This window comes from Ochotona princeps, chromosome X (genome assembly GCF_030435755.1).
Source record: "Ochotona princeps isolate mOchPri1 chromosome X, mOchPri1.hap1, whole genome shotgun sequence".
NCBI classification, from domain to species: Eukaryota; Metazoa; Chordata; class Mammalia; order Lagomorpha; family Ochotonidae; genus Ochotona; species Ochotona princeps.
Window position 1 is genome coordinate 47,600,830 of NC_080865.1, and position 72,089 is coordinate 47,672,918.

Below are 72,089 nucleotides of genomic sequence, written 5' to 3' on the forward strand. Positions count from 1 at the left end.
ATTTGTTATCTACAAATAATAAGTTACACTTAAAGTCTTTCTCAAACATTCTAAGAAGGTGGAGAATTTATCTGCACTCTGACCTGTAGTGGAACAAGGGGAATATTAAGCAAATTTAGTTACTAGGTAGGATGTAGAGTTAAATTCTTCCTCACTCACTGGGTTGTTGGGGATTTCCCTGCTCACCTGCCTAAAACTTTTCTATTCTTCAGTTGTTAAGATGCAAAGTTCTGTAAAACCATACTTAATCACTATATACTGCAAAGTTTAAATTGTGGCTTAATTTTCTCCCACCCCAAAAAATTTTATCAATTTATGACTGTTAATACTAAATAAGATGTCACTGCTTAGAAACTTTGATGTTAAGTTTGTACTCAGCTGTTATATATATGATGGATGTTAATGTTGATGCTTCCACTGTTCCTGTGCCACTCTGATTTAGGTTAAATTCAAAAATATGTTAGCTTGGGAGAAAAAAAAAAGGTTTATAGCAGCTGGTTGTGTATATATTAAAACTGAGATGCCAAGGAAGTAGTTACAGGATGTGGTTAAGAACTTGCGTTTTCTAACATTGGTCACTCAATACCATGTTAATTAACTTCATGATGTTGTTAATTTCGATGTTTTTTCCTGTTGCTGAAGTTGTGTAGTGACATCTCATTGGAGATGATATTCTACCAGCTCTACTTTCAGAGCAAGGATGGCCTCCCAGTGAAACTGTTGAATTTATCTGGACAATAAGATGCTGGACTCTCTGTATGGTCCATGCCTGCAATGAAGGAATCATGGCTGGATATGATCTGTACTACTGTAACAATGTGGAGGAATTCAATATGGGGGGATGGCTTGGGAAGGGGCTGGGAGAATCCCAGAGCCTATGAAACTGTGTCATAAAATGATACAAAATTTAAAAAAATAAATCTAAAAAAATGAGGACAATGAATATAACAACAAAGAAAAAAATAAAACCTATACATAAATAATAATTGTAGATTTCAAAACATTACATCTTATATATTCCATTTATGGAAGCATGCCAAAAGGAAGTTGAATTTAGTTGTAAAAATGGATCATGAGGGGGCAAACATGATGGTGTGTAAGACCTGTGGCACTGCATCCCATATGGGCACCAGTTCATGTCCCTGCTGCTCCATTTCTGACCCCGCTCTTTGCTAATGACCTGGGAAAGCACTGAGGGATGACTCAAGTCCTCAAGGCTCTACTGCATGTGAGCAACCCAGAAGAAACTCTTACTCTTGGCTTTGGACTGCCTCAGTTCAGGCAGTGGCCATCATTTTGGGTGAGCAAACCTAAAGATGGAACATCTTTCTCTCTCTCTCCCTCTCTCTCTCTGTATCTCTGACTTTTAAGTAAATAAATAAATATTTTAAAATGTGGACCATGAAGACTCTTTTGGTGATTGAACTGTTTTCTAAAAAAAAAAAAAAAAAAAAAAAAAAAAACCTACATGTTTGTTTTATTGAGTACTTCCATGCTCTGGCTCACTCCCCAACTCCTAAATGCCCATAACAACCAAGGCACATCCAGGCCAAATCTAGGGACTAGGAATTCCATTCAGGTCTTCCCACTTAGGTTGCAGGGATTCAATTATCTGAGCAAATACCTCCTGCCTTAATAATAGCTATGGCAGTCACATGTGGAAGCTTAACCACTAAGCCAAATTACAGTCCTTGAACGATTCTATATGTTGTTTATGGCAATGAACACACAAAATTACATGTGTGATAAAATTGCTTAAAACTAAATACACACCCAAGCATACACACAAAAGTTAATGTTTATACAACTGGTGAAAGCTCAATTAAATCAGTAGATCAAATCTATGTAAATATCTTGATGGTGCCATTGCATGTGCTCTATAAGATACTAGCATTGGGGAAAACTGAATGAGGAGCACACAGGACCTGCATATTAGTTCTTCCAATTGCATGTGCATCTTATAATTATTTCAGGTTTTTTTTAAAGAATGTTTTTAAAAATGTGTGTGAAAAGAAGGCAGAGTACCTGATTCAGAGTTTCAAAATTCTATTATTCTGTATTAGATCTCATTTTTAACCACAGTGTAGGTGTATCAAAAATAAGTATTTCACTTTCATTTTAAGCCAAAATAGAATCATACTATAAATGATTCCTATAAAATAACACAAACATAACATAAATAACAAACATAAAAAAAACTTACATTTGAAAAAATTAATTATTTGACATGGTCTGATTTCAGGAATTTTCATTTTGTTGGTTTGATTTGAGGTTTGTTTGTTTTACAATTTCTTTGTTTAAAAGTCAGAGTTCAAAGATAGAGCAAGATCTTGAGAGATCTTACAAGCACTGGTTCGCTCCTTACATGGCTGACAGAAACCAGGAACTCCATCTAGGGCTTCCACACAAGTACAGGGGCCCAAGAACTTGAGTCGACTTCCACTGCTTTCTGGGGTGAATTAGCAGGGAGCTAGATTGAAAGTGGAACAGATGGGACTCAACTGAAACTGGTGCCTGTATAAGATGCCAGTGTTTTCAGGCAAAGCTTAACCAGCTGCACCACAGTAGCAGTCCCATGAATTTTCTCCAAACAATTGAATGTAAATCAAATGAGCACAGTGATTTTGCTGCTGCTGCTGCTGCTGCTGCTGCTGCTGCTGCTGCTGTTGATGTGTGTTGAATAAAAGTTAGCTATACGCCAGGCATGCACTATATCATTCTTATAGGAAACCTGGGATAGGAACTAAGTTTATCGCCATTTTATAGACAAGGAAACAGACTCTGAAAAGCAGATATTTTTGATATTATCTGGTAATAAGTGGCAGATTCAAAACTCCTTCATAGGTCTGACTGACTCAATCCAGTTCTCTAATAACTACTATGCTTCATTGTCAGCACTATACCTTATCTATTGAAATACTGTCTAAGGAAACCATTGCTCTAGTCTATTGTAAAGTTTAAAACTTTAATGACATCAGAAGGAAGTAAATCATTTTTTCAGGTGTTTACAACCTTTGTAGTCTATCTTATAAATAATTATTCAAATCTGAAGTATATCAATAACAGTGACAGTATATTTCATAGTTGGAAATGTACTAGTATCAAGTATGTAACTAAAAGAATGAAACCCTACTTTTTCAGAAAGCCAAATAAAAACATAAAAGACAATATCAGTTACTAAATTATATACAGAGAATTTGTCTAACTAAACTATTCCTGGAAGCTAGATACCAGTTTTTGTCATTGCAAGAATGACTATCACAATGACAGAAAAATTTAATGGACTGCCAACTGAGCTAGCTATGCTGTAGTACCTGCTTTGGAGTTAACTATTGGGCTTTTGAAAAATTATTACATAACTAACATGTTGCTTCTATTCACAAGTACAAAAGTGGGACATTTCCTTTAAAGACATGTATATAACTATCAGTTAAGCTTAATTAACTTTTGGACTTTATTTTTTCTGTTCATGGACCAGCATTACTACATTACACTAAATTCAATCCCTTGGGTTGTAATAATGATCTGAGCCAATCTATAATGAATAAATGTTCCTCAATACAACAGAAAATAGTTGTCCAACATACCGTATAAAGCTACATCTACTCCAAAAATGTTCCTAATTATGTGATCTCCATTGTCTTTTTTGGTCTTTTTTTTCATTTTTCACCATAGAAAATTAAAAATGATTCGGTTGATCTTTGTCCAGGTTTTTGAAATGTGTTGTAATAACAAATAAAACATTATTTGACATGCTTTAAAATAATATGTCATCCGATTAGAGATAAAGATTTCTCAGCTGGGTTCTATCAGAATCAATAAAAGAGAAGAAAAACCAATTCATGAATGAAATACAGAAAAACTCAGTCCTTCTTAATATTAAATTCATAATTAAATGATACTATAATGACACATTTATTATGCATGTTTCAAATATACCTTTGGAAGGAGACACCTCCTTAATTTAGAAACTATAACGAAAAAATGACATTGGCATTATATAATGGAAAGCTTCCACATGCATTTTCTTTTCTTGCTGAATATAAACATAATAATATGGCTAAATAATAACAATGAGTCTAAATCAAACTCACCAAATAGCAGGATATTAAGGATTGTGAGAAGATGAAACTCTACTCACTAATGTTATTTCATAACATTATCTTTGACGTTGTCACCAAAAACTATTTTGATAATTAAGTCTGTGCATTTAAAACAGAATTCACTACATGCACTATAATAAACCCTTTGAAGCAGTTTCAGCTTTTGTATAGTTAAGTCTATTTTAAAGTGTTATAAATTATGGAACTCTCAGAATCCCACCATTGGTTGCAATAAGCATTTCTTCATTAAACAATATCTACTTGACTTTTTTTTCTTTTGGTAAGATTTCTTTGTGGCAACTATTCTTGGGAAGAAATTCTTTAATCAATTAAATGGTATAGGTCAGTCTGCCTCATTTATTGGGATGAGTCAAAGTAGGAGAGATATCATTTATCAATATGAATTTTTCTTTATGTAACTATGGATTTAAATATTAAAAATAAGTACATCAATGAAATGTAGTATTTCTTAAAGTTTTCAGTGAAAAATTGTTTCCAGTATATGTGTATCAAATTGTCCAGAGGATATAGTTAACATCTTACTAAGGAATAAATGTCTTAACCTACTGATTAGATTATAAAGGTGTTGAAATGGATGGAATATTTAATTTAAAAAAATCTCATTTTGAAACCCAAAGCACCATAAAATCTCACATAGTAGAATGTTATCTTTTCAAAATCATATCATTGCTGTTCCACAGCTTGCATTGTCATTCCTGGTCCATAGAGGAAAATTTTATTGTGTTACCTCAGCGCAGTGATTCCTCAAAGTTTACTAGAATGGAAGATGTCCCACAAGATCTTCCGAAGAAGTTCTAACAAATTTTTTAAATCAGTGTCACTTTAAAACAAATATATTTGCAGTAATATAATTTTGAAATCTAATTCTCAATAATTTCATTAGATTTCCCAGGTACTGATCAACGAAACTACACCTGGCTTCTTATATAGTGAAAATAGAGGCATTTCACCAATCAAGACCCCATTAAGCAATTGTGTTAGATAAAAGAAAATACTGAAACTTTAGCCCTTATCAATTGTATTTAATATCATCGTTTCATAGGTATGGCAAGAATAAACTGCCGTAAATCTCCCAACTTAAAAATAGCAAGATCATTTCTTACTGGATAGTGGAAACTAACAGCAGCACACAAGAAAACGATTCTGGTGTTTTAACTTTCTCCGGTTGTTTTCTGGGGGGCGGGGCGGAGAGGGGGGGCTGTGCCCTGCAGACAGAGCTTTACTATAACCGGAGATTGGAGGCACTGAAGAGTGGCAGCAGCTTCTCCCCAGACCTCAGAGTTCACCTTCTGGCTCAATCTAAGATCCAAGTTCTCAAGCGCCAGAAATCCTGCCAGGAAGTTTTCCCCAGCGGAGAGCCAGGCTCCTGGCCTAGCACGGAAGGCTCCAGTTGCGTTGATGGCAAAGCTGTGCAGGTTTCTCAGCAGGCAGCACCTAAAACGTCAAAGTCCAAGGATCACGCGGAGACAGGAAAGTTTCTTGCTATCTTTGACAAGCGGTTACCCCACCCCACCCCCGCCCTACACAGACCCTTTTTCTGAGAATCACCGCAGGGATCTGGGGCGACAGGGGGCTGTATCATTAATCATGACAGACAGTGTAGAAATTCCTTACTTTCTGATCTCTGGACAGTGATCCAGGCAGGCCATTGTATCATTGGTGATTGACAGCTGGCTTCACCTTAAAAAATAATTTCTCTAAACCTCAATTCTTTTTTTCTGGATAGTGGAACAATGAAATTATCTGCTTCATTGTTGTTGGTGGGGGGTTAAGATAGTGCATATGAAAGTTAAGGTGGAACAACCCTTCAAAAACAATTATAATGATAACAATAAATGGCAGTGATTGTTGGCCCAAATCGGTGACCTTTGTCTCTTAAGATCTGCCTGAATCACCTGAAATGTGAGAAGCCTAGTAGTCCTTGCTGCCTTCCATCTGGTTACTTTCCCAAGTCCGATTTGCTAGCAGCCACAGCTAGTTGAGTGCACCTGCTGAGGCCATAAGGAAAAATAGGCTCCTCTTTGGAATGTCGCGATTGTCACATAACGCTAGCCCTTCATCTCTTTGCCCCTACCCCAATGTCTGAAGTATCAGCTAACGCAGGAAGTTCACCTGTGCAGTGGAAAGAGAGAGTAAGTAGGTACCCAAATCTCTAGAGTGTCTGGGTGGGGTTGTTAATCCTGAAGCTTCCGCAGGACAGTGACTTTGCAACTTTGGCAGTCTGCCTCAATTTGCATTCAGACTCCTCCTCTACACACACACACACACACACACACACACATTCACACACAGAAACCTCGAAGGGAGCGCCCGGCAGCAGTTGGAAGATGTTTTGTGATGGAAGTCCCGGCCCTCCTGGCATGCTCCCGGCCTCCTGCCGCTCACCAGCACGGAAAAACTCTCTTTCCGAAATAATTGCCTTGTGCCTTACTGCCGAAGAAAAATAGTTACAAATTCCTTTCTTTTGCTTGGGAAGTGAACAGATTTGGTTGGTAATTGCCTGCCTGATCAAGAGTCACTTCCTTCATGGTTAACCAAACACCAACTCGACTCAGTCGGGCCCGTTTTAAATATCACCAAAAGTGAATAGCCCCAATTACGACAGGAAACACATTTCCCGCCATGAAACGAGGGACAGAAACAGATTTATCCGCGTTTCAAAATGCGTGTCGCCCCGTGGACGGGCTTCGCATGCTGTTCTTATTTGGAACCCCTCCCCCAACACACACACACACACACACACACACACACACACACACACTTTTCAAGGCCCTGTGGGAAGGAGGCTTGAAAAATCCTGTTTGTAAGCTCTTTTCAAAGAAAAAGAAAACTGCCTACAACCTGTTTATTGCACTGATGTTATCGAGCTCCAAAAAATGGAATGAAACGAAAGGGAAAATGACGAAGGAAAGATAAAACCCCTCTTTTACTCTCCTTGATAAAAGGGGAAGTTCTCGCTTAAAAAGAAAAGAAAAAGGTGTAGCTCCTTATATACTTAAAACTTTCACCAGAAAGTCAATAAAAATCTGAGATGTATGCATGGCTGACTCCGAGTTGGAAATTTCAGGAACTAGGGAGGGTATTTATAAACACTGCATGCATCTCACTCTGACCATTCAGCGCCCAGTTTTGATAAGCAACCAGTGACCAGTGGCGCTCCTCGCGGCTGCTTTTCCCTTCTAAAGTAGCACTTGCGTTTACCTGGTTAAGACGTTAAGCTTTCAGCGGGCGCTTGGACCTTCCTATCATCCACGAGGCAGCGGTAGCCAAATGCAGAGCGGAGGACAGGGTGAGTCTCGGGTTTTCTCAAACCAGGCTCTCCCCGCGATGGGGGTCGGGAGAGGGGAGGAAAGGGGCCCCATATTCGCCTAATAAAACCTCACTGATCTGCAACCTGTCTTCTGGGAGAGCTTCTGACTCAAAGAGGAAAAAAAAAAAAGAGCCCTGTTTTTTTTTTTTTTCAAGTTCCTATTGGGCATTAGGTGCTAGCAAAGTCTTCAGCGCAAAGCCATAGACTTCATTAGAAAGTCTCTGAATTGACCTAGAGACATAAATCAATAAAGAAAAAACATCAAGTCTTGCTCTCTTCATCAGGAAAATCTGTCAGCTAACACATTCCTGGGATTCTCCCCGAGTTGTTGGTTTTGTTGGTGGTGGTGTTACTGTTGTTTAAGTGTTTACATAGGGTCTTTCGTTAAAAGAGTGTAACATTTGGATTTAAGATACGTGGGGACGACAAGAAGGACAATGACCAACGAGTATCTGTGCACAGCCTCAGAGCACGGTAGAGCCCAGCCGCCTGTCCCTGACACAAAGTGGTTCGCTTAAGGGATGATTTGCAAAGCACAGCAGTCCTGGAGCTGGGCCCCACGGGCAGAGCTGCTGGGCTGCTGTGGACTGAGAATTGAAAGGATTTTCCAACTGCAATTGCTCCTGCTGGGGGGGGGGGGCGTTAGAGATGGGCCTCTTAGACTTTTAAAATCCATCCTCTACTGGTTCCTAGGCATTTTTTACTCCCCCAAGAAGCGCAATAACCTGCTGCATACAGCACGGTGCACCAGGAAGTAGGGGCAGGGTATGATCCCTTCACAGTCTGAAGGCTGAAGGTCCTTGTGCCTTCCTGGGCCAGCACTGCATCCAAAGATGTTTTCTTTTAGGAGAACCTGTAGGGGTAAGAGGATCCAATCCTCCTGAGTGTGCCACTCAGGCTCCCGCCCCTGTTGCCTCAAATGCTGCTGTGCTCCCTTGAGCGCTGACTCCTGGCCGCTCTCCTTCAGGCTCTCCAGAAGGGCTGGTGAGGACTAAGTTGTGAACCTGAGACTCAGCTTCCAGACCCCTGGGCCGACCAGGCCTCCTGATGCAGCACCGCACTGCTTCTCACCACCTAGGCAAAAGCCCCCCCCGCCTTACCTTTCAGACCTTGGGTTTGCTTCGAAGGCTTCAGGCGCAAGGATTCTCAGGCACTGCTTTTGCTGTTAGCTGTCAAAGTAAGTAACAGTAGCGAGGTTCAGCGGAAGTTCTAATTGTTGGTGTCACCCTCCTTCAGCTGGGAGCTGCCTGACAGAGCTTTTACAATCACCGCTTTTCAGGGAACCCAAAGCGGAATATTAGTGTTCCACAAAGTGAGGGCAGGCTAGGCTTGGCCTGTCGGTTGAGGGGATGGCAAAAAATTCAACAACAGTCCCTCCCTAGATGGGAATGTTGCTGGAAGGCCCCCAGGTTCAGGAAAATATGTCTGTGTGGAGGTTGAGTGGGGTAAAGAGAGATAACAGAAGGAATGTAGAGAGCCCCGGATTGAGGGGAAGAGGTCAATGTGCCTCCCTGGAAGGCAAGGCTAGCACAGAAGTGACTGAGGTGAGTGGCAGGTGTCTGGCTCTGACCAGGGTTGGGAGAAGTGATGCTTTCTCCCTGGTGTGTTCCCCCAAGGAGCTCCACATCATGGAACCAGAGGAATTTTTGAACCTTCTATACACACATGATTTCAGGAGAATGTCTAAAGACACAAAACATGGGCACTGGCCCAAGGGTTAGTTGAGCAGTGGGTGGAGCCATGGTATGTGTAAAAGGATACCTTCTTCTACTTACGTTCCTACTTTTGCTCAATAGAGCTTGAGGTATAGGCACTGCAGTTGTAACACAGAAGCACACACACACACACACACACACACATAACTGCCTTCAAAGCTATAGAAGCCTATATATGGAAAGTACCTGGCAGTGAAAGGGCTGTCAGAGAGCTAGCTATAGGTTTGTGTATTAGGCTCTATATTTCCTTCCTCCCTACAGAGGTCTCACAGTGTTATTTAGAAGAAGAAAGGAGGAAATAAAACATAGACCAGGAAAAGGAAAAAGTAGTGGGTGAGAAAAAGAATGCAAGTAGAGTCATTTGGTGAGAAAGTGTATGGGTATACGATGGAAAGCAGACCTTTCACAGACACAATGGTTCTTCATAAATAGCACTTTCTCTTACAACTCATTAATGAAATAAACTTAGCAATTCCAGTTCAAGTCATCTGTACTGATGATGTTTTTCTACATGTCTGAATGATTTATTTAAACATTACCAAACTACTACCTGTAGCCATTTCTCAAAGTTTACCCGCACTTTCTTTGGGGATGATGCATAAAGCATGTTTGAAGGTAACTCTGATCTTAAAAGAAAAGATCAGCATGAAAGACACAGAAGGGGAGTATTGGAAGTAGAGGAGGCAAAGGAAATTATAAGACATAAAAGAAAAACCCCACATTAAAATTCATACACCACCAACACAAGACATAAACACATTTTTTTCAACAATTCTGACTGGGCATTGAGTTAATACATAACTGTCTCAGTGCTAATGAAACACCATATATATGACATAAGAAAGATCCACCCACTCAACCTTTTTTTTAATGTGGGCGTCTGAGGATTGAAAGATGCAGGATACATATGCAAGTGTTCATTATTTACAATCTGCCAGACAATCAGAGGCAACTGAAAGGTAGCCTTGAAATTCTTATTCTGCAAGTGACTTTGGTTACTCAAGGTAAGGGCACATAGGGTCCTATTCCCCTCATTATGTATTTCTCTTTTATTCAGCTACTTTGCCCAATATAAACCATTGGAAAATTTGTTCTCAAAATTCTGGGGACAAAGTGTTTAAAGTGTCTACTAACTTTAAATTATAAATTGGGTGATAAAATGAAAATGTTTTATGTCTAAGTCCATTGATGATGAGAAATATATGAAACCAAGCTCAATGCTATAGTTATTATCATACGAAGGCTTTCACCATTTTCTAGCAGTATGGATACACCATTAAATTCAACAGAATAAATTGTTCAGCTAATGTTTTCCCAAGCATAGATGCTTAACTTCCTGTCCTCCCCATGGGAAGAACACTGAGCAGAGATAAAAATGTGTCTTTCTACCATTCTTTCCCTCCTCCACATGAGAGCAAGAGTAACAATGTTTGATGTGTATAGCTGAATCGTTACATGCACAGTACAGAGACTCCTTGAGACACTATAGAACTAAGCTTACTCAGGATTGAAAGATTCAGTGTGGGAATTAATATTAGTTAAACAAGTTAACTCCCTTACCTGGAGCAAGAACACAGCTATGTGTTAGAGGCCTGTAATGAACAAGTTTTAATCTAGTTACACAAGCAGATGATACACTGATATTGGATTAGTAAAATACTTGGAGAATATCTTTCCAAGAATCAAGTTAATGAATTCAGGACGTGTATTCTATCAGATGAGTTTTCCATGGATTTTGAAATTCAAATGCAATTCTGTGACTTAGTTTACTCATTTTATCTGTTGACATAGCTCTCCACTTTATTTAAGGTAACTTCCCTAAAGACTTCTAAACTTTACAACCAGCTTTATGATAACCAAAAGTTGGAGTTTCTTTAGAAATGCATCTGTGCACCATATTGAATCTTTTTTAAATTATGAATTTTTTTAAAAAAAAATTTTAAAACAAGTTGGAGTTTCCGATATTGGACCAAATTTCTCCACTTTCTAATGCCAGGCCTCAAAGTATTTATATTTGTATAGTTGATAAAAATATTAGAACATTATAGAAATTAACTCCCTTCATCTTTCTAATGTTAAAAACTGATGTAAGTGATTACTATATTATAGGTAATGTGCCCAATGTACCAAGTAGCTGGTATAAATTATCTCACTAAATCATCAGATACACTCTTGTAGAAATATACACTGTGATGAAGGTATTAAAAAGAAAAGTTTATAAAGAAAGAGGCTAAATAAAAGTCTTGTTCAAGATCATTTTGAGGAAAACGTAGCAGACATAAATGTAATTAGGCCAATCTGAAACCATCCTGCACGTTGTGCCACTTGAGCCTTATTCCTATTTATTATCATAGTCCTAGAAGTTCATTTATGAATTAAGATTCTTCGTCAAGGAAATCAAAATCAATTCTCTGGATTTAGAATTATGAAAGAGTCTATAGTACATAATTTCTCTATTGACCAAGTCAGTAGTATTGAAAAGGAGGGAAAAGAAGGGAAGAAAAATTACAGAAGGGGTATTCCAATTATTATAAGGTGAATATATGTGGCAGGATTTTTTTGTCTGCAAGTACTGTAATTCATGAGTACTAAGATCTGTTCTTCCTTCAAGTAATTTGCCTATTTCAGGCAAAGTTGAATTCATGGGCTCAAATGATGTTGGGAGGAAGCTGACTCTGCATTTCTTGTGGTCTTTCACAAGTAATGATAAAAAAAAATCATGAATAACTTACCTAAAATTCATATTCTAGAAGTTTAGAACTATGTCAAAATAGAGAGAGAGAGAGAGTGAAGGTCAAGGGAAAGGAAAACTGGAAGGAAAAATCTCCATTATGAAGTTTCTTGCACTTCTGTCAAAGAATGGCAAGAGGTGCCTGAATATTTTATTTATATGATATTTATTTATAATATATTTATACCTATATGTATACATAACACACACATATATACACATAGAACTTAAAGGGAATTCAAATAGCTCAAGGAAAACTTGAATTAAAGGTTAATGCAAACTTTCCATCAAGTTTTTGAGCCCCTCCGCCATATTCTGTATATACAGGAAAATACTGTATATATAAGCATGCATATATAGTCCCATGTATATATTTGATATATATATATTGATTTATTTTATTTGTTTTATTTCTTCACTACATGAGTAGAAGCAGGATTTGGAATCCCTCTGTGTAGGTTTGGCAACTAGTGCACAGTTAGTAGGTACTGCAACACAATACTTTTTCCTCCAGAAAGACACAGCTCCTTTAAACATAAATTGATTTTTTTAAAAAATCGATATTATCTATATAGAAATACAGAAAACACTGAATTTTTGCCTTTCACGTGTCATAAATTTCTCAGAAAATGACATTTCCCCACACATTAACTTGATTGTAAGCATTTACTTCCATGCCTGCGTTTCACACAAATGCAATATTTTTCGGAGCCCACTTTATATTGTGCATGAGTTAACGCATATATCTGTTTATGATCATTAATAAAACATTTGTATTTTTATTGCAAACTACTTTCTGTATCTTTAAAACAGATTCAAGTTTCACATTCAGTAATTGTTCTGAAAAGTCACATTTCCTTTGAGGTATGTCAATCTCCTATGTATCTTCATAGATAATAACCAGAATTGATTTGTGTCAATAACAAATGTATTTTTCCTTCAAGTTCTACTTTCTTATTATGTCCCAGTTGTTAGTTTTGAGCAATTCTAAACCAACATTTTACTGTGAGAATTTTGCTACTGTGATGCTAATATGGCATCTGTGGTTCCCAGAGACTTTCTTCACATGTTCCACTACCTTTCCAGGTGTGGAAGAGTCTTACAAAGGCTTACTGGTGTTCCTGGATAAAGTAGAAAGACTACTCAAAAGAGATTCCCAGGTGTGGGGAATGAACTACTGGCATAGTTGTGAGGACTCAGTACCTGACTCCAGTGTTTCAGCAATTGAACAGATTGCAAAGCTGGTTCTGGGGTTTATGTTTTGTTCTCTCTCTCTCTCTCACATACAATTATACAATTTAACAAGAAACTGTATCTCAGTCCCAACATACATGAGGAAAAAATGTGCTACATTCCTTTCAGTGATGCCATGAGATATAATTGAAATAGGATTGGGAAAAAATAAATTACAAAGAGAAATTCTGGATGGCTACGTTTTATTTACATAGTAGATATTACAGAATAATTTTTCTCAAAACAAGAACTTATATCCCAAAATATGCTATTTTTTATCTTTTTTGGGAAAAAAAATCACATCCTGTAGTCAGTAGTTGGAAACACTGGAACAGGCATTGCAATAAACATATTTGGCCTTCATTTTAAAGAAAGTCTGTTTAAAACCGATTAAGCAAAACCACCTCTTGTTATACAAGGTGATGTTTTGCCTTATAGCATCAAAATAAGTCAGAGTTCAAAGGCAAGAAAATAGCCATATTAGGAAATAGTAGTGAAAATACAACATGGTGACTAACACTCTAAAATTATCAAACCCCCGCCTTTTCTTTTTCTAAACTGTGTCTTTACAAATACATGTCCAATGGATTTTTAAAGAATAATCTTCTCAGTAACAAGGAGTGGCAGATACCTTACCCCACCCTTTCATGGCTGCAGAAAGATACATGTAGCATGTATGACATGAACATGTATTCATGAACATGTGGCAAAGATGACAGCCAGACCTGTTGTTTGCCAGCCTAAATGCCTTCTACACTGAACTTGGCCATGGCAGTAGGGCTATCTCTGTCACTGTAGGATAGTGATGGTGTGATTTCCTAGCTCTGCGTGGTAAACAGAGTATCATTAATTATTGGTTCAAAGCCTTCAGCAGGATTCAAACTGTAAGTAACCTTTGATCGTGCTGTCTGAGATCATTATAATGTTTAAAACCATATCCAGTTGCCAAGAGATGTCCTGTCCTATGCCTCACCACCATCACCACTCCCACTACCATCACTTGAAAAATCTTAGCAGTGCACACATATACCTAAGTAGCTGAAATTAAGAGTCCATGCAAGTCTCTTACTCTAAAACTCCAGTATTGGAACCTTTTAAGTTAATTCAATTTCCATCCCATTTTAAATGGAGTTAGCCTGAATTTCAATGACTTTTGAACAGTTACATCTGAGGAAAACAGTAGAATCTTTAGGGGAATGTTTAAAGTCTGTTTTTTTTTTTTCCTAAGTTGTAATCTGCATAAAGTCCTGAAGCACCTGACATCCTATTTCTAATGAGAAGTGGATGAGTAAATCATAGGCATACAGACAGTGAGTAATGCATACAGGCATCTCCCATGTCTATACAGAAATCATGCTTCTTGGATGCGGTAGCCATATCTCTTCGTGACACAGAGACCAATTTTATCTGTTTTAGAAGAAAATAGGTAAATAAATAAATAAAAGTTAGCCCAGGAAGATCTTGAACAAGACACTGGAATCAATCATTCAAGGCCAACGTTTTGAGGTGCATGGATCCATGGGAGCCAGAGCCCTGTTGTTGCCCTGGTCTCTGATGGTGGCCCTAAAGCCCTGGGGTCCTGTATGTCCTGATTAAGCTGTGTGAGAAAAAGCTGTGTGGCGGAATCCTGGGCTCAGGCAGAGGCTGAGCTTGAAGGGTCAACCTTGCCCTGAATCATTGACAGTGGCATCTGGAAGCCTCCTGCCTGCCTTCGCCTGAGCCCCCTACCAAGAGAGGACAGATTGGCACAGTGCTGCACCCAGTTTCAGACTGCTGACTGCAGAGCCAAGTAGCTCACAAAGCTTGCACTTCACTTCCTTTCTGCGATGCCTTCACTGGAGAGCGAAAGTCCCCAATATACTTCTCTGGATTTGATTCAATAATATTTGCACTTTTGTTGGAAAAGTGGCCCCTCGTGTGCGATTATTTCTCCCGTCTTTGAGTTCTATAATTTAATGCAAAACAGTAACCTTGTGTCTCCCTCTCCTCTGCTCCCCTCCAGCCTATCTGAAGGCGCTTTCCAACTAAACCCAACCCCCCTTCCCTGTCAGATTCTGAAGTGTCACTCACAGTGCTTTTTTTTATGCTTCCAAGAGTTTCCAAAACAAACAGCGGAGGCTGCGACCGGCCGGGTATTCACTCAGTCGGATGCAACAGTATCTCCCAATCCGAGCAGCCTGCGCGGCCATTGGCGGCAGGTCTGCTCCCTAAAAGGCACGAGTTTGCCAATCTCTGCTCTCTGTCAGGTCCTGGAAAGCCTGAATCCCGGACTGATGGTCCGCACATGTCCACTGGGAGGGAGGAGACAGCCAAAGGCAGGGACACTACACTCGGGAGGATTTAGTTTCCAGTTGAATCTCCCTCTCCTTTCATTTTATCTATTCAAAGAAAAACTGCATGTACAGATAAAATATTACACATATTCATACACGCACGGACGAGCAGAAGGAAATTATTTTTTTCTTTTTATATAGATTCAGAAATTGTTCTTACGGATTTGGGGATTTTTTTTTTCTGCTTTGCTTTACTGGCCTATCCTCTGCGTCTTTGCTCTCTCCTCCTCCCTCCTTAACTCAGCTCAGGTTGAAAGTTTGTGGGGCACGTTTCCTTCGCCCCCTTCAGGGATGGCTCTGAGCTCTCGCGCGCACGCCTTCTCTGTGGAAGCTCTGATGGGGAGAACCAGCAAAAGAAAACTGCAAGATCCAAGAGTGAAGGCGCAGGATGAATTACAGGAGAAAGAGGACAGACAGAAACTGGAAAAGAGAAAGAGCAGCCCTGCGGGGAAGAGCGAGCAACCCGGTGAGTACCCCCCCACACACCCTCTTCAACCCCAAAGCACTAAATCTGCCGCCCTCTCTTGTTCCGTCCGCACCTCTCCTGGCTCCGGGCGCTGCGCAAGGCGGCTAGCCCTGTGCAAGCCGGACAGCTGCGTCGGGGGTCGTGAGAAGTCTCTGGTACTAGGCAGCAGAAAGTTTCAGTCTCCGAAGGCCATCCCGAGTGGCAGGGTGCTTTTGCGGTGATTGGGAGGGCCCTTACATTCTTGTGGAGATGCGTGGTTTATTTAGCAACCCTGTCAAAGTTAGAGGGGTGGTTGTTCCTCTGGTTAGGAAGCCGGGTGTGCCCCCAGATTCTGAGGAGACCTAGTCTTGGATGTGAACGTCTCTGGAAAAGTGAGGATAGGCAAATCTAGAGGGTCGCGCCACTTTCAGAGATCACTGAGGGTGTTGTGGGGAGCTGGGGGAGCCGCCTTCCGGGTTCCTGGGGAAGGGACAAAGTCGGCCTACGCCAAGAGAGGCACCAGCGAGCAGGGAGCGCGCGACTTGCGAAGCTCTCTCAAACCCTGGGCATCTCTGTGTCCAGCAGAAAAGCGACCCAAGACAGAGCTTTCAACTGCTCTTTCTGGCTGTGGAGGCGGCGCTGGCGGCGGCGGCGACGACAACAGCCGCGAAAGTCTGGAAGAGAAAGATGTTATCCACGTGGAACTCCAAGGATCCGAGCTGTGGAAGCGATTCCATGACATTGGGACTGAGATGATCATTACCAAGGCGGGCAGGTTCGGTTCTGCCCAAGTTGTTCATAAGGGTTACACACCATTCTCGCTTACATGTGAGGCTTTTGTAAGATGCGGAATTACTTTCGGGCTCAGACACCCCTCCCCCCTCCAGCTCCCTTACAGACTCTAGAAAGCCGCGGCTCCCTTAATTGATCAGCCTGTATGTAAATGGGTCCGTTAAATGGATCATTTTCTTCTATATCTTGACTCTAAGAACTGACTCCTAAAGCTGCTGCTTGTGCTGGCAAAACTCAGGCCTTCCCAGGCAGGTGCCAGATGCCATCCCCGCATCTTACACTCTATCCAGATCTTTCACTTTCAGCCTTACAGATAGCAGTGGACAATATTTCCTCTCCTAGACTCCCAGGCCACTCTCTCTTGCCCAGACACTTTGAGATGGGTCTTTCCTAAGATCAGCTTTTAGCCTCTTCAGAGATGCAAAGTGACTTTGAGTCTTCCTGATTTCAGTCTTTCCTCAAATCTACATTACCTCAAATATACCCCCTGAAAATTCAGGGGAAAGCCAGCGATTCCCCTCCCCCCTCCTATTGCCTCTTCTACACCTTTACACTATGATGGGACAGGGTGGACGACGTCTGTAGTATATTCTGCTTCTCTCAGAAATCCTGTTTTTTTTTTTTTTTTTCAATCAAGCCTACAAAAATCTGTTCTCAAGTAGCAAATGCCATTACCTGAACCTGTCATGAACTAAAAATGGGATGTGAAACCCTTATCTTTCCTCTGGGGTCAGGGTGTCCCTTCCAAACATCTCTAAAAGCTCTGGGGTTGGGTCTTCTCTTTCCCACAGGAGAATGTTCCCCTCTGTCCGGGTCAAGGTGAAAGGACTGGATCCAGGGAAGCAGTATTACATCGCGATTGATGTGGTTCCGGTTGATTCTAAGCGCTACAGGTAATAGGGTTCGCAAGAGGACTCGGCCGGGGTGGGGATCCTGAATCCTGAGATGGCGGGTTGACTGTCTTTGAAAACTCTAGCGCAGCAGTTGGGAATTTGTTGGCCCTGAAATTTGGGTGTCAAGTGGTGTCCACTAAATTCGGAGTTTGGGTGAGAGAAGCTCGGATTTGTTGTTACTTCCTCCCTAACTCGAACCCGACTGTTCTTCGCTGGGCTGGGGATGGCAATTAGGGTTTTAAATTACCCCAGGTCCTTCTCTCCCCCTCCCTACTACCACCCACTGCTCTGCCCATGGTTATGTAAAGTACTGATAGCCTATGCTCCAGCTGTGTGAATGCAAGCTGTTGAAAGAATGGTGGGGTGTAGGTGGGGAGAAAAGTCAGAATCTCTAGGGTGGCCCGACCTTAGGGATGTGCTGGGTCCTAAACTGCCTGGTCTGGGCAGCAAACAACTGGAACAATGTCCTAATAATTTGTCACCCAAGTGTAGTGGATCTATTATTACTGGGCATAACGTTCCTCCCTTTCGGCATTAGCGGGGTGCAGTGGCTTGTCCTGAGGGTGCTAGAATCGTTTTCTCTTAGAGTGAGCCTTGGATTTAGAGCAGAGGGAGAGTGGGCGAATCATTCTAAAACCAAGAGGCCCGCACTTGCAAAGTGGCAACCTAAGAAGCCCCTGGGGCTGCGCTTTGCCTTAGACAACAACTTTGAGCGAAGGGATTGTGTGGGAGCCATCCACACCAAGATGGGGTATTGGACTCGGTGGGTGCCTGACCCTTCACAGACAAAACTTACCTCGCTGTCACGGCTGGTATTCAGAGCAAAGGACAAAGCGCAGCCCATTAGCTGCCCGCACCATGCTTCAGAAACAGGCAAGGGTCTGGTTTCGCGCTGCAGCCGGTTTGGACACACTGTGCTGCGAGAGGTTCCGATTAGAAGCGGTGTGAAACCAGCTCTGGCAACCTGTGACGGGATTTCCGGGGGTTTTCTGGCGTGAAAACTTTTGCCGATGCTCTCCTCACCCGGTTTCTTCCTCGACTCTTCCCACCCCCCACCCCCTCCCAGTAACGCTTAGGGTGTTTTCCCGCGTGTCTGCGTGCTAAAACAGTCTAATCCATTCCTTTGCCTATTCGGTGAGGAAACACAAACCAGACTCGCAAGCCCCACGACGTTTCACTCGCCCTGGCATTTCATTGTATTATGATGACGCGTGCTTATAGTTTGTTTTGTTCCCTTGAGTGGTGCGTGAAAATCAAGTTGGTTGCCTTTGAGATTTGCGGGTTCATGTTGGACCAGGCTTTTAGGACGAAAACCCAAATACCTGTTTCCCTTTCTCCTTGCTTTTGGCCCATCATGCCTAACAAGCCACTCCCTGACTTTCAGGTACGTGTATCACAGCTCACAGTGGATGGTGGCAGGGAATACAGACCACTCCTGCATCACTCCCAGATTCTATATCCATCCGGACTCTCCCTGCTCCGGAGAGACCTGGATGCGACAGATCATCAGTTTTGATCGGGTGAAACTCACCAACAACGAAATGGACGACAAAGGCCACGTAAGCGAGCTCAGTCCTTTGCCCTGAGGAGGGAGGTGCCAAGCCCCTTCCTGCCAGCATCGTGGAGAGGCAAAGCAGGCTTCTTCCAGATGCACATCTTGTGCTGTTTAGCACCTGTCCAAGCAGTGGAACTGTGAGTAAAATAGCCACCATAGCGTACCTGGAACGTTTGAAGGCTAAGAGTTGTAGAGATAGGGATGTTCAGCCTCAGGTGTTTGGGTATCAAAAGAAATCAGTTTAAAGCCAAAATGTCTGGTCAGACAAGACTGAAGGTAGACCATGCTTCCTTGGGGTTTTTAGACACCTGAGCTTCCTGGGAAATCCGCACAGTTGCCTTCCAGCAGTCCACGTTGCTATAACGTGTGCGTTTTCTGTGTGGTGTGATGTGGTAGGAGGATGCAAGCATGGAATCCAGGAAGACAGTCTGGAAATCTCACCCACAACCCGCCCCCTTGAAAGACCATTTCAGATCAAATAACATGATCTTGTACCTGTCTTCCTGGTGTGCTTCTGCCTCTTCCCTGCCTGATCTGTCCCTCTACCAGTCCCAAAAGGAGAGAAAGAGCTCTAAGAATTAGGGAGATGGAGTTAACCACCATACCCGGGCCTGTCATTTACTATCCAGGAAGTCTATGGTGAAAGATCACATTATGGTGACAATTCTATACCATATGACCATCCACACTGGAAAGCACAAAGGAACCAAACTGGGAGTACACCCATTCCTGATTGGTGTAGCAGAGGTACCTGGCAGGGGAAACCTCCTAAGCATGGTGGCCTCTGTTGAAGCCCAAATAGCACAGCAAAAATCCTCTTCGATGTCTATCTGAGCTTTCAAAGTTTGGTCTCACATTTGTCTGGCACTTGAGGGGTTTCCTGAGGAGGAGGGGAGGGAAGTTGGAGAAAGGGAGTTAGTTTTTCTGGCAGCACTTGATTCTTTCTTCTCCAGATCATTCTGCAGTCCATGCATAAGTACAAGCCTCGTGTGCATGTGATGGAGCAAGACAGCAAGACTGACCTGTCCCGGATTCAGTCCTTGCCCGTGGAAGGGATTAAAACTTTCTCCTTTAAAGAAACAGAATTCACCACAGTGACAGCTTACCAAAACCAACAGGTAATCCTGACCAGGACCCAGGCCAGTGGGAGTGGCTCCAGAAGAACATTGTGGCAGAGGCAAGCTTTACTCTGTGGACTTCACTTTCGACAACTGAAAACATTCACAGCTCTACTGTATTGCCGTTAGTTATTTTTAACAACAACAAAAATCATGTGGATCTGATGTTAGTAAGGAGAATAGAGCAAACTAAACCAGGAGATAAGCAATCTAATTGCTCCAAATAAGACCTGGCAATATGCTTAGGTTTATTTAAGGTGTGACATTATAGGTTGTAAAGTCTGAGGTGGTTAATGTAACTGTTATTAACAATAGCAAAGGTCTTGTTTCTCTAAGATCACTCACTTTATCTTTCTCTCCATTTTGAATCCATAGATCACCAAGCTGAAAATCGACAGGAATCCTTTTGCTAAAGGATTTAGAGATCCTGGAAGAAACAGGTAAGCAGCAAAGCAACCACACTGAATATTTAAGTACACTTTTTCACTTGTATTAAACCTAAGAAAACTGTTGCTCAGAGATTCATAGCCACTAAGTTTTGCAATTAGTGGGTATCAGGAAAGGAATCAGGTGTTTTTTCTTCCAACCTCGCCTTCTATTACTCTGTCTTCTACCGACTTTTCAGATAGTGATTTTCCAGAACTCTGGATTTCACTAAATTTTATTCAAAACTCTAGATAAAAAAAGAAATATTTTGGATCATCACTCATAAAAGAGGCTAGAAAATTGTTCAGCAGTTCATACGGATCGTTTTTTTTTTTTTAGGAATTGCATGCTGAAGTTGCTGAAAGTTGAATTTCTTTTTTAGGGGTGTGTTGGATGGGCTTTTAGAAAACTACCCATGGAGGCCTTCTCTCATTCTGGATTTGAAAACCTATGGTGCAGATACACAAAGTAAGAAGATTTGCAACATTTCTACATATTAAAGAGATAAAAATGCCAAAAACCTGAACTAAACACTTCACAAGGGGATAAAGTAGAGGCCAGAAAATGTGTGTTTACAAACAGGCCTGTGTGTATTTGTCTGATTATTAGACCACATAAAAAGGAAGGGGCTAGATCTGTGGTAAAAAGGGACTTACTGACAGCTGTCTTCCTCAGTGTCACATACCCTGAGAACACTAGGGCGCAACTGGCACTCATATGGATTGCCCAGGTCGCAGGTGCCAGCTTTAACCCAGTAAGCCCCTGGATTAATTTTTTTAAATGACTTTTCAACCTTTTTAAACAAGTAAGCTATCTTTGCATATAAATAATTTTAAAAAAAAACAAGACAAAACAACAGCAACACCAAAAAAAGCTTCATTAAATCTAGTCAATAAGCAATTGTTACATTGAATTCAAGTAGTCACATAAAGGAAGTTTAGGGTCTAGATTTCCCTGGAATGTCTAATTACTCCTGATTTAGTAGATTCTAAAAAGCCATAAAAGATCACCATTAATCATTGATACATATATTTCCATTCACATCTTTATGTTTCTTAACTTTAAAAATGTCCCAAACTCTTGATACAGAGTGACATAGAAGTCTCTCCATCCATAATTCTCATATAAGAGAAATAAAAAAGCAATGCTTTTAAATGTATTGTTTTCATTTATACAAGTTAATTTTCATGTACACTGAATTTATCACACTGAAGCCTTTATAGACTCCAAAACAGCTTTTCAATTTGCTCAATCTGTTAAACCTCTTGTTTTTGTTAAGTTTTTAAATTAAAAAATATGAAGCTAGTTCAGATTTATAATGTGTAATTGGCTCCTAATCACATTACAATTGGTCCTTTTCTATAATTATTTGGTTAAGTATATTTCAGGTACCTACTACAATGTTTGAGCAGTTAATGCTCAATACCTAACACACAATAGCCATGCTAAAAGTAATCATGGTAGTAAAAGAAATGAAATATTCACCTTTGATTAAAGGAATGAGCGTGCCCTTCATCAGGCTAGGTAAAAGAGCTCTGAACTTACAAGGAAAATTAATCTAAAAATGAAACTATCACGGTGATTGATACGAATGTTCATTCAACAGGAATGCTAAGTTCATTGTTCATTGCACTGTCATTCACAGGTGGAAGCAGCGGCTCCTCTCCAGTGACATCAAGTGGAGGGGCTCCTTCTCCTTTGAATTCCTTACTTTCTCCACCTTGCTCTCCACCTACCTTTCACTTACCTACGAGCTCCTTTGGAATGCCCTGTCCGGAGACATACCTGCACAATATCAACTTGCCCCTTTGCTACAAGATTTGTCCAGCTAATTTTTGGCGACAGCAACCTCTTTTCTTACCTGCTACTGAAAGGCTAGCAAGCAGCAACAGTTCTCAGTCTTTAGCTCCATTCATGATGGAAGTGCCCATGTTGTCTTCTCTGGGGGTTGCCAATTCAAAAAGCAGTTCAACTGAAGACTTCAATGGGCAATGTCTTCAAACATCTAATTCTGCCAATCAAGCGGTGTATGGATTACAGTCAACTGGAAACATTTTCCCACCCAACTCCATTGCCAGAGAAGCACTCAGTTGTTCTTTCCATCCTCCCTATGGCTTGTATAGGTATAACTACTCTATGCCATCTAGACTGGTAAATGCTGCAAACCATCTCAAAGTGAATGACAACGGTCAAGTCTCTTTTAGAGAAAGCAGATGTAATCATGTTCACTGGCATCCAACAATTAACCATTGCCTTTAATGAAACAATTCATAATAGAGTTACACATAGCGCATATTTGTAAACAAATAAAGATCACCTGCTGTTGAGCTTAAAAATTTTCACAGCTAGACACGATTGCTCTGCTATGTATTTAAAGTACCTTATCTGTTCTCACGAAGTTGTTTATACACTCAAATGTGATCTATAAGAACCTCTGATGACAGTGTCCTTGGGCCTCAAAATAAGAAACTCAATAAATATTGTTTTGAGAGATAGCCTACCAGTGAGAATTGATGTCAGGTGATGGGGTCTCCAAATATAATGAGGCCAGTTTACCACGCCAACTATCTTTTATGCATTGATTATGACCAAAATAAATATGTCATTTTTGCAGAAGCAGTGAAACAATTTCAATCTTATTAATGAAAATTAACTCCATTGTAATTGTCTTTCTAATAATTGTAAAAGAAAATTTAATCATCTGCTGTATGCATTTATACTCTGCTGTTGAAGGAAATATTAGTTTCAAAGTGCAAATAAGGAAGCAAACTTTAAGTATTATTTTTATTAATCTTTGTAGCCTAACAGCTATTTAATCCTGAAGGAATACAAAGAACAAAAGAAAATTAAACTGTTTTAAATAAATTTGATCTTTGATTTTCTTTTTGAAGAATCATTGTTGGATGAAGCCTGCTTACTTACTACATTAACACACTGATGTTTTAAAAGAACTTTCAGAAAACAAATTAAAATTGTCCAAGACTAAGACATTATAGCTTGAAGGAGGAGACTACAAGTTAGGCTTTAATAATGAAGATGGAGTTACATTGGTGTAAGTTAATTCCACTCATGTATCAATAGCAGTAAAACAAACTAGACAAACAGAATAAGACTTTATTATAGTTAACAAAGTTGAAAGGCTCTTTACTGAGACACCAAAAATTTTGAGCAGAATTTTGAAGTATAGCTTACATATAAAGATGGTATATCACTAACACTGATCAGATTTTAATTTTTATGCCAGTTAACTCCAGACATTTTGTTAATTCAAGGCCTTTTATATCACAATGACATGACTTGACTTCCGACAAGTTGCCCAAACTGCTAAACTGAGTTTTCAAGATTTTCCTAAATAAACTAAGAAAATATATAAGCATTATTTATTTTGCTCAAATGGTTATTTAATCTAAATATGCTTTATGAGGATGCCTTGCCATGTATTCTTTAAAATTTGTGTCCTTCACTCTTGAGAGTGTGAATGTAACAGCACATACTTGATTCAAAAGAAGTATTCTAGCCATGAAGAACTATTTGTGACCTCTACATAGTAAGCAGCTGTTACAAAGATCTTTGAGTCGTAAAACCTGTCTTATCTAAATTTGTTAAAAGAGGTATTAAAAGCAACGAGCACATTTTACTTTTGTCTACTCCAAAACAGGAAATCTGTAGGCTAACTTCAAACAATATAACAAATTAGTTTTTAAGCAGAAATCCCACTGTCAGATTATACTGAAACTTACTCTGAGGGCTTACAAGAAAGAAACTCAGTAATTGATGAGAAAGTATTTAATTGAAGAATTAAGAAAAATCTGGTTTTTTTAAAGTATTATTTAAAAGAGACATTCACTTTATGGCTAGTACAGAGGACATAATAATGTTATGCTTCAGATACATCTGCTGTGTATTGCCCAATATGAACCTGAGAATATGGAATTGCATTGATAACAATGATTAATATAAAGGAACAGGACTCTGAGTGCCCAAAGCTAGACATATAAATATGTTAAACTATCTTACATAATTTTTATAACTGTCATTTCATTGTTTTAACTGAAAAGGTATGCAATGAAATGTCTTCATCTAAAATTAGATTTGGAAGATATATCAAGAAGTTTAACATACAATCCCCTGCTTATAAACAAGTTGTTCATGTGAAGAAAAAGGCAAATAGCTCTAATTAATGCAATAATTATCTAGTACTTTCACTACTTCTATTTAAAGAAATTCCTACTCCTTAACAGTAACTTGGTAAATTAATTATGGTGACAAAGTAAAACACAAAATATGATAAAGTTATATTGTCTTCAAGTAAATCAATTAAATGCTAGGTTTCCTTTCAAAATGTACAAAAATCTAAAGCTACTATATTTAGGCAAAATGTAAAACAGTTAGCAAATGACAATGGCCAAATGCTACTTTACAGATCCCTAAAACTGTTAACTAAAACCTCTATTTCCTCATAGCTTGACCAAATGTGTATGTACCCCTTTCCTTTTTTTTTTTTTTTTTGAAAGAAAACATCTTTTTTCAGCTGGCTTAACTGATAACGTCTGATTCTGAAACTGACCTGATTATATGACTTAATTGAAAAAAATCTAGGAGTGAAATGAATTTTACATCAAATTTGTAAAGTTTCTGCAATGAGCCAGGAACCACACGATGCTACTTTAGGCCCCCACAGCACTAGTCAAGCTCAGAACTCTTTAGGTTCTCTGGTCTTAGGAACGTGACATTTTTGTGAAGCAGTCATTCAAACTGATCTCGAGACCTTGCAGTTTGAATCTGATGCAAAAGTCATGTCTGAATAGATGCATGCATCTATTCATTAAATCTTGAGAGGGATTATATAATTCCAGCTAACCTAATTTAGAGCATCAAACTCTGAGACTGTTATTTCTATTCACTTATGACATGTAATTTCAGCTTACATAATTTTAGGATCTTCAGGCTCATGAAAATTATTTTTCCTATTCATTACACTATTAAAAGGAAAAAGTTTATTTTCCCTAAACCATGAAAATAGAAGTTAATTCTTTTTCACTGCTATGAGACATGAGTTCTATATATGGTCTGGAACGGACATGACTTCATTCTTTTGTGAGAATGAAGCAAATCTATGGCATAAAAATAAGTGAAAATTTAGATTCTGTAAGTGATGAGTCAGTCAGTGTATCAGTCTGTGCACCCTCAGAGGCCTATGTGCTGACAATCTGACAAAGTGCCAACCACAAATAAAGACAAGCATCTGTATCTCACATTTCGGAACATTTTCCTTTCATTCTCCTATTCATTTATGTTATATTGCATGGATAAAATCACATACATATAAAGCAAGTAATATGTATCTTAAACGTATTACTTATACAATACTGAGTCAAAACATGACAAAATATGTGTTTTGTATAAATATTGAAGTAATATTCATAAAAATCTACACACATTTTGATGGCAAATGTACATATTTTAAGACAATGGGGCTATATATCCATGTGTACAGGAGGATTAATATTCAGTTATTTCCTCACTGCATCTCAGTAACAACTCTTATCTGAATAAACTACAATTCAAGAAGTTCTATATGTTACACTATGATATATACAAGAATGTGTACAAAGTTTCATGGGAAAAATAAATTATAAGGTAAATCTATTTTGGTGCAAAAAATGGATTTCATGAATGTTTTCATCATAATACCCATTTCCACCAACCCTCTGAAGAACTCTCATATATGAGTTTACATAAAACCAGCTGAGTATTAATTTTGCTTTTAAATAATTTACAATGTGTTACTTTTAGTTCCTCTGCTTCCTATAATTGGATGCTACAAAAATTCTATGTACTTATGTAGAAAGGCAGATTTAAACTTACACAGAAATGTCTAGTTGCATGCATTGTACTGTGTGAATTGAATTAACAGGTTAGAAGCACAATGTTTTTACACCAATTTAAAGCGATGTTGCCATTGTGCTGAAAATTTTTCAATTAGCCAAAATAACAATAGCATCCTGATATACAGCAACAGTTTACCAGTTGACTTCATTGGAATTTAGTATGTTTATTGGAGCAGTTTCAAACAAACCAAATGCATAGCTTAGGCATTGGTGGCAATTGCTTTGATATAAGTGCCTTCGTATACATTTAATCTTCCTAGGTTTGGACTGCAATTAAATGATAATTTGTATTAAAGCTGTACAAATAAACATGATTTGGATGGCAACATAAAACAGAACAAATAGATGCATATACCATTTGAAACATATCCAATATTAAAACTATTTACATGTGTGGTGCCGGCCAACTTTAGACATGCTGTTTCAATAAAATATTGAGAGGAACAAGACTAGTATCATTTCCTTTCAAAGTTTCAAATGTTCATGTTTACAAATTTGTACTGCACATTAATATGTAAACATATCTTATGGTAAGCAGATGTACACAGGATAGTTACAGAACATTTCTACTTAGTTGAAATGTCTATTGGTTTTATTTTTGGAGTGTCTAAAAGAGAAATGCCATTTAATACTAAACACGATAGGAAGACTTGAAACAAAAGACTTTGTATAATAAGTTGTAGCATTAAAATGTTAGGATGAATTATAGTATTTTTGCTATTCTTATATATGGCAGAGTCTTCAGATTTTCATAAAGTACAAATGACATTTTAGTTGTAGACATGCTATAAATAACTCAATCTTACTAGAACAAAAAAAGAAATAAAATCATTAACTTATATTGCATAAGAATGACTATCTTTAAACACTTTTTGCTGAATATATATTAATGCATTTTTATTTTTATTTTCATTGTTTGGAAAATGTTAATTTTTTACTAAATTACCTTTCTTAAAATTTCACCTTAAATTGTTTTTTCTTATTTTTGTGAAACAAAAATTTTATGATCTTCTTACTAATTATGTGATTATCTAATCATGTTGATCGGCTTTACTGAATCTTGAAGATTTTAGAAAAAAAAAAAACTTTCATGGAAACACAAAAAACAGATTACTCCTTGGTAGTGGCATGGTTTCTGCCTAAGAAAGTAGAAAAGTTACACAATGTTGCATCTACATAGGCTTTACACTGAATTTCTTTTTTTTAAGAGAGGCCCAGGCATAGGTCAAACAATATTTAGTAGATTAATAGCTATGGTTTGCAAAACCCAAGTTGGATCCTCTTCAAATCATGATGCTAGGCAGGAGAAAGAACTGTTTGACAAAAATGTCATCACTTTATAACCTGTCATCATGACTTTTCTGTAGTTGTAAGGTTAGTGAGGCAGAGGTGGAGATGAGGTGTCACATTACAGAAGGATCTGTGGGCTGTAGCACCACACATATGGGATTAGGATAAACTAATCCAGTGTTTTCACTCAAGTATTTGAGCCAAGTTCAGCACTTGTGATGAATCAGAGCATTTGCCCTGAGCCTTTGGCTAGTCGAGATACATGATCTTCCAGTGGATAGTCATATGGAAACTGCTTGATCTAATTGTTAACAAAGGCCTGAAACATTTACAAATTATTTTATGTTTTTATTTTGTTGTTCATTGGAAATGTATCTCCAACCAGACGGTGAGAATGGAGGAAAGCATAATTTCAAAACCTTTCCCAGCTTCTAAAAATGTATGTGCATGTTAGCAAAAACTGAAATACACAAGAAACAAACATAGACAGCCTACAGTTTGACATCTAGTCATTGAGTATGTCTATACACAATTGAGCATACATTTTTGTGTGATTAGGGCCATACTGTAAAAGAATACTTCATTATGTATCTTGAGTATTATGAATTCAAGGTCCAGGCTGAGCTGTGATATAAAACTCAATTCAGGCTTCCCACATGGGTGACAGAAACCTAGGTACTTAAGCCATCACTTCCTGCCTTAGCAGGAAGCTGGAGTAGAGTGGAGTAGAGTATGCCAATAATATGGGTACTCTGATATGGTATGTAGGCATCTTCACTGCTAGGCTGAAGACCAGCCCCTCAAATACTAAACGAAACTAACAGGACACAAATGTAACATTTCACAGGGACACTTTATTGTTTTAAGCTGAACTCTGCAACAAACCTCTGGATAAAGATATTGATAAGGTCACAATTAAAATGCTGTATCCCGTTAATGTTCAATTAAAGTAAGACATAAAGCAATGAAGTTCAAATAAACAAAATGTTCCTTCTAAAGTAATTTGTTATGGGATCTTCACTATTAAAATATCACATGAAAGGCATGTTTTAATTGAATTGCCTTCCACGATATGGGGTCCCAGAATCTATTATTCTATTCATGAACATATACATAATTTTCAGTTTAAGTCCACAACTCATTTTCTGTTAAGTTTCATGTGCTAACTTTTCCATAGGATGTGGAGATTAGGTTGGCACTTTTCCTTATTTTTCGATTTTTGACCTGTGTGTACTCAATTATTTTAGCACAATTCATTGAATTACCTTACTCCAGTCATCATTTAGAAAGTTGAATATTACATTACTTTTTTTTTCTTTAGTACCTTTGTAAAAAAAAAATAAGTGGAGTAAATTTCCATGGGTTTATTTCTCAATTTTCTATATTTTTCTTCTAATACATGTTTCTAGTTTTCTGCCAAATACCACAATGACTTAATTATGGTATTTATAAAATAATTAATAAGATAGTATAATTCCTTCCACTTAATTACTTTTTGAAAATTGTTTTGACTATTGTGACTTCTGTTTTCTCTAATTTTTTATAAAAATTTGACTAAGTCTATGAGAGAATTTGTTGAGAATATGATAGGAATTCCACTGAATCTATGAACAATTTTCAAGAAAATTGACATCTTCAACATCTTGAATTTTCCAACCCTCACATATGATATGTCAACCCATTAGTTCATTCTCCCTTTAGTATCTTCATCAGCATTTGGATATTTTAAATGTACACCTTGTATATGTCGAGTTGGATTTATACTTGGGATATTTTGTTTATTTTGAGCTAGTGCAAGTGATTTTTTATTTTGACTTTTGTGTTTTCGTTTTTGCTGCACAGAAGTATAATTGCTTTTCTGTGTTGATTTTCTATCCTGCAGCCTTCATGACCTCAATTATTAGTATTATGAGATTTAAGGATATTTTTAAATGCTTTTCCAGATTTTCCAGGTAGACCATGTCACTTGTAGATAGGAAAAAATTCACTTATTTTTCCTTTTGAAATGTGTTCCTTTACTTCCTTAATTTGTCTTATAGATCAACTAGGACTTCTAGGAATAACTGAATGAGAGTGGTGAGGTTGGATATCCTAATCCTGCTCCTGATTTTTTCAGTCACTACAATGCTATCTGTAGCATTTTTGTAGATGCTCTTTACCAAGTTGAATAAGTTCTTCTCTATCCTTTTTTCAAAGTTGTTTCTAAGCTTTGTGACACTTTCTGATTACATATACAAAGAGACTAATGTGATCCTTGGATTATATGTGCATTGGGAAATGGCCAACCAAGCTAATGGACATGTACATCACACTAAACATTATAATTTCTGTGTTGTAAGAACATTCAAACTCCTTTCTACAAGATAGCATATATTTACTTTGCATTATTTTCAGCTCTGTGTAATTATTCTGCTGTGCTGCAGAGTACCAGAACTTTTGCCTTCTGTCTGTAATATTGTGCCCTTTGGCAATATCTCCTCAAACATTTCTCACCATTATTTACCAGGCTTCTGATAGTCAAGATTCTACTATTGACTTTTTTGAAATCAAATTTTCTATATTCCAAATGCACATAGAAACATGCAATATTTGTCCTTCTGTACTTGGCTTACTCACATAACCTACTTCTCTCAAGGATCATGACATCAATGTAAGTGATAGGATTTCACATTTTAAATCAATGAATAGCATGTTTATATACAACATTTTTTTATCCCCTCAACAGTCATTCATGGGCATTTAGTTAGATTGAACTACATATATTGACTGGTGTGAATATTAAATTAGAGAGAGAGAGAGAGAGAGAGAGAGAGAGAGAGTCTTATTTACCAATTCACTCACCCCAAATCCCCACGAAGGCTAGGGATTATATGATGTGAAGCCAGGAATGAAAAACACTTTTCAGTTATTCCACCTGAGTGGCATGAACCCAATTACTTAGCCCATCATCTCTTTCTCCCATCATCTGTGTTACCAAAAATCTGAAATCAGGAGGCAGAGGCAGGAATAGAACCAAAGTGTCCCAATGTGGGATGTGCATTTTCCTTTTTAAGATTCATTTATTTTTATCTAAAAGGCAGATTTACAGAAACAATGGGAGAGACAGAGAATCTTCCATCTGCTGGTTCAGTCAAATGACCACAATAGCCAGAGCCAAACCAGGAGCCAGGAGTCTCTTCCAGGTCCAGGTCTCTTGTATGGGTGCAAGGTCCCGAGGACTTGGGCCATCCTCCACTGCATTCCCAGGCCATTAGGCAGGAAGCTAAATGGGAAGTGAGCAGCCAGAGTTAGAAGTGGGGCCCGTATGATATGCCAATGTTTGCCTATTGGGCCACCATGCCAGCCTCAAATGAGGGTTTCTTAACTTCTGACTAAATGTTCACTATGAGTGATTTTTATAAAAATTATTCATTCATTTATTCTGTTTATTTCATTCAAAAGAGAGACAGAGATCATGCATCCATTGAGTCATTCTTCAAGTTGCTTGCAACAACCAAAGCTACGCTAGATGAAGCCAGGAGCTAGGAGTTGGGTCTGCATTGTGGGTGGCAGGAACCTAGTCATTTGAACGATGATGACCTTCTGTTCCCCAGAATGCATATTAACAAGAAGCTAAGACTGGGAGTGGAGCCAAGATTCAAAACCATGCACTACAATACGGGATGCTGGGATCCCCGGGGGGAGGGGGGTCCCTTCCTTTTTTTTATTGTGGTATTAAATCCGATTTGCTGCCGCAAACAAGAGTACTTCAACAAGTTAATGGAAATGGTATTAAACGATCTATTTTCATTCAGGTAATTCTAAAACTCATGTAGTTTTCTCTAATAATATACATTTCTATAACTTTTTGAAGATGCTTATATTTTGTTGAAAACTTTGCATCTATATTCACCAGGGATATTAGCTTGAAGTCAATAAGTTCATATAGTGTGTTTTCATTTTCAGCAGTTTTAAGAATGTTTTTTTTTTCTTTTAAATTTTTGTGATGATTCATTCCGTATACAGGAGCACATTATCGAATTTCTGTGTATTTATGCTTTCCCGTTGTTCTTGCTTTTGAAAAAAGATTTATTTATTTTTACTGAAAGACAGATATACAGAGAGGAAACACAGAGAGGAAGATCTTCCATCTGTTGATTTACTCCCCAAGCAGCTTTAATGGTTGGTGCTGAGCCAATCTGAACCCAGGAGCCAGGAACTTCATCCGGGTCTCCCACGTGGGTGCAGGAACCCAAGACTTTGAGCCGTCCTTGGCTGCTTTCCCAGGCCACAGCAGGGAGCTGAATGGGAAGTGGGGTCGCCGGGATTAGCACCAGCACCCATATGGGATCCTGGAGCGCGCAAGGCAAGGACATTAGACACTACTACAATGGACCCTGTTCTTTTTTTTTATTTCTAGTTTTAATTCCTTGTGATGGGCGAAGACACATAAGGAGTTCGATTTTTGTTTTCATTTATTGAGACTCGATTGATAGCCTCACGTGTGGTCTATCCTGGAGAATATCTCATGTGCCATTGGGAAGAAGTTGCAGTTTGTACTTGTTGAGTGAAATTCTCTGTAAATGTCTGTCATTTCCATTTCCTCTACAGTATGGCATGAATGCTGATATGTCACTGATGAACTCTAAATCATACTTTTGTAGAACTCCAAACCTTCTCTTCCCCTCAGGGACTAGTAGGCCTTTAATTGTCACATTTACAATAATTTACAGCTGATCGAAATTTTTTTTTCTTGATTTTCTTTAAAATCAGAGGGAGGGAGGGAGAGAGAGAGATCATTCATTCTCTGATGTACTGGCAAAATGCTTGCATCAGCAGGATTGGACCAAGCCAAAGCTAGAGCCAGAACTCAATCTGAACCATACACACGGCCTACTGCTTATCAGGGTGCACATTACCTGGAAGCTGCAATCTGTGGAGCTGGGATTTAAACCCAGGCTTTGTGATACGAGATGCAGGCATCCAAAGCACCATCTGAACTCTTGTCCCAAATGTCTGCCTCAAGAGGGGTAGCTTATTTTTAAGTTTTTCTCTGAGCTCGCAAGGAATATCAAACAAGGACAAGGTCAATGACAATTCAAACCTAACTGCTTTTATTAACATTTAACCGTGCTTCCAAAATAATACTCCTCTGACTATTACAAGATTTTGATAATTTTCCAGAGCTCTGACAAAGTTCATTTCAACAAGTTTTTGTGAAGTTCTTGTTGCTTAATGGAGGAGTGAATTTTGAGACCAGTTCCTCTTCCATTACGGAAGTGCTTCTCTGGGATATTTTAAATTATAAATCCAATTTCTAACATGATTATCTCATAATTACCACTGTCTATTTTCACTTGGTTCATTATGGTTTCAGAGATATTGGTCGATTTCTTTAAAACTGATAAATTTCAAATGCAAATTTTTAAATAATATTTCATTATTGCCCTTCTAATAGTGACAAGATCTGTAGTAACATATCCTTTTACATTCTTAGTACTGGTGAATTTTGTCTTTTCTCTTTTTACCTCTGTGAATCTATACAGAATTTTGTTAATTTTTATCTTTTCAATGGACCAGTCTTGTTTTTGTTGCTTTCTACTGCTTCTTAAATTTTTTTAGTTCATTAATTTACAGTCCTTTATCTTCATTTCTCTTCTTGTGAATACTTCGGATTATTTTACTCTCCTATTTTTAGTTCTTTAATATTGGATTTTACCTGAATCATTTTATTTATCTTTCCCTCATTTTCTGGTTAAGGTAGATCCCACAGACTTTGATACACTGAGTTTTCAGTTTTATTTAGTTATACACAATCTTTTTTTTCCTTTCAGATTACTCTATTGTCTAATGGATTGAGCAAACATGAAAGTATATCACTTCTGTAGGTGTTCTAACATATCTATGTCCAAAAGTCATTTACAGAAGAGATTTCTAGGATTTTATTTTACCAAATTTATTTTACAAAAATGTGTGAGATTTTTCTAACTCTATCATACTATCCCAAATGTTGACAGCCATATTTTAAATGTTGCATACACACATCTTTTATAATTTACCAGTTAATTTTCCCAAATGGAATGTGTGCTTTGTGTTGTTCAACTGTGGAGTGTTATTCTATTATTTCTTCTTTGTAATAGCAAGAACTGGTAGAATAAAGACCAGCTCGCTGAAAGATGACAGATGGCTGCTCCATCACTGTTCTTTCTGTATGTGCTACATTTGTGTTCTTTTTGAAAATGTATTTGGTAAGGAGACAGCAGGAGAGAGAGAACTCTATTTGCTGGTTCATCCCCCAAATGGCTGCAATAACTATTCCAACTCAAGGAGCCTGGAGCTACTTTTGAATCACCTACATCAGTTCAGGAGTCCAAGTACTTGGGCCATTTTCACAGCTTTCCCTGGCCATTAGCAGGGAGCCAGTTCAGAAGTGGAACAGCCAAGATATAAACTAGTGCCCATATGGCTTGAAGACATAGCACGTGGTGGATTTACCTGGTATTTCACAGAACTCACCCTCCATTGTCACCTACACGGTGTCTTTGTAGATCACAGATGAGCCCAGGTGGCATGTCATGCACTGTGGGACAGTGCTTGTCGCAGTTCCCCAAATCTGTGAATCTTGGTGTCCAGAAGCCATCATTCTTGTCCCATCTCATTTGCTGCGAAACTAGACAAACAAGATCAGACTTGAGAGGGCAAAGGTATCTATCATCTGTTTACCACTTTTGCTTAGTGTCTTGGATCAAGTTAGTTAATAGCTGAGGGAGTACTCTGAGTCTCCATGTAACAGCATCTCTGGCTTGGGAACAGTGTGGCCTTAGGGGTGCAAGTCAGACTCATTTCTCACACTGTCCTAACCACCAGAATTCAGTGTTGTGACTTTTTAAGGATCTGTCATGGAGCTAGTACTCAGACAATGCTTACTGGTTATATAACAAAGAAGAAAGAGGAAAGAACATGGTCTCTGCTAGAAACAGCCATTTGTAGTAGGTTAGACAACTGGTGAATTGAGCAAGGATCAGAGAGTGTTGGACATAGCCATATGAGAAAAATGAATGCTACATCTGGGTTTACATGTTCTTATCATGGGCTTTCCTTGTTCTGCATTGAGAACAGGTCAAAGGGCTGTGTGTTGCTCAGAGCAACATTCTGCTGTGTTTCCAACCTGATAGTGGCTGAGTTGCAGGTATGCCGAGATTTGTGTTGCCTCAGCAGGACCTGGAGTGACCAGTGCTAGAGGTTAAGTGATCAAAGTTGTAGAGCCAAATACCCTTGCACTGGGGAAGCATCTCTGCTTACTTCAATAGGTTATGTTACCATATCATCATTTCTTTACATGTGCCATGATGGGAAGGGTTTGTAAATCCTGGATCATTCTGCAATTTCAAATATTTTTTGTGAAATGTTAATGTGTAATAATCAATCGGGATCTGTTCTGTGATTGCCTAACTGTACTGATTTATAGATTCAATACTTAGGAAATATCTTAGAAAAATTTCATGGAAATTTTATCTTCGCTGTTTCATCTGTCTTTCATTCAATAAAACGTGTTAAACTATTCATAGTCTCAGTGAAGCCATGAACACTTAACATTCACTTCTCCTATTAGGAAATATTTTCCTTGACTAAAATCAAATAAACCTTGAACACAGGCTGGGGTCCTGTAATTGGAGTATAAGCTCACCTTCTGTTTAAAGAAAAACCTCAATGTCTCCATATTTGCTGCAGCTACAATTCAAAGAAAATGTGCTGCTTTCTTGTAGTGAAATTATTAGACTCTACGGAAAAAGCCTGTGAAAACTGCCACCTGTTTTAACCAGATATTAATTTATTACTTGAAAAATATTCCTTGGTCATCTACTTTATGCAATCGCATGTTCAGAGGGAGAATTAGCAATGTGCAGTATTGGGGCTGGCACAGTGGCTTAGCAGGCTAATTCTGTGTGAGTTCATTTAACACTCACAGTCACACTAGCAAACACAGAGTGTTTTGGCAACCTGCTCGAAGTAATATAGGTAGTGAGTTGTAGAATAAAGCACAGGCAATCTGTGCTTTAAACACTGTGCTGTGTTACCCCCTTTGTAGATATGCTACGACTGGAGAAACACAGTATGGTGTACTTAAAAAGTAGTGAGTAGACTAAATAGCAGGCTGCGTTTGATAAGAAAAATAATTGTATTTGCCTGGGTACTCAGTTCTTGATACACCCCCGACCTCCTAGTTTTGGAAGTGTTCTTGATTCTTTTGAGATTGGTATTCTTCACCCCTTCTAGCTACATCCTTGTGACAGGGTGTCAACTAAAGTTAATCGATCCAGTTCTTAAGGTATTCACTGTAACTCTGCAATTTCTTAGATTTGGAATTTTTCTGCTTACAGGTACAATGTTTGTCTTTTTCCATAATGTGTCACTAGCTTTGACTTTAAAATTAGGGGTTTCAGCTAAGTTGCCAAATTCCTCAATTGGGAGCAGAGCTGTCAGGGTCTTGATATATATTATTGTGTTGAATCAGATTTGATCATTTAGGGAGAGGGATGAACCCATATATCTACAAAAATTTATTGCAGAAAAAAGAAAGATAGTTTTAAAAAATTGATTTTAGAAGTACTTGCCTACTACATAAGCCTTAGAATTCAAACATCGGAGCCAGCAGGAGAGTCTGGATGAGAGAATCCTGTATTCATGGTGGTGTTTTGTGTGGCCACTGTGTGCTGGATGGATTGCATACTTTCAGGGCCCTTTAGAAAGTTCACAGAGAAAAATGAAACCTAAAGGCTATGAGAAATTTCCGTGAACTTTGTGAAGCTCTTCATACCAGGTCAATTTCCAGAAATGAGAGCCTCTCCAGATTTCATTTTGTTAGACTTGTTTGTGCTTTTGAGCAATCAAGCTATCTAGTCTGAAAAAAAGCTGTAAGATGATTAGACTTGGTGGCAGGCTGGTGCTATGGTACAGTGGCTCCTGCATCACTAGAATTCTGTAGGGGTCACGGCTGTTCTACTTCTGATCCAGTTCCCTACTAATGCACCTGAGAAAGCTTCAGAAGATTGTTTAAATGCTTGGTTCTCTACACTCATATGAGAAACCCAAATGAAGCTCCTAGCTCCTAACTTCAGCCTGGCCCAACCCTGGTGTGTGCTGCGTGGCTTTTTGGGAGTGAACCAGTGACTGAGTGGAAGATCTCTGTCTCTCCCTTTCTCTCTGTAACTCTGCTTTACAAATAAACTATATATACACACAACATTACCTTCCATAGGCTTCATGGCCTAACATTAAATTGAGATTTTATTTTTCGTTTTTCATGCAGTTTCTATCTGCCATTGAAATTTTTGGAGACCTCAGTGCATATGCATAGACTATGCAAGATTCCAACTTTCATTGAAATCTTTTACATTTCAGGCTGTCACCAAAATTTTGATGGGGGGGGCAGTGCTGGATATGTTAGCTGTTTCACACAGGGACTCTACATTTCATTAAGTTTGTTTTATGACATTTGAATTCCCACTATAAACTCGCTCTCAAGACAACAAGCTGTTCAAATTCTCCTTCTGTATTTGTTCATTTAAGAAGTCATCGGAAGTTTGTGTTTTTGCTTTTCATTTTCCTTTATTTTCCTTTGCAAATCCAAGAAACATAATTCTTGTGACAATTCTATTTTCCTTTATGAAGCTTGCTCCAAATCTTCTCCAGTAAAGGGGAGGAAGGTGGAGGGGACTGATCTTCTACAATTTCCTCAAAGTCAAACCTAACAGCTGTAAGCACTTAACAACTAATCAGCTCAATTCAGCTCACCTGTGCGAGTGATCCTTGACAGTTCCATCTGCTTTGAGTCAAGGTTTTTTTTTTCCCCTCCTTTTTTTTTTTTCTGTGAGAGACTTAAAGGGAAAAGAACTAACGAACTTGCAAGATTACTTTCAGCTATTTTGAGTGTGATTCAAGGTACAAAGTGTTTTAAGAGATCCATGTATTTAAATGCATATTTCTTGCAATAAATGGCTGCCATATTACGAGCAATAAATGCCACTGACAACAAACATCCCACAAATGATTTAGCTTGCTATGGACTCTGAAAGAGAAATTGAGAATATGTTTAGCTAAAAATTAAAAGTCTGGGTTTAAATCTTTTTAAAGACACAAAACTTTTAAAAATCTGTTTAATATGGCAGACAGTAATTACCGTATAGCTAAGGCAAGTGCTAAGTCTTTTGGAAAGGCAAGTCTTTAATACCCATAGGCTAACATTATCTTAAAGCTAACATTATATTAATATCATAGGCTACCATTATAGTAAGTATGATTGTGGAAATTGAGAGCTTACAAGAAAACAAAACATTGTGTTTATTATTGCTACTTTTTAAAGTATGGCTTTTCAAGACATCAGGCAACCAGTGAGGTAAGGTGGAAAAACTATGATTTGCTTTTACTTAGATTTTTTGATACTGATCTGCGCAGCTTCTGTGTGGAAGCTGACAGCTGATAATATCAAAACCCTCACCCAGCCAGTGTAAAAGTTATTTTCCCAGAACAACAACAAGGAGCTTTTAACTATAAAATGCCTCCTACTTATGGCTATGGTCTAGCTGTAATAAGAAATGACTTTTAAATACACCTTCACAATTTTGAAGCTTCAGCCTTTTCCCAGTCATTCATTCATTCCCCCTTTATAATAGCCCTATATATGTTAGCCCAATTGTTGGCTCACAACATCAAAGAAGAAAACCTAGGGTGTCTTGTCTAGAGTTAGTGGAATCAGGGTTGGAACTGCCTGGCTTGATGCAAGGCCCAGGTGCTCCCCATTAAACTTAAGGACTAGACCTGACACAAGGTCAACAACACCATTGCCTAGGCCAAGGAGGTTTCTGTTCTTTTATCTCTTCAGAATTTTCCGATTGAATTATAGATGGCATAAATGGAGACACTTTGTAGACCTCAAGAAAGAAGTCTTTGGTGAGCCAATTGCTTGGATTTTCATGAACTATAAGTATTGGAGCTGGGAGGGCCCTTTAAATGTTATTTAGCAAAGCCTTTCTTGTTTTACAGATGGAGAAACTGAGGTAGACAGTGGAAGATAGAATGGTCCAACGGTTCCTGAAATAGCTTTCTGCTATATACCACTGGAGATTTTCCAAGAGAGGTATCCCCAAATGTCTATACCACAATGTCTTGCCCTATGGATTACCTATGACAGTGTTATTTCTCTTAGGACTTGGCTACTGAAATGATTTAATAATTCATAAAAAAGTATTTTCTCTTTCAGAAAAAAAAAACTCCTCAGTCAAATGCTGTGTTCAGATACACTGGCCTTTAATGACAACTCAGCACCTGTTTAGCTCTGCTGTTCATTCAAAGCATTTAATTTTCAAAAGCATAAGTAATGAGAATCTCCTGTCTCCTTAGCAACCATAGAAAACTCTTCACTATTTCTCCATATCCTCCAAATCACTCCAATAACCATTTAAATAGGAAAATAAGTGATAGTTTGTGATGGTTTCCAGAAGGCATTTTTCCTAGATTGGCTATTTACGAAAATCTTACAATGTTTTCATGAGTTTTCACCAAAGAACTGGAAATAAAGTTTTTAACAATGGACAGAAGTAAAGAGATGCCACAACAACACAAGTAATGAACTGAAACTCTGGAATGAGATCCAGAAATGCTGGATTTAAGTGTGGCCCTGTTTCAAAAAACATCAAGCAAGGCACCTAACCACTGATTTTCAGTGCTATCAACTGTGAAACAGGACAGTAATTGTTTCAGAGGGAGTTTGACATGCTGATGTGAAATCATATATATTCTCCTGCCTAAACTGAAAAAATAACCTGTATAATACTGTAAAATATAAGGTATTAATATTACTCAGCTTCTTTATCCATAAGGTATTGATTTCTAATAATTCAAAAGCATTAAGCGAAGACAAATCCCTGTAGGTAGATCATCTATTTTGAGGCATACTCAAGGTTACTTAACTCTTTTTCATCAGATACATTTTGAAAAACTAAGTTGCTCAGAAATAACCTGTTCTTTGGCTTGCCCAGAGTCTAGGTAAGTTCATTAAGTAGAGGTCTAAATTTATAAAATGATGTTTGTATTTCCAAAACTAAAACAGGTTTCCTTATTTTGGAAAAGAAAACATGTTATTTGTGACTCTGTTGGCATTTCTCATATTTTGCTGATGTTTTCAATATTCACTTCTCTATATCAATATATACACATACATATGAGGAGTCTCCAGAAACTTCATGGGAAATATTCATTAATGAAAAACTATACATGGACTTCAAAGCGTTTTACATTAAAATAAATGTACCTTTTACTTTCATTTTCCCCTGAACTTCAAACTTTTTTGTTGTTTTATTTGAGAGAAAAAAAGAGAGACTGATAGAGAGATATTTTATCTGCTGGTCCACTACACATATGCACTAAATAACCAAGATGAACCTCCCTGAACTCAGAAGATTAGAACTCAAACTAGATTTCCTACGTGGGAGGCAGGACTGCACTACCTGAGCCACCACCTGCTGCCTCCCAGAACGCACACTTGCAGGGAGATGGACTCAGATGGAGCAGGTATTCACACCAGGCACTCTGATACAGGATACAGGTGTCCACAGCAGTAAATGCACTATCCCTTTAGACTTAAGTAGCCTGTATGTATACATATATGTACATATATATGTACAAATATATGTACATGTATATCTTTTTTATATATTATTTTGTCAGTACCAAGTACATGCCACTATACATTAGCATACCACTCTAACAGATGTCATAGCACTTTTAGACTTCAGTGGCAGAATCAATCCTCTCACATAATTCTGGTACACATTTTATCCTTGAATATTTTTTCCCTATATGAATGGTTATTAGATTGTAATCCTCACAACCTTACTGGGAGTGTCTAAAACTACATGGGAAAATGAGTTGTATGTACTCCAGGACTTGGTAGTTAAAATGAGAATGACAAAATAGATTAGGAGATTTATGAGCAAAGGAAATTGGCAAATTAAAATTGCAAGTGATAATAGGGGCTAATGAGGCACAACATCACCAGCTCACTGGGATGGCATGTCTAAACTTGGTCTTAGCAAATCCATTGCTAAGCAGCTTCTTTATCTCGTCAAAAGGCCCCTGGCCAATGGCTTACATTTGCTGGTGGATTTTCAGTTGTTGTTTATAGCTCTTGTCAGTATCCAGCTTATCATAATTTTTATTTATGTATTTATTTTTATTGGACACATATTCTGCTCTTTATTTCTTTTTTTAAAGTTAATTTATTCATTAATTACCTTGTATTACGTGACACAGTTTCATAGGTACTGGGATTCTCCCCACCCCTCCCCCTATGGTGGATTCCTCCACCTTGTTGCATAACCACAGTTCAAGTTCATTTGGGATTCCCTCATTGCAAGCATATACCAGACATAGAGTCCAGCATCCTATTGACCAGTCAAGTTCAACAGCTTCTTAGGGAGACCCCCTCTGGTCTGCAGGCAGAGCCAGCAGAGTATCATCCCGCTCAGTTAAAAGCTCCAACATACCATCAGCAACAATCCAGGTACAATGAGGCTGGTACAGAGTCCACTGATTGACATAGTCCATCACAGAGTCTCCCCTTGTCCAGTATTTCGCTGCCAACATATAGCTGAGGTGGTTGGTTGATCCACTCCAGCTTCTATTTTTTCTTGGTTAATGTTCTGATTCCTCCATTTTGATTGAAGGGATCCCCAAAGAAACTTTGAGGTGTTCCCAGACCAGGTTCCTATATGTACTAGCAAGCACAGTGCCCACCTCAGTCCATCACTCCGATCAGCTGGTGGTTGCAACCGCTGAGTTGGTTCTATTCTCAGCCCCGACCTCCACTGGAACCAATGAGTATTGCAGTCCATCCCGGCTCTGCCCATCACACACTCGACCCTCACCTAAACCAGTGGGAAGTGTGCTGGTTGGGTGCTGCGGTCCTAACAGGCACAGGCAGCCTCGCCTTGGCATTTTGTGTTGTGTACTGTTTTTATCACAACCGAACCTGGCCCGCGCCCCACCCAGCTCCAGCGCTCGGACTTGCCAGTGGATGACACAAACTGACTCAGCCTGGTCTGCCCTCAACCCGAGCCAGATGTATGCCAGTGGGACACTTTCCATAGCTTCTTCTGGGTTGTTTACCTCCATGCTTCCTGCGCTTATTTGTAGGGTCAGTGTCCTGTCAGAGGAACTGTTCAGGTTCCTTCATCAGACCCCTCCTGGTGTCAGGTTTCGCGCACACCAGCAGGTCCATGGACCAGCACTACTCATTTCATCTCTTGCCCCAGCAGAAGCAGCGGCCATTCTTAACTGGTCTTCAACCCATTCTGGTTCCTGCTATTGGAACTTTCAGCCCAGCCACGGCTCGTCCATACCCAAATATAGCTCATATATGGCTCAGTTGGGGTTGAAACCTAGCCGAGTCCGTCCCACATCTACCCTGGTCCTCTGGAGCACCAAACTGTGCTGCGTTCTAACCTGGCACAGTGCGTCTTGTCCCAGTCCACACTTATGCCAAGGGAGACTACACCTGTGACCCGGCCAGAACTCAGCCCCTTCCAGCTCCTGCGCCCCTTATTGGGAAACTCCACCCAGCCAGGGCCTCCCCCTAGCTCCCCAACCAGGCCAGTTCCTGGCCAGTATTAAGCATGCCAGTGGTTGCACTGGGTCAACTTAGCACATCCCATAGCCTGTTGCACCTCCTGCCTTGTCTCCAATAGCCCTCCTAAGCCACCCAGTGGGGTCAGAGCTCCCACGGGGTTTGGCCCACACATCCCCGACACCTTCTACCCCTGGGTATGGTTCTCGAATGCCGGTCAATGTTATGGTCCTGCCTACTGTGACCCCTCCGCTGATCCCTCATCCTGTCAGGCAATGGGGGCATCCTGCTGGACAAGTCCGGATTTTGGCTCTTGAATGAACTGGTGTTCGGTAATCTGCATTATAAAGTGATTATAGGTTCTTCAGAGGAAGATCTACTGCCATTAAAAATCTTTAGGACTCATTCAGTCCACAAAGCACTGTGGGTTCAGGATGGAGCTACCCTAGCAGCATATCAAAGAACCGAAATTCCAGAACTCCCTAGCCGGGCGGCCAGCAGGCGGAGCCTGGCGCCAAATGGCACACTGGCTGCCCGGGAGCCGCTCACCACAGGTACGTGGTAGCAGGCCCGTGTGTTACAGGCTTAAGGCGCGGCCACCCCAAGGCCCCGGCAGGCAGCAAGGTGGCTGCCTGCCGAAGGTTTAACTCCTTAGGCCCCAGTCCCGCCCCTCCTGGCTCCTCCCCCCAGCTCCAGCCACATGGCGAGCAGTGGGGAGGCCCAGACCCGCTACACAGACCCCCGGGACTCACCCAAAAAGGGTAGCCGCCGGGGCTCCGGCAAGTCTGGGAGCCACTCACCACAGGTACGTGGTAGCAGGCCCGTGTGTTACAGGCTTAAGGCGCGGCCCTATCATAATTTTTTAAAAAGTTAAAAAATACTGCCAGAATCTAAACATACAGGAATTTCTTTTTTAAATATTTATTTTATTTTAATTTCAAAGTCAGATAGTCAGAGAGGAGGAGAGACAGAGAGGAAGATCTTCCATCCGATGATTCACTCCCCAAGTGATTGCAACAGGCCGGTGCCAGGCCAATCCGAAGCCAGAAGCCAGGAGCCTCTTTCTGTGTCTCCTATGTGGGTGCAGGATCCCAAGGCCCCAAGCCATCCTCAACTGCTTTTCCAGGCCACAAGCAGGGAGTTGGATGGGAAGCAGGGCTGCTGGGACCAGAATCGGTGCCCACATAGGATCCCGGCACATTCAAGGCGAGGACCGTAGTGCGGGGCCCAAAACAGGAATTACAAGTATTATAGCAAGCCTGTATTGGAAGCAAAGCAGTGGTCTTATCTCAGTCAAAAATGTTGTTTGTCGGGCCCGGCGGCGTGGCCCAGCAGCTAAAGTCCTCGCCTTGAAAGCCCCGGGGATCCCATATGGGCGCCGGTTCTTATCCTGGCAGCTCCACTTCCCATCCAGCTCCCTGCTTGTGGCCTGGGAAAGCAGTTGAGGACAGCCCAATGCATTGGGACTCCGCACCCGCGTGGGAGACCTGGAAGAGGTTCCAGGTTCTCGGCTTCGGATCGGCACGCATCGGCCGTTGCGGCTCACTTGGGGAGTGAATCATCGGACGGAAGAGCTTCCTCTCTCTCTCCTCCTCTGTGTATATCTGGCTGTAATAAAATGAATAAATCTTTAAAAAAAATGTTGTTTGTCATTATAATAGTATCTACTACTGTAACACAGAGCTAGCCACTTTGCCTATATAGAAAATTAAGTACTTCACCACTGACCGAATTGCTTAGTAATAAACCAAGCTCCTTGTGTGTAGCAGACTAGTCCAGTCTGTCCCACATCCCATTCAGCTCTCATACACGTCAATGGGTATTAAAACCTTGATCCATTTAACCAGCTCAACTATCCAGCCCTCACAGATGTTGTTCAGTGTGTCTCTCAAGCCACCCCAGCCCCTGTCCTAGTTTTCGTGCTCTTCCATGGGGGGTGGTAACCCAAGAGGGAGGAACCCACTATTTCCCTCCCAGGCCACTCCCACTCCCGGATTATGCACTCTCCAGGTGGTTCTGTGATTTAACATGACAGAACTAGCCCCCAGTGCCAGCTTCTGCCAGCTGATGCTGTGGCTAAGCCCCAACAACCTTCACCCACTCTAATCATAGATTGCACCAATAGGAATAATCAGCCCAGCTGGCTTTTCCCTAATCTGGTCCACATGAGGCCCACAGGTGTTGTAGCCTTGCCTAGTCTGGTCTGTCCCCATCCTGGCTCACTCTCTTCAGTGGGAGTAGCTGTCCAGCAAGGGAACCACCCCTTATTCCCCTGCTGGTTCCACCCCCTCCCTTCCTGGTTCTCACGCGTGCTGGATGGGTGCTGCGGTCACATCTGGCATAGGCAGTGCACTGCTTTTGTCGCGACCGAACCTGGCCCGACCCACGCTCTGTTCCAGTGTTCGGATTTGCCATTGGATGACGTGAACTGATTCAGCCTGGTCTGCCCCCGACCCATGCCAAATGTATGCCAGTGGGAAACTTTCCATGACCTCTTGGCTGTTTCCTTCCATGCTTCTTGCACTTACCTGCAGAGTCTGTGTTCTGCCAGAGGAGTCAGAATGTATTTTTTTCATTTGTTATTTCATTTTCCACTTTGTGACTGTATAAGACACAGGCTATTTCAAAGAGAAAATTTGCTGTTAGTCTGATAACTTGGGGAGGAAGCTTCTTCAAACTTCTTCAGTGTCATCACCCCTTAGGATCTTATTTTGGAATCTGGCATGTACACATTTCCTTTGCAGAATGAGGGTAATGGTGAACCATTATAGGAACACCCCAATTCATTTATTCCTTCATCTTTTAAGATTTCTGTATTAATATTACTATTATTATTATCATTATTATTTAATGACACAGTTCCATAGGCTCTGGGATTTCTCTTCCCACCTTCCCAAGTCCCCTCCCCCACACCTGATTTTCCCTATATTATTACAATAGTATAGCTCTTCATAAACAGTCAAAAGTCCATCATTTTGCTATTTAAATGTATCCTGGCATTGCGGGCATGGACATGACAGAGAGCCCAGCATCCTATTGTCAAGATACATTTAATAGTTTCATTGGGATTTCATTTTTGATCCAGAAGTAGAGATACATACTGCATTGTATCTCCACATCTGGATGTGATAGTCTCCATTACACAGTTACACTACATTCCCTTACATGAAAAGCCATAAAACAAAATCAACAGCAGGAAGAAAAAGAAATTTACAGCACCATGAAGTTAAAGAACATATTACTGAATGCCTAATACATTGCTGAAGAAATGAAAAAGAAAATCAAGAACCTTGTTGAAGAAAATAATGCTACTGTATGACCTATGAGTCAGTGAAGAATTTGATATGAGAAAAAAAAAACCTGTTTTGAAGAAATAAAAATAGAAACAAAAACAACAAAATTCATGAGAAATAATATCTGCTGATCTTTGTTGCTGAGATGTATCTCCTATAGGCAACAGATAGATGGGTTTTATTCTTTGAAACAGTCTACTAATCCATGGTGTTCGATTGGTGTGTTTAAGCCATTTACATTAAGGATTAATATGGACAGCTGGTAATTTGGTTCTATCATTTTAGCAATGCGTTGTTAATTGTTTAAGCCTTCTGTTGTCATTTTACTGGGGTGTTCTCCATATTTTCCTTTGGTTTTGGTAGGTATTACTCCTTTTCTCTGTCAAGAGGACATCTTTAAGTATCATTTATAGGTCAGGTCTGGAACAGGTGAATTCTTTGAGTTTTCCTTTACTGTGGAAGATTTGTATTTCATTTTCACAGACAAAGGAAAATTTTGCTGGGTGCATTACTCTGGACTGAACTTTTTTTTTTCCTTTTAGCTTCTGGAATGTGTTTCTCCATTCTCTTCTACCTTGAAAAGTTTCCTCTGAGAGGTCAGCTATGATTTTGATTAGGGTCCCTCTATAGGTCAATTGATTTTTTTCATGTGCATATTTAAAGTTTATCTGTTCCTTAGGTTCGACTGGAGAGCTTTATCATGTGTTGTGGTAAAGATCACTTTTGTCAATCCTAATGAGAGTCTCTGCCCCTTCTGTATAAGTTTTTCCCAGTTCTTCTGCATATTAGGGAAGTTTCATTTAATTTAATTGAATACATCTTTAAAACCAACTTCTCTTTTTGCTCCTTCTGGGACTTCAATAACTCTTATACTTGGCCTTTTAATAGTGTCTCTTAATTCTTGAATACTTTTTTTTTTAGCTTTACCAAGTTCCACTTCCAGCTTTTTGATTGTTTTCTCATTGTGGCAAAATATATCTTCCAATTCTGTGATTCTTTTTTCTACCTCATTCATTCTATAGTTGAGGCTTTCCACTGAATCTTTAATTTGCTTCATTGTGGTCTTCATTTCCAATAATTCTGTTTGATTTTGTTTCAGTGTTGAAATTTCCTGTGTGATATATACCTTAAGTTTTTGTATGTGCTTTTCATTGTTGATAAGAAACTTTATAACGATTTTTTAAAGTTATTTATCCCCCATCTCCACAAAGTATTCCTCAGTTAACTCTGATGTTGGCAAAGGCTTTTGCTCCTTTGCAGGGGAGTCATCAGTAATATTCATCGTGCCTCTGTCTCTTCTTTTGCTCTTGGACATTGTACTCTGATTAGCAGATTCTTCTCCTTAGGGCAGTTTTCTAAGCTGTGTTACACACAAGTCTACAGTTTAATTTTACAGATTGTGTTTGGTACCCAATTCTTTGTAGTCACTTGTGCCACTCCCTCCAGTGAATTTCAGGTCTGGGTTCTTGTGTTATGCTTCCACCATGATCTCTGTAGCCCCAGCTGCTGGCTTACCACTCTCTGCCTCCTGTGACCCATGCTGTGGTTTCACAGGTGCCTGTATAACCTTTTTCCCACTTTTAGTCAAGCAGTACCCAGGATTAGGGAGACACCAGATGTCCTAAATAACTGGGTTGTTGGTGGTGCTGATCTTGCTGGACTCTACAGGCCATTAGGTCTGAGGGCCACCAGGATCTATATTGGGTGGGACCTTTAGGATGCCAAATTTGGTACTATTTTCCCTGTGGTAACTGTGCAAATCACTGAGCCAGAAGTGAGTTCACTCCCAACTCAGCACATGCATAGTTCACTGTTGCCCTTCCAATCTCACAGCCTTTGCCAGACTATACAAAATGGCACCCAATGTGGCACTGGTGGGGTTCTGGGTTTGCTGGCTGTTAGGACTGGGGGCTACCTGGACTTATTTGTGGTGGAACCAAATGATGCCATACTGGTTTTGTTTTCCTGGTGGGACCAGTGCAATTCACTGAGTTGGAAATGAGTTCTCTCCAAGCTTAGTTCATGTACAGTTTGTTGTTGTCTTTCCTGTCCCACAGCCTTTGCCTCACTACACAAAATGGCTCCTGATATGTCACTGGTGGGGGTCTGGGCTGTGAAATCCAACCTGTTCCTGAAACCACTGTTTGGGGCTACTTGTCTGTCTCTGTTCCTGGTCACATCAATATTTTTAGCAGGACAGTCAGTTCTTTGCCTGGATTCACCTCCTGAGCTCCTATTGAACTCTCCTTCACACATGGCCACTAGTAGAGCTCAGATTACCACTCACTGACTGCCACTGGGGTATCTGGTCACTATAACACCAGTCCATTGTCTTTTGCTTTCCTGTGTCTATCATTCTCCAGGTAAGCATCTGCCGTTAGCCTGTCCTCCCCTATTTCCTGGCATCTGCCCTCTAGGCTACACCCTGGTTAATGATTCTTTGTCTGTTTAAATGTCCTTACCCTAGTCCACCATCTTGATTCTCCAAAATTTATTTATTGAAAAATCAGAGTAACAGAGAGGGAGAAAGAGTTTTTCATCTGCTGGTTCATTCCTCAAATGATTGCAATAGCTACAGCTGAAGAAGCTGAAGCCAGAAGCTAGGAGTTTCATCCAGGTCTTCCATGTAGGTTGCCACAGCCCAAATACTTAGAATGTGCTTTGCTGTATTTGCAGCATACTGGATTGGAAGTGGAGCAGGACAGGACAGGAATGTGCCTTTGTATGGAATGCCAGAGTCCCGAGCAGTGGCTTCACACCACGATACCATCCATCCCCAATCTGCTGATTTATTTAATGTTACCTGCTCCATGCAAGCATAATCTAGGAGCTGTGGTGTAAGATGAACAAAACAGAACATTCCCTTTTTTTAAATCAGTGTACTATTTGCCCCAACAAATCAAACATGTTCACTTGTAGAACATTAACTGCAAATTATTAGAGTGCTGTGTCTGTATATGATTTTTATAATTTAGTGCCTTGATCCTTGCTACTAATGAGATATTCAACAAATGTTTAGTAGGGGGCAGAAGTAATGAATGAAGAAAGTATTTAAACTAGCAAGTGGAGATGTCAATGACTGGTAAACCTACATGATCTACCTTCTATGTGTATTTGTAAAATTAGGGGATAGGAGACCAGGTTTCACTATCTTGAAGAATATATATTGATGGTAATAGCAAAACAGAATACTGTGGTTCTTTTCTCCTGCATGAGATCCTTGTTTGCTTGTTTTCAATTTCTGCTTGTCACACAATAATTTGTATATGTATATGGGATTCAATGGGATGTTTCCTTGTTTAAGAGCAGGACAGACCTGGTTTCAAATTACACATTACCTAGTCATGTTGCCCCAAGCAACCTACCTAGCCCCTCTGAATCTTAGTTTCCTCTTTCATAAGATGAGGTTAGTAACACCAATCTCATAGTCTTGCTGGGAGGATTATATTAAATAGAGGTGCATAAAAACTTGAGACAATTCCTGCCTCAGGATAAGTATTTAGTCTTTACCAACATTAAATGTTTCAAAAGCTGATGCCTCAGGAAGCTGCTCTGTGCACCTTACAGGAGAAACCTGTTAGACTTTTAGTAGGGCTCTGGGTTTCATCTGCCCAGAGGAAGTTCATTTACTCAACCTGATAACAGTTTTTACTGTCAGTTGCTTGCTTTTATTTATTTACTTGCTTACTTATCAGAGCAGTGAGCAGAGGGCATCTGATTTTCTAGAAATCAGATCCTCATAAGGGTATAAAATCTGAAACAAAACTACTGCAAGGTGTCTTTTGTTTCTGATTGTCATCAACACACGGGGGGAAAAATTGATTTTGTATCACAGAACATGTTGATGTCTCTCTTCCAACAATATCATAAAACTTTATATCAACAAATGGAATTGGGAACAAGTGACGATTTTTTGTAACCAAAGTAAAGCGCTTCTTAGAAATAAAACACCAAACAAGCAAAATCCCATTGTGCAGGGACTTGGGAGCTAAAAAAGGAAATAATTAGCATCTGATTCAGAATGGACCCTTTGCAAAATCTTAAACAATGTCCTGTGATTTCAGCTGCCCTGATTCAGCCTTTTGCTACATTTCTATGCCATTTTTATAAGCACACATTAATATCCAGGGCCCAGATGTGGATTTAGGAGGAGTGGAAGACAGAAAAGTTACTCAACTTGATCTGCAGTAGGGCAGATATTGTGCTAAGCTCTTCACAAGGTTGCAGTCCTCAGACAAGATTGTACAGAGTGTCTTTGGCCCCAGTTTGCTGATAAAGTAAGATCAGGTAAGTAATTTGACATCATATCTTTTGCATGGCTAAGTAGGGAGTAGAACCTGGAGCTGTCTGTATTTAGCAGCTTACTTTCTGCATACAACACAGTGTAATTCTTAAACTGAAAGGACAAACTTCTGGAAGATAAGATGGAGATATGAATGAGGCTTTGAAAAATACATCAACTGTTATATCACAGAGCTACTGTTAGTTATTTAAAAAAATGGTAGAGTTCTAGTTCATATGATATTACGATATTATTAAGCGCAGCTAATTCCCACAACCTGGTTCTTTACCGTGAGCTGAAACACCAGACACAACGAGGTATCTCTTAGGAGGTTTATTCCAAAGGAGCAGGAACAGGGTGGAGGGGAAGGGGAAGGGGAGGGGGGAAGGGAGGCCGGAGGAAGACGGGAGAGCAAAGAAAAGCAAGAGAGAGAAGAGAGAGAAGAGAGGGGTAAGAGTGGGAGGGATAAGAGCCGGGATTAGAGAGAGAGCCGCACCTGGGGGGGGGGCTTTTGTAGGCCAGGTATAGGGGGTGGGGATTGGGAGGGATTGAGGGCAGGCCCCCAGGGGATTGGCGCCTGCAGGTGAATGCCTAGGGATGATTGCAAGTGGGCGGAGTTGGGGAGGGGGCTGAAAGATTGGGAGGTGGGATTCAGGTGGAAAGCCAGGTTACATCCGATTGGTGGATAGCTAGGCCGGCGCGAACTTCATGAGCTGTGAGGAAGAAGGAATGGCGCCGGGTCCAGGGAAGGCTATTAGAATAACTCCTTACAGCTACCTTATTTAGGAGGATAAAAATAATCCAAGGACTCTCATACATAAAATCCAATTTCTTTTTACTCTTAGGCTGCTCTGTGTATGTGGTTGTTGGTGTAGTGTTCTCCCTATTAAAGGCCTTTCTTTTTTTTTTTTTTTTTTTTTTTTTTTTTACAGTTTTTTTTTTAAATATTCATTTATTCATTAATTACATTGCATTACATGACACAATTTCATAGGTACTGGGATTCCCCCCCCTTCACCCCAAACCCTTCCCCCATCATGAATTCCTTCACCTTGATGCATAACCACAGCTCAAGTTCCGTTGAGATTCCCTAATTAAAAGTTTACACCATACAGAGTCCAGCATCCCACTTGTCCAGTTCAAGTTCAACCGCCTCTTAGGGAGGCCCTCTCAGGTTTGTAGGCAGAGCCAGCAGAGCGTCACCTCGATCAATTAGAAGCACCAACATATCATCAGCAACAGTCCAGGTATGATGAGGCTGGTGCAGAGTCCACTGATTGACATAGTCCGTCTTAGGGTTTCCCCTTGTCCAGTTTTCCGCTGCAAGCATAAAGCTGAGGTGGTTGATTCATCTACTCCATTTTCCATCTTTTTTTGATTAATGCTTTGATTCCTCCATTTTGTTCAGGGGAATCCCCCTAAAAAAAACTTTGAGGCATTCCCAGTCCAGGCTCCTACATGTACTACTAGTAAGCACAGTGCCCGCCACCGTCCATCACTCCGATCAGCTGATGGTTTTAACCCCTGGGTTGGTTCTCTTCTGAGCCCCGACCTCTATTGGAACCAATGAGTATCGCATCTCTCCCCGGCTCTGCCCATCACACTCTCGTCCCTCACCTAAACCAGTGGGAGGAGTGCTGGTCGGGTGTTGCATTCCCTGCTAGCACAGGCCATTTCACCTTGGCATTTTGTGTTTTGTACTGTTTTTTTTTTTTTTTTTTTTCGCAACCAAACACGGCCAGGCCCCCACACAGTTTCAGCACTTGGGCTTGCCAGTGGATGACGTGAACTGACTCAGCCTGGTCTGCCCCAACCCGAGCCAAGTGTATTCCAGTGGGTCACATTCCAAAGCCTCTTCTGGGTTATTTACCTCCATGCTTCTTGCGTTTATTTGTAGAGTCTTTCAATGAAATCTTCCTCCAGCCTCTTAGTGTGATTATAAACATCCCAAAACATCTAAGACCTACTGCAGAGATATTACAGCATAGTAAATATAACTGGGCTTCCTACTTTTCCCAATATTAATCGGGAAGTCATTTTAAGTTTTATAATTTAAATGGATACCTTAGTGTTTGTTTTCACAAAGTACTCAACTCACTTTTCTCCACTCCTGACTTTCAGATCATATCCTTCAGCAATACTGAGGGTGGAGGGAAATAACAGATTTTGGGTTCCTCTCCTTGACAGATGGTTGGACTATGTGACTGAACTAGCTCCTTCATTTCTTTTACCACCATGTATCTGGAGATTTTTCAGATATGTTGTTTCTTCACATGTATGAATTTTTTCCTCCTCCTCTATTTTCAAAGTTTTCTTTTGTGTGAGGTTCTGGCTTACACAATCAGAGAAAAGTCATGAATGAGGTCGGGTGTAAACATTCAGATTTGGAATAAGAAGGATCCAAGTTTTATTCAGGCCTGTACTCACAGCGGTGCTGCGGTGACTGATGCACAAAGAGCACTCAGTAAATGCTCAATAAATGAATGAATGTGGAAAATGTCTGTTTATGAGCTTAAGAAAGGATCAGACTTTTGATAAACATGTGGGAAAATCAGGGGAGAAAAGTGTAGAGAGATCTGCGTCATGCAGGATAAGAATCTGGACCTGTCTGGAAATACATCAGTGATCCAGCCAGCTTTTGATGAACATAATAAGGACAATTAGTTAAGCAACTAAACTTACGCTGCTTCACTACAAGGCAGTCATGATTTAAAGTACTTACATATACTATCTCATCTTAATCCTCACAATAATCCTAACAGAGAGTTGTTAACATTAACTATATTTTACAAGAAATGGTATTGAGACACAGATAATTAGATTATGTGTTCAATGCTATATGGTTAATAAGGCTGCATATCCTACATTTGAATGCAGATGATTGTGGCTGCAGAAGTCAAATCCTTAACCACTATCATATACTGCTTGAGCAAGTAATTGTTCTCAGATTCTGAGGGTGAGGTTGGATATGTATCAGCCCATTTCATCTCTTCATTTTTTCCATATCAATAGATGTCAGTTCAAATAGTGGATCTTTATTTTTTTTTTTTGTCTCGAAGACCAATTTAAAACATTTAAAACTTCCCTTGTGATAATATATAATCACCAACCTATGTCCAATATCTCTCAATACAAGACAAGAAGAAACAGAAGATTGTCATTCAAACTGCAATATCAATAATAGGAAGGTTATAGTAGTGGTGGGTATTGACTAGAAATAAGGTTAACTATATCATTAAACTAAGGAGGAAATCACATTCTTTCCTGAAATTGAGCTAATGGTAATGATATCAATCATCTAAAAATAGCTGCCAAAATACAAGATGAAGTTACTTTCACTGGTAATAAATATCATTTCATCTCATTCGATGTAACATAAGACACAGACCAATCATTACTTTTAGTTCTACCACTATCTTCTCAGAATAAAATGTATCACCACTGTACATTGTGACAGTATTACAGTGATATACTTGCATGTTTTTCATTTAAAGATTTTATCTGTTTATAGGCAGAGTTACACAAAGAGAAGAGAGATACAGATGTTCCATCAACTGCTTCACTCCCCACATGGCTCAAGGATTTTGGCTGGGCCAGGCTGAATCTAGGAGCTTCCCTTTGAGGTCTCCAAAATTGGGTGGCACAGGGACAAACGGAGTGACTTCCGCTTCCTTCCCAGGTGTGTTAATAGGAAGCTGGATGGGAAGTGCAGAGCTGAGACTTGAACAGGTGCCCATATGAGATACCAACATTGCAGGCCACTGCACCACAATGTGAATACCTTTTTATTTATTTTCTGTAATCATCATATGTTATGATTTGTTACCTGGGATTAATTGAAATATGTCTTTGATCAGTGTTATCATCTTAAATATTTGTTTATTGCTAGACAATTCTTCAAATATAGGGATCAGTATTTTGGGGGTTTACATAGATGTGTGTTTGCACATGCATGTGTATTAATATGTGTGTATGTTAATTCAACTAAACACTTAGGGATTTATGATTACGTGCTTGCTGGAAGTTTGAAAACAGGAGCTAGCTTTGTGGTGCAGCAAATTAAACTATCTCTTGGTACAGCCACATTTCATACTAGCACGCCTGATTCAAGTTACAGCTACTCCGATGTGTGACCCACATTCATGCTAATGCACGTGAGAGGTAGCAGATGATAGCTCAGATACTTGGGTACTTGCCACCCATCTGCAAGACCTGAATGGAACTTGTGGCTTCAAGCTGATCTAGTCCTGGCTGTTGTAAGCTTTTGGGGAGTGAGCCAACAGATGGAAGAGCTCTCTCTTTTTCTTTCTTTCACTGACTTTCAAATAAGCAAAAAATTCTTTAAAAAGAAGTATGAAAATATTTGGGATGTCATTGGTACAGAACATTTGCTACTTTGCAATAACAGTGTTGGCATGACCTTGAGATGGGTACTAATGAGAAACTGCCTGCTTTGTCAATCATTGTTTCATGCAGACTATTTCCATACAAAAGGATCCCAACTGATCACTATTTGTTCCAGGAAAAGATCAGGCAGAACCAGACTGGACTGCAACACCCATTGGTTCCAGTGCAACTCGGCAATGAAAACAGAACCAACCCAGCAATTGAAACCACCAGCTGATCGGGGTGATGGACTGTGCCGGGCCCTGTGCTTGCTAGAACATACAAGAAACTAGTCTGGGAATACCTCAAAGTTTCTTTGGAGATCTCCCCAATCGAACTGCTGGACTCAGAACTCATCAAGAAAAGACAGAAGACAGAGCAGATCAATCATTCATCTCAGCTATATGTTGGCAGCGAAAAATGGGGCAAATGGAGACTTTGTGATGGACCATATCAATCAGTGGTCGACCTCATCGAGCGAAACTGGCAGCGATTCATAACCGGAGAACTATTAACACCACTCGAGCACATATCTCAGAGCATGCCCCACATCCGGGACTCGGGGTGGGCGGGAAACCGGGTGGGGCTTCTCCCTTAATATCCCCCTTTACCTCAGATACAAGATGGAAACAATATGGACATAATAGTATTACCCAATTCCCTATCCCCCTGAACCTTTTTTTCTTTTTCTTTCTTTAACTGTAATTAACTATGTAAAGATTGTCAACAACAACACAATAAAATAGATTATAAAAATAAAAAAAAATCCTAAATTAAAGAAGGATTTGCTTAGTTTTATTTGGAAAGTCAGAATTACAGAGAGAGAGAAAGAGAAAGAAAAAATTATTAAAAAAAAAAAAAAACCTTCTTCCACCATAAATGCTGAACAATCTTCTCTTTGGAATGCCCCCATATTGTTCATTTATATCCTGTCAATCAAGCTAAAACTCAATTAGAAACTGTCTCTCACTTTAAAATATCCAGCCTTCACGAGTGCTTGCTGATCAAACCTTTTTTACTCCATACAATTGCCTAACACCTTTCAACTATTGCTGAAATCAAAGTGAAGGCAGATAGATTCCCTTGGTACAGTTAATAAACAAATTTTGTTCACTTCAGTTGACATAGTTTGTCCTTATATACTCCTTTTTGGTATGTTCCAAATGAGTTCAGCAAGTCTTACTTGCACAACATTTAAGACAATTTCTTAGTTTAGTTCTGTGTTAAAACAAAGTAAAGCAAAAACCTAAGTAATGACTCTCAGCTTCAATTCAAATTGCCTTCTCAATTCATGCAGCCTTTCTGCTGCCAACAAGAAAGCTAATTGAAATAAAAGTAAGAATCTTTTTTCTGAATTTGTCCAGGTGCTGAAGTGTACCATATTACTGAGGGCCAAACTTCACATCATTTTTTATAATTTCATGGTGAAAGTAATCTCACCCTGGAAAAATACATTAAACTAAGGGTAGCAATGCACCATTGATGCAATGTAAGACTGCAGAATCAGAAAAAAAGCCTTATCAAATTAAATAATTTGATCTCAAAGTAATTTTGTTACGCATTGGCAGTTCTGTAACACAATTTTGTTATTTTGAGTTAATCTTTATTTCCTAGAAGCCCTAATTTAAAATATTTTTTCATTTGCATAAATATTTTAAATAAAATGTTTTTATCTTATGACAAAAGTGTAAAGGAAAACCAGCAATATTGGCTCTGTGAACTTGAGAGCATAATTCTAAAGACTGTGACTAATAACTGCACTGTCTTTATTATTCTCCTATGATATGAAATTAGAATGAAGCAGAAATGTTTACTCCGTAAATGTTGGGCAACACTTTAACCAGATAATAAAATGTAAAGGTTTAGTTGAAAGCAAAAAAAAGAGGTCTCTCAATCTACCAAACTGAGAGGAGGTAACCCAATGCCAACCTTGTCCAAATAGGCTGAGACAGCTGACCATCCTAGCAAGAGCTCAAACACATAGCAAGAACTTCATTAGGGAGTATTATTTTCATCGTGGAATTCCCAGGTGCCATGAGTAATGGAGCTCTATTTCACATGGTGAATTGAGTTAGTCCATTTCAACCGGTCATGTTTATATGAAGACAGCTTTTCTTCGTGAGACATTTTTGATGAGGTTATTTTGATTTTTGTTTGCTTCTTTTCAAAAATGTCCCTGGAGCCTATTTAGAAGCTGCATGTTAATTCTTTGATCAGATTGAAGGTATTATTTCCTTGCTTAGAAAATAGACCTATCACATTTAATCATCTCAACATTCTTTTGGCTTGTTTTTATCAATTAATAGGTTAAACCAAATTAAATTAATGAAGGTCGTTAATTCTGAAGTAGATAAGTGCCTTTTTCCAACATGTGCACCTGCTGTGTATTTTGTTTGAAATAAGATACCGCTTCTTCAACAGACACATGCCAATCAATAGTGCTGCATGAGGAAATGCCATAACTGCACAGGGATGACTGGTTGACGTGGGTCTGCAAATTGATCTTCAAGATGTTCATTGTCTTCAGGGGAGGGAGAAGGACCGCCACATGGGGAATCAAGAACTTTGGGAGCTCAAAGAACTCTTAATTTTCTTTCCAGTCCATTTGTTTTTCAAGATATCAATATACAGGGTATTGCAAGCTTCAAATAACACATTAACAGAAACTCCAACACAACTTGCCATAATAAATTTACTCTTTTGGGTTATTGGAACAATAGAAACCAGTTATAAAATATTAGTGACATCATCTTTTAGATTTAACAAAGTGCAGGATTATTAGATTTGAAAGACTGAAATGATATTGGAAGGACATGATGGAGACTGCAGATAACAGAACAACCTCTGCCATTTGGACTGCATCTTTTTTCCACTTCAAACCAGAGAGCAAACACAGACAAATTGTTTCCAAGTACCTTTGTGGGCTTCGGAGAGAGAAGCCTTACGGAGTTTCTGAGTCCTGCTGAGTCGTGATTCCCCTGCAGCTGATCCTAGAGCCTCCTGAATTAGGATATCAAGACAGACTGTTGGCCTTCTGGGAATGCCAGCAACATGTTCCAGGGAAACTCAGGAAAAATGATGGTGTTTCCCCAGTTAATGCTTTTAAAACCAGTGAATAACTAAATGGCATTTATACATTGAGTCGTGACAAAGAACTGTCCTTCCTCTACTTTTAAGCACAGAATGTCCATGGCCTTTTGGGATGTGGAGTTACACCACCACATCAACAACAACCCCTAGTGACCCCTTTGTGACTCCTCCCAATTGCCTTTAATTTTTATTTCTAGTTGATTTCACATGATGCCAAACCTTAAGGTTTAGAGAGCTATAAGGCTTAGAGAGCTTTACCCTTTTCTGCAGCAGTCTCAAGCCCTGCATATACTAAAGGATGGCATCGATTCAACCTGCCCTCTTTTACTAAACAACACATCACTGAAAGCTTATACCAACAAAAGGTCCTCCACGGTTGGCTACAGTTTATCTCTTGGCGTGTTTCTTACCACATGCTGATAGTCGAATGTCATCATCAATACTTCATGCCAAATTAAAATCTGCTCTCTTCCATTTGGCAAACATTGATTCCTCCTCTCCCCTTTGGAACCAAAATAAAGTCTACATACACTGGATTTTTTTTCTTTTAGCCATTCTCCTTAGCCAGGTTGCAGTTCAGGGATTTGTAACTGCTTAGTAAGTGGTACCACGGAATATGCCAAACAACAAAAGGAAACCTGAATGGTTTGTGAATTTCATTTCGCTAAACAGTGGCATTTTAATGTTGAGATGAAGCTGGTTTCCAAGAAGATATAAGATCCAGATTCTTAGTTCCTAATGCCTTTAGTTGTGACCTAGATGGCATTCTGTTCTAAAAAAAAATATAATAATACCTGATATGTATATCAAGCAATGCTACATCCACAGAAAGTGTATTTAGAACATCATGCGAGATACTTGACAAATGAAACCCAAACACTGCTCCCAAGTTCATATGATCTAAGCAGAGAAAAATGGAAGATGCTTTTAAAACTATTAAATAGTAGTACAAAGTTCAGTTTTATGGGAGTCCAGAATAGGAAGAAAGTGATTCCTCTTAGCTACATTATCCATGGTAGATAATTCCATAAGCAGATAGAATTTGAGTTAGCACTTCAGGATTGGGTAGGAGTAGTAGATGGAGGCAAGTATAGTAGCTGCCCCAGCAGGAATAGCCTGAGCTAAAATAGACATGGAAAACAAAAGAACCATTTACTGAGGGTGAACAAAATAGTACTATGTGAGGGAAAACTGCAAGAAAGATGAGTTATGTAAGGGAAAATTTTTCGTTGCTCTCCAATGCTCAAATTCTTGACAGATCTAAGTACAACATAAAATAAACTTTTCCCTGCTACTTTAATAATATTATTTTGTTAAAAAAAATAAAGCAGGGCCCAACGGCGTGGCCTAGCAGCTAAAGTCCTCGCCTTGAATGCCCCGGGATCCCATATGGGCACCGGTTCTAATCCCGGCAGCTCCACTTCCCATCCAGCTCCCTGTTTGTGTCCTGGGAAAGCAGTTGAGGACGGCCCAAAGCTTTGGGACCCTGTACCCGCGTGGGAGACCCGGAAGAGGTTCCAGGTTCCCGGCTTCGGATTGGCGTGCATCGGCCCGTTGCGGCTCACTTGGGGAGTGAATCATCGGACGGAAGATCTTCCTCTCTGTCTCTCCTCTCTGTACATCTGACTTTGTAATAAAAAAATAAAAAAAAAATAAAGCAGGTAAGGGAAGTATTCCTATGATGTAATATGGGAGAATTAAAATTAATCCCCTTCTGGGGCCAGCATGGTGAATCAACAGGCTAATCCTGTTCCTGCAAATGCTGCCATCTCACACAGGCACCAGTTCTAATCCTGGCTGCTCCACTTCTGGTGCAGCTCCCTGCTTATGGCCTGAGAAAGCAGCTGTGGGTGGCACAAGTCCTTGGCCCCTGAACGCAAGTGGGAGAACTGGCAGAAACCCCTGGCTCCTGACTTCAGATTTGCTCAGTTCCAGCTATTGCAGCCACTTGGGGAATGAACCAGCAGATGGAAGATCTTGATCTCTTCCACCCATTCTCTCTGTAAATCTGCCTTTCAAATAAAAATACATAAAGCTTTAAAAAACCTGCTACTTTGATGTTTATACTAGGGATACTACATATTGTGATGCGGTGGGCTAAGCTGATGCCTAGGAAACCCACGTGAGTGCCAACTCAGCTCCTAACTCCTCCACTGCCCATCCAGCTTCCCGTGGATATACCAGGAAGGCAGCAGATAGTGGCACAAACACTTGAGTTCCTGGAACCCACCTGAGAGAGTAAATGGAATCCCTGGATGCTGGCTTAGGCCTGGCCCAGTCCAAGTTGGAGGCATTTAAGGGGTGAACCAAACGATTAATATCTAACCCTCTTTCTCTCTTTCTGTCCCACCCCTTTCTCCCTTTATCTCACTCTTCCCTTTAAGTAAGCGAATCTAAAATGTTTTGTTTGTAACAGTGGTTTGTTGCAAACTTCAGTGTGTACTACAATCATGTGAAAAAGTTTTCTTAGGGCTCACCCCCATAGTTTCTGGTTCACTTGCCCTCTAATGGTGCTAGAAAGCTTCCATTTATATTAGTTTCTCAAGTGACACTGTTTCCCAAGTGACACTGATGAAGTTGATATGGATGTCACACACTAGGGTAAGACTGTTCAGGTCTAAAGAAGCACTCTCATGCAAAGATCCTGACACTTGAATTGGCTTTGTTTATTCAAACATCCAAGAAACAGTGATGAACTTCTTAAAATCATATATTTATATACAGATATACATATCCCTATATAAATATATGTCTATCATCATACATATAGTGATGGTGTCACAGGTATTTCCATGTGTCTGAACTCACAAAATTGTATACATTAGACCTATACAGTTCATTGTTCATTGTGTATTAGTTATATCTCAATAAAGCTGTTTTTAAAGATTAATGGTATAGTCTTCTTTGGCTGAGATCATTTGAGCAAGGGAGACAGAAACAGGCATACATAAAAGAGATAACAAGAGCAATTAAAAATTTTTTAAAGGTTTATTTATTTCCACTGGAAAGTCAGATATACAGAAAGAAGAAGAGACAGAGAGACAAATCCTCCATTTGTAGGTTCACTTCGTGAGCGGCTGCAACGATCCGAGCTGAGCTGATCCGAAGCCAGGAGCCAAGAGCTTCTTCTGAGTCTCCCACACAGGTGCAAGGTCCTGAGGCTTTAGGCCGTCCTTGACTGCTTTCCTAGGCCACAAGCAGGGAGCTGGAGGAAGTGGAGCATCTGGGATTCGAACTGGCTCCCCTATGGGATCCTGGTGCATGCAGACGAGGTGTTTAGCCAGTAATCTACTGCACCGGGCTGAATAGGAACAATTTTAAAAGGCTTTGAGGTTGTCATAAGAATTTTGAATTTTATTCTTAAGTTAAAAGTCATCTAATTTCTGTTTTAGTAAGTCTCTTTAGGTGTGTATTAAGAAAAGATTGAAGGATACCAAGATCTGAAGCGAGGAGTGCAATGGAAGAATATTGTAGTAACCCAGGCCCGAGACAATATATTGGTGCACTAGGGTAGTAGTAGTGAAAGTAGTGAGAAGTATTGTGTTCAGGGCATATTTTGAATATGTAGTCCATGTGACTACTTTAAAGAATGCTGGATCGAAGTTTTCATTCTGACCAGTTGGAATGATAGAGGTGCCATCAACTAAGGTAAGGGCAGCTGTGGGTAGAACAGATTTGGAAATGCAGAAAAACCTGAGTTCCTTTTGGTTACATATAGCTTAGGACTGATAGACTTGTAAACTATTATAGTCAGATGGGACTACAGAGATTACCTTGTATTTCCCCTTATTGTATATTTATGAAAATTTTATCAGAAAGTGAGGTAAATATTTGACCAAAGTCACATAGCTACAGAAGCACTTCAAGGTATTTGAAAAAATACCTAGGTGTGAAGGTCTTCCCTGTCCTCAGCAGCATGTATTGGCCTAATTTTAATTTTTTGAGTTGGATATCCTAAAACAGCGTCTATTTGACATCAATGCAATAATGTCCCTGAATGCTGAATCAAGGAAAAATATTTACAGAATATTTCCTGACAGTTCAGTGAGTAGTTTTATGGAGAATCAAAAGTTCCGGCCTTAGCTTTGTTGCTGTTTTTTTTGTATGCTTGGGAAAATCACTCACCCTATCTGGCCGCTGTTCCCTCACTTTTAAAACCAAGATGTTGGTCTACATGACTTTTATATTTGCTTAGATCACTTTAAATTAGCTTTCTAAGCTGAGTTTTTTTTTTTTTTTTTTTTTTTTTTTTTTTTTTTTTTTTTAGAAATTAGTGGCTGAGATTTTCTCCTCTTCAAATCTCTCATGCATGTCTAAAAAGGCATTCATGTAAACAACCAGGCGTAAGATATGAGCTTGGCATTGCAAAAGATAAGACCATCAAAGCACAGCAAAGTATTAAGTACGTTGAAATTTGAAATCAGAATTCTAGATGTCTTCCCTGGTTCCAACCCATCAAGTCAACATGTAACTTAAATGTGCCACTTAAATATAGACTTCAGTTTCCCACTTTTTCAAAGAGGACTACTGTTTTCCCTTTTGACATTGTAGGGATTTGCTGATAAACTAAATGGATAATGGATTTTTTTTCTAAAAGCTTTGAAAAAAATCAAGTGCTTTTTGAAGTGTAAATTGGTGTGGTCTGTAACAGCAAGCAAACAACAGTAATGGTTAGCATTTATTACCTGTCATGTGTTTTTCCCATGTTAGCCAGTGGCTCTCATTTTGCTTAAACCTAGATCTGTTTTTCAGCACATACCTGCAATTATATTTCAGCTCTCATTTCCTGTTTTATTTCACATTATGTGCACCACATGCTAACATCTAATATAGTTTGTGTTACTACCCTTATCTACTTAATAGAATATATAATGCTTAAGGAAGGGAATTCAACTATTTTTTTTATCTCCTGTATCCCAAATACCTGAAAAATGACCGTTGTATTACAGATAATAAATATTTGTTGACTGAATAAAATCTGAAAATTAACCTGTCTGCTCTTCATGTTGATATCAATAATGTTAGCCTGCGTAAAATCAATGCCTTTATAATTTTTTAAGATTTATTTATTTTTATTAGAAAGGTGGATATACAGAGAGGAGGAGAGACAGAGATAAAGATCTTCTGTTCGCTGGTTCACTCCCCAAGTGGCCGCAATGGTTGGAGCTGAGTCAATCCGAAGCCAGGAGCCAGGAGCTTCTTCCAGGTCTCCCATGCGGATGCAGGGTCCCAAGGCTTTGGACCATCCTCGACTGCTTTCCCAGGCCACAAGCAGGGAGCTGGATGGGAAGTGGAGCTGCCGGGATTAGAATCGGCACCCATATGGAGAGATAGGTAATTACTGTCTCGTGATGGGTCTTGTTTCAGAAGATGCAATATAAAAATCTCTATTTTCTCATATAAGAAACATGGATTACAGTAATGCTTAACACAAATATGTTGAGTGATCAAATAAAATATTGTTTGTAAAGTGTCTGGAACACTGGAACAGCTAAAAAGAAATTGGTGCTATTTAAATGTTATTTAGAGAGGTTGATACCTGGAAAAATTACACTGTCTTCCTTACTGCTGGAAACACATGACCTTGTATCAGCTTTCTGTCATCCCCACAAAGTGTAAATATGCAGAAGTCACTTGTCTACAGAATCTGAGCATAACACGTGGTCCCAGGCCTGGGAACTTGATAAGGAAAGGATATGGAGAGGTAGCAGATAAAAGGAATGCATAGGAAGTCTAAAATGTGTTTAAAATACACTTCACTGATTTCACCGGATCATGTTTTGCTGGCCTTGGTGATTGCCTCTTGGCCCAATTCCCTTGAGAAAATAGTCTTAAAGCAAATACTCCACAGCAGAGAATGTGGGGACACTAGAATCTGCAATGTGATTTGGAAGAATTTCTTTTGCCAACATCGTTTCATAGTCAATGAAAACGTAGGCAAGATCTCCCTGAAACAATCTTCATGCAGGTTCATTTAAGTATCCAGTCCTCCCCGGATGAAGCCATAATTTAGCAACATGTCATTCCATTTATGGAAAGGGAGATTTCTTGCAATTGTAATTTCCCTTTAAGTGCTTTCTTTTTGTCAGATGAGGTGGTAGGGGATGCCTTAACATAAGAAACACCTCCTCAAATTGTACCTGACTTACCACATGTAAATGGAAATCAAATAAACTCCACCCTCACACAAGGCATCAGCAAGGTTCACTTTTCTAGCTGGAAATTATACCATAACAAGTGTGCTCTCCCCTGGGATGGTTGCCACAGGCTGCCACATGCCTGTTTTGACTTCTCCCATATGGTGTGTGTTTAGGGCAGCTCATGGGAGGTCATTAACCTACAGAAGGGACATTTGCTCCCTTTTGCTGTTTCACTTGAGAGAGCAGAAATAAGTTTCAAAATGAGTGTTTTCATCTATCGACGGTACCCAGAAACAAGTATTGCCTATTTTATCTCCAAAACTGAACATGAATGCAGCAAAGTCAATCTGGCCTGGAATGAGATGGTCTTAATGAAAATGCAGCATAAAGGCCTAAAGATGAATTCTCCCACTGAGTCCTCTGAAAATAAACCAGGAATATCTATCTGATAGGTAAATTTAGGATGCTGCTTATTCTGCAATGGAGAAAAGTTGATGCATCCATTGTTAGAGATGGTGTGTGTAGCTATCCATTCACTGTTCTGAAGTACCTTACATGAATCAGTTTATTTAAAACAGACAACAACTGTGTGTGGTAAGTTAAGCAAGTGATATTCCACCTGAGGCTTATCAAAATGAAGTTTAGGGAAGCTAAATAATCTGTACAAAACCTTATGGTCATGACCAAGATTTAAATGCTAGCATATGAACTTCTAGCACTTTCAAATTTTAGAAGTCATCATGAATGATTTCCCATTATCATTTCAAGGGGACCTAAAACAAAAGCTGTTCTATACAAATTGAATATTATTTACCTCTGATATTCAGTAATATACTAGAGAGAAATTATGTTCTTTTATTTTCTTCTTACGTTGTATATTCTTAGGATTTGATATTCTCTTAATAATCTATTAAGAGACACTGACTCGTCCCTCATGGATGATAATTTGTACTTCTATCTCTCATGGCTTGCTTCTAATCATTCTTTATTTGCCCTGCTTGCTTAACTCACAAAGGGCTTGGATATCCTGTCTCCAATCACTATTAAAAACGTATAAATGGACTCGAATTGTAAGAATCTTCTTTGCTATTTTTTAGATGAAATAATAGACACAGACAAAATGGCTGCAATGTACACAGAACACGGAATTTTACCCTAGGATATGCTCCAGTTTTAAAAATGATATGTAACAATGCCTGTGTTGTGGCAAATAAAACTGAGCCTCCATCTGTGATGCTGGCAATCCATAAGGGCACCTCTTCAAGTCCTGGCTGCCTCACTTCCAATCTATCTCCCTGTTAATGCACCTGGGATAAGAAGATGACCCAAGTACTTGGGCCCCTGCACTCAGACAGGAGCTCCTGGCCCCTGGCTTTGGCTTGGCCAAGCCCTGGCCATTCTGGCTCTTTGGGGAGTAAACTAGCACATAGAATATTCATTCTCTCATTCTCTCTCTCTCTCCGTGTGTGTGTGTGTGTGTGTGTGTGTGTGTATTTCAAATATTTTTTAATTTTAAAACATGAAAGTCTTGATTTTTTAAAAAAGACAGCTACCTTCCTACTCATTAAGGAATAGTGTTCACTGAAATGATGAACTCTCAGAAATTTCCTTGTATGAAATTATACAGGTAACAATGAAACACTCCACTTTTCTCTGAAAGATGTAAGACACTTCAACCCAGAGATGTATATTGACTTACATATCAAGTATAGAGCTTCAGGTAAAGGTCTTCCATGTATATTTTAATTTTATTGTTTACAAGGAAAAAGGACACTCATTCCATTTTTAATGTCTAGGTGGGAAGGTTTGAGTGGTAAGGACACCTTAACATCCAGAGCTGGAATCATCTGGAGATAACTTATTCATGTAACAATGCACAGCTTAAGATAACTCAAACACCAGAACTGCCAAAGAGCATACATAACACCATTCCATGTGCTTGGTTTCCCCACAGCAAGGTGATTCAGTGCTCTGAGTAAGACTGTTCTATTTAGCAGGCTGATGGCATTTTAGGAAAGCCTCAAGAGTCACACAATATCACTTTTGTCATTTGATTTTCATTGACTAGTCACAAGTTTGCCCAGATTCAAGAGAAGAGGATATAAAATCCATCTCTGGGAAAAAAATAATTTCAGCCATGTTTTAAAATTATCCCAGGGTCTCTCTCTCGCTCTCGCTCTCTCTCTCGCTCTCTGCCCCTCCTTCTGACATTCTACCTTTCAAATATTTTTTTCAAATTCTTAAAAAATTAAATGCTGTTTAAAAATTGGATGGTTTTGTTGCACAACACATTCAGCTACCACTTGAGATGCCAGTAGCCCATACTGAAGGACTGATTGAAGTCTTAGCTGCTCCTCTTTCAAGCCAGTTCGCTGTTACTGTTATTAGGGAAGCAGTGAGAGATGAAGCAAGTAACTGGGCCCCTGATGCTCACATGGAGGTCCTTCACTGAGCTTCAACCTAGCCCAGCTACTACTGTGGTGGCCATTGGGGGAGTGACCAAAAGAAGGTCTTTTATACACTGCACGTGTGTGTGTGTGTCTCTCACTTTGGCTTTCAAGTAAATGAAAATAAATCTTAAAAATGCTAAAATTGTCTGAAATTGAGCATACACACACACACACATATATACTGTTAGATACTGAGAGAAAAAGAAATCTCATAACTACTCATAACTCACCTAGGTAATTCATACTTTCTTCCGTCAGTTGGAAATCTAGAGGAATAATCCTCTATTCCTGCATGCGCACACACGTACATGCTCATACACAAATCTCCACCAACAAACATCTTCATCAGTAGTGTTAAAATTCAGTCATTCATGTCAAAACTAGAGTCATCCTTGACTTTACCTCGTATCTACATCAAATCCCTCAGCAAGCCTTCTACATCCAAAACAGAACCAGAATCCAATGACTTTTCACCACCTTCATGGCTACCTCACTAGTCTAAGCTATCAGCATTTGTTCCCTAGATTATTTCAAGCATTAGGATTTATACCCCTGCTAACTCCATATTGTACATAGGAATATGAATAATCCTACTCAAAATGTTCTAATATTTTCCTATTACAAGTAGAGTAAAATCCAAACTTCACACCTACGAAACCCAATAGAGTTTGGATTTTGTCTTCCTGCCACATATTATATCATACAGTATTCCCCCAAGCTCAGAACTCTTCAGCCATGATAACCTTCCTTTGTTCCTCCAATGCTTAAATCTCTTTACTACCTCTGATTCTTTCCATCTGCTCTACCCTCTTCCTCAAAGCTCTTTATTTGTATGTTTACATACTTTGCTTTTTCCCATGATTTCAATCTCAGTTCAAATGCCATCTTCCCAGAGAGGCACATGCTTGTCTCCTTAATAATCTTCTTTCCCCTTCCTCATTTACTTACTGTCATTCACACTACTTGGTTTTATTATTATCATAAACTTTATCATTAGCTGGCTTTTCTTATTTGTTTATTTTGAATTTTATCTCCCTTTGCTTGAATGCAAACTGTGTTAACACAGAAACTTTGATTGCCCAGCAGAATGTTGTATGCCTGGAACACTTAAAGTATTAGAAAATACTGAGCATACAATAGCACTCAGTACATTTTTGTTGAATGAAAAAACGAACCAAATTAAAACCTGAAAAAGTGGCCTTTAAGCACAGAACCAAAGCAAAGTATGTGTGTTGGATGATCTTAGCCGACTAAGCCAGAGACGACCCTTGCATGACTAGATACATGACTTCCATTGTGAAGGTAATTTACAGAGAATTGAATCCTTAGGTCAGTTTATCAGGACAGCTGCTTTCTTAGAGAGATTTTAAAGTTTTTCTTTGGATTGAATCTTTCCTAAATTCATTGAAACTAGATCTCTTTTGTCCACACATAACCTTTTTCCACAAAGTGTAATGTAGTTGATTGGGGATGGTTATTGACATGTTAATAAGTTTCTGAAGCAATATTATCAGCACCTTGATTTAAATTTGCAAACAAATTAAACTACTTTCAATTGTCAATTATTCTTTGTGTTTTATTATAGCTATTTACAAATACTTCATACTTAGAAACATTACCTTAAGTTTTTGAAAGACTGATTTTTAGTCATTAGGTGTGTTGAGTGTATATGGGTGGCTAAACACTCTTCCACATGCTGGAGGTGCAACAATGGCAAACAGAAGAGCTGCGTTCACGTGGAGTCCACACTGCTGCTGTGCCCATGGATCACTTACATGAATGCTCCTGCAATCTACATGCCACAGACTGAGTTACTCTGTTTTGTGACATTGATGTAAGATGTTTGAAGTAAGGAGAAGGAGCTTATTGAGATAGACCTAAATCACTGTAAGGAAAACCATACCAAAAATGATACAGAAATAGCTGGTGAACATTTAACTATAAAGTTACAATTTATGTAGTTGTTCAACATTCTGAAGATCAGTGTTGAAACTATTTGCAGGACTGTAAGCCACTTAAACCAATAAAGTTGAGGTATATCACTTCAGGTATTAGTCCATTCACTTAGAAAAAAAAAAACTCGTAAAACTATCAGCAAACAGTATCAAATGGAAGCCTGGATTACAATTCTTCAAAGATATAGTTGGAGATTTGACTCCGAAATATGATGACAAAATCTGCATCTAAAAAGTGTGAGTTCTGAGGCACCACCACTGGAACAGGAAAGGAAAGAAATCTATTAAGGGGGGAAAAGACAGAGGATGGAAACCAATACGGACATGGCTTATTCTAACTGATCTCCATGTTGCTTTCCTTAACTATATTAATACTGCTAATTATGTAGGTCAAATTTGGTTACATTAGCTAGAATTCCATCTTGTTTTGATTTCAGATAGTTTGTTTCAAATAAAATTAGTAACTATACCTGGATTGAGGAACACACATACCATATCTCAAAGATAAAGATCACAGTGAATGACCAGGAATTCAGAGTGGTTCCTTCCCCCCTTTACTCCCCAGAATGCATGCTGACTTATTTATTGCTAAAGCACTTTCTTGCAATAGAGAAATTAATACATTTCCAAATTTGAACAAACAAGTACAATGATTCGCAGATTTTGTGGCAGACAATACCAGTTTTAAAGAAACAACACACTTACATTTGCCAAGGAGTCAACTTCTACTAAACCTAAGACATTAAAAAAAAAAGTCAAAAATGTTGAAAAACAAATAATTCTCAAAATTATATCATGGATTTGATTTTCTCTAGGCAAGTTAGAGCACTAAGTACACAGTCTTCCTTCTCATCAATAAATTGGGAAAAGATGTTTCTACAGCTATATTTGGGATTTTATTTATAATAACTTAAAACAGTTTGCTACCCTTTTCCATCAAATTTACATTTTCTTTTTTCTTTTCTTTTTTTAAACTTTTTATGATACAGTTCCATAGGCACAGAGATTCCCCCCTTCTAACCTCTCATTCCACCTCCCCCACCACCATTTTCCCACATGTTATTACAATAGTGTAGTCTTTTGGCAACAGTCATAAGTATAATATTCTGCTCTTTAAATGTATCATGGCATTGCAGGTATAGGCAGTAGTAGAAAATCTAGTATCTATAGTCAAGATCTGTTTAACAGTTTCATTGGGAATCCATCTTTCATTTGACAGTAGAGATGTGCACTGCAGCGTATCTTCACTTCCTGGTATGTTATTCTCCATTCTGCAGTTCATCTATGAGAATATATATATACACATGTTTTCCTTTATATCCATTGATCTTGTATTTTGCATGAATGTTGCGTTTTATCAGAGAGAACATATAAAATTTGTTCTTTGCGGATTGGCTTATTTCACTAAGCATAATGGTCTCTAGTTGGGACCATTTTGTTGCAAACAGTAGAATTTCGTTCTTTTTAATGGTTGAATAGTATTTCATGAAGTAAATGTACCACGATTTCCTTATCCATTCCTCTTCTGATAGGCATCTGGGATGTTTCCACACCTTTGATATTGTGGATGGTGCTGCTATAAATAGAGGGTTGTAGATCACTTTCTAATATGCAAATTTCACTTCCTTTGTATATATTCTCAGGAATAGCATAGCTAAGGTCATACAAGAGATGAAGTTTCAGTTTTCTGAGAACTCTCCATACTGACTTCCATAGTGGCTAAATTATCCTACATTCCCATAAACAATGGAGTAGGGTACACTTCTTTCCACATCCGCATTAGCAGGTGTTGTTAGTAGATTTTCAAATGTAGGCCGTCAGTCTCATTGTAATTAGATGGGACCTCAATGTGGTTTTTGTTTTTATTTCCCTAATAGCTAATGACCCTGGACATCTTTTTATATGTCTATTAGCCATCTGAGTATTTTTTACATGTGTGTTCATTCATCCCTACAACAGATATTTATTTAAAATCCATGAGCCAGGCAAAGTCATAGGCAGTTGTAGTATTCACAGTGAGAGGGACAGATAATAAAAAAAATTTTTTAAAAGGACCAATGAATAAGAAATTGAAAAACAAAAATCTTTGCTGCTTTTGTACAAACTGGGGGGAATCCCGTATACTCTGTTGTGGTTTCTGAGCTAGAGCCAGTAGTGATTTATTTGAGGAGTCTATAAATATTTGCCAGTATTTCATTAAAAAGAAAGCAGTAATGGAGAAATATGTACTTCAAATATGCAAGCTGTTCCTTTGGTCTCTTGCCCTTCCAGAATTCCATGACCGTTTCTTCTGCTCATAGAAAGTGCATGGAGAAAACTCCCAAATTCTTGTGCTCTAAAACTACCTTCTACAAATCACTGGGACGATGAACCACTGCCATTTCCTAATTCAAAGTCCTTTCTAGACCGTAGTATGTAAATATATGATTCATAAAGTACATTAAATAGGTTAAGTTCTATGTATAAAAAAAATATGGGGTTTTTATTCATTTATTTGCTTGAAACACTGAGCTACAGAATAGGAGAGAGAGAGAAGAAATGGGGAAGGAAGGCGAGAGGGAAGGAGAGATCGGTGGGTAGAACAGAGATCTGCTATCTTCTGGATCACTCCCTAAATGGCAGCAACACAGGAGCCAGTTCTCTCACGTGATGGACAGGTCTCTAGCACTTGGACCATCAGGAACTGATTTCACAAGCACATTTGTAGGAGGCTGGATTTGAAGCGTAGCAGCACTGTAATATGTGATGTAAGATAAGCCATGGTTCAATCTGCTGTGCAACAATATTGAACCCTAAAAGCAATTGCTAAATAGACGACCTAGAAGCTAACAAAAGTGTAGGCTCAGTTTAACTCTTTCCTAAGTAGCCAAATTAGTTCTCTAATGATTTCACTTTCTATCTATGCCAAAAACTCCTCTCACTCTTCTTACTAAACATTCCCCTACGAACAAGTTAGCTCAGCTGTATGTGACTTGTTGTGTTTTTCTACCCTATAAGCGTAATCATAAGGGGAATCTTACTATCAGGATACACAGAAATGGTTGCTGGTCAGTTCAGCCCCTATTGACATTTTCACTTTGATCCAACTCCCACTGTCTTTTGGCCTCCCTCACTATTGTGGTTAAAATATGCAATAACATCCCACAGTTCTTCTGACTTAATCTTTGCTTTGTTTTTCCATAAGTTCTTATTGACAAGCACATCATTCCAAATTTACTAGCCTAACTTATTTAATTTCGATAGTTTTATTTTGATAACTTTCTCTCTTCTAGCACAATACATTTTGTTTGATCAGAATGACCCTTTCCACAGCTGCTGCTTCTTTAAATGCATTCCTTCCTTAAAAGGGGAGTTGATTCTAGGTATCTTTATAAGTATCTGAGTATAAATTAGGTTGAGATGGTGTAAAGTATATAGACACACACTTGATGTTATTGACAGTGTTTATAAAAAAAGGTATCTTATAGAGTAGCTGATACCTTTGAGGAACAAGACTTTCTAGTAATCGACATAGAATAGAAAACTGTATTTGTAAGAAGATAACTATCCTATCTTCATGGTTCCTCTTTGAGTAGGTCCTTTCCTTCCGGGGATAATTTGGTGCTGGTTTTACAAGTTTTTTTGTCTTATCAGGTTAGCATTTACACTGTCTTTTTATGAGAAATTAAAGTGGCTCAAACCAGTATAGTTCCCTTTCTTTTCATTTAACTCTCTGAAATCTTTAAACTAAATTAAAGCAAGCAAGATGATATAACATAAACACAGTATTCAATAAAATTCTGGCCCATGAAATGCACACAATAAATGTTAATTCTTTTAAAGGTCAGAATCAAATTGTAGTAACTGATTGATCCTGATAGTCTAGATCACATCTCTTCTGCTTCCTTGGACAGCAGTGCTTTTCAAGCAGTGGTATCTAGAACAACAGTAAAATCTCTTGAAAATATTGGAAACATAAAATCCCAAACCAGAAAATTGAAATAGACACTCTGGGGTAAGCCTCAGTTTGTGTCATAATGCACACTTCAGATGTTT

General features: G+C 39.2%; 1 protein-coding gene across 4 annotated transcripts; it reads left to right on the plus strand.

Moving 5' to 3' along the window:
- The first annotated feature begins 7,267 nt into the window (after positions 1 to 7,267).
- On the plus strand, positions 7,268 to 23,516 carry TBX22 (T-box transcription factor 22). 4 transcript variants are annotated; one of them, XM_058658540.1, is made up of 10 exons: positions 7,268 to 7,413; positions 12,694 to 12,744; positions 15,691 to 15,912; positions 16,474 to 16,666; positions 17,475 to 17,576; positions 18,961 to 19,135; positions 20,085 to 20,249; positions 20,625 to 20,689; positions 21,058 to 21,143; positions 22,321 to 23,516. In XM_058658540.1, the coding sequence occupies exons 3-10, from the start codon at positions 15,738 to 15,740 to the stop codon at positions 22,932 to 22,934; spliced, it is 1,575 nt and encodes a 524-aa protein (XP_058514523.1). In that variant the 5' UTR covers positions 7,268 to 7,413; positions 12,694 to 12,744; positions 15,691 to 15,737; the 3' UTR covers positions 22,935 to 23,516. The 4 variants fall into 4 exon arrangements, with proteins under 4 accessions (XP_058514523.1, XP_004592865.2, XP_058514525.1 ...); XM_004592808.4 differs by having other exon boundaries at positions 16,477 to 16,666; XM_058658542.1 differs by having other exon boundaries at positions 15,736 to 15,912.
- The last annotated feature ends 48,573 nt before the right edge of the window (positions 23,517 to 72,089 follow it).

Excerpts from the sequence above, each read along its gene's own strand:
- TBX22 (XM_058658540.1), top strand. The coding sequence starts at position 15,738 with ATGGCTCTGAGCTCTCGCGCGCACGCCTTCTCTGTGGAAGCTCTGATG. Across the intron at positions 15,913-16,473 it reads GGGGAAGAGCGAGCAACCCG|CAGAAAAGCGACCCAAGACA; the intron begins GTGAGTACCCCC and ends CTCTGTGTCCAG. Across the intron at positions 21,144-22,320 it reads CTATGGTGCAGATACACAAA|GTGGAAGCAGCGGCTCCTCT; the intron begins GTAAGAAGATTT and ends TGTCATTCACAG.